General features: G+C 49.0%; 1 protein-coding gene across 1 annotated transcript; it reads left to right on the plus strand.

The window, feature by feature from the left end:
• The first annotated feature begins 3,161 nt into the window (after positions 1–3,161).
• Positions 3,162–26,782, plus strand: LOC134969871 (uncharacterized). Its single transcript, XM_063946066.1, has 3 exons — positions 3,162–3,320; positions 24,261–24,368; positions 25,103–26,782. Exons 2-3 carry the CDS (start codon positions 24,288–24,290, stop codon positions 26,405–26,407), a joined length of 1,386 nt encoding a protein of 461 aa, XP_063802136.1. The 5' UTR covers positions 3,162–3,320; positions 24,261–24,287; the 3' UTR covers positions 26,408–26,782.
• The last annotated feature ends 45,038 nt before the right edge of the window (positions 26,783–71,820 follow it).

Below are 71,820 nucleotides of genomic sequence, written 5' to 3' on the forward strand. Positions count from 1 at the left end.
ACTGTATATATAGGTGTCAGGGAGAGAGAGAGCGAAAGAGAGACTGAGGGTGTCAGGAAGAGAGAGAGAGAGAGAGAGGCTGAGGGTGTTAGGGAGAGAGAAAGAGAGACTGAGGGTGTCAGTGAGAGAGAAAGACTAAGGGTGTCAGGGAGAGAGAAAGAGAGACAGATTGGGGGTGTCAGGGAGAAAGAGAGACTGGGGCTGTCAGGGAGAGAGCGAGAGAGAGAGAGAGGGTGTTAGGTAAAGAGAAAGAGAGACTGAGAGTGTCGGAGAGAGAGCTAAAGAGAGACAGATTGAGCATGTCAGGGAGAAAGAGAGATTGAAGGTGTTGGAGAGAGAAAGAGAGACAAAGTGTCAGGGAGAGCGAGAGAGAGAGAGAGAGAGACAGATTGAGGATGTCAGGGAGAAAGAGAGACTCAGGCTGTCAGGGATAGAGAGAGAGAGAGAGAGAGAGAGAGAGAGAGATTGAGGGTGTCAGGGAGAAAGAGAGACTAAGGCTGTCAGGGAGAGAGAGAGACTGAAGGTGTTGGAGAGAGAGAGACAAATTGTCAGGGAGAGAGAGAGAGAGAGAGAGGGTGTCAGGGAGAAAGAGAGACTCAGGCTGTCAGGGAGAGAGAGAGAGAGAGAGAGAGACTGAAGGTGTCAAGGAGAGAGACTGAGAGTGTCAGGGAGAAAGAGAGACTGAGAGTGTCAGGGAAAGAGAAGGAGAGAGATTGAGGGTGTCAGGGAGAAAGAGAGACTGAGGGTGTCAGGGAGGGGTTGTGGTCGTTAGGTCGACATGACTCGTGTCGACCACTAAAGGTCGACATGCACTAGGTCAACAGGTTTGTTAGGTCAATATGTGCAAGGCCGACAGGTCAAAAGGTCGACATGAATTTTTCAATTTTTTTCTTCTTCATTTTTTTACCTTTTTCATACTTTACGATCCACGTGGACTACTAATGGGAACGGTAATCTGTTCCGAACGCAGAGAGGCACCTTGCCTGAAGCATGGCGAGCGAAGCGAGTCATGCGAGGGGACGAGGTGCACTAATTGGGGTTCCCCGTCACTCTACCAAGAAAACGACACCAAAAACAGTCAAAAAACCCATGCCGACCTTTTGACCGGTCGACCTTGCACATGTCGACCTAATGACCATGTCGACCTAGTGCATGTCGACCTTTAGTGGTCGACCCAATGCATGTCGACCTAATGTGTGTCGGCCCAACGACCCATACCCTCAGGGAAAGAGAAAGAGAGACTGAGGGGGTCAGGGAGAAAGAGAGAGAGAGAGAGAGAGATTGAGAGTGTCAGGGAGAGAGAAAAATATACTCAGGGTGTCAGGGAGAGAGAAAAAGAGAGACTGGAGGTGTCAGGGAAGGAGAAAGAGAGAGATAAATCTGGCAGCATCGCATCTCCCACAGAAACCTATGGGGATGTTGCTGCCAGTAGGAATGGAGGGAGATACCTGCTGCGGTCCCTCCTACAGTGCATACTTACAGCATACCTTCCCAACTGTCCCGACTTTCGCGGGACAGTCCCTTTTTTGGGGGTTTGTCCCGCTGTCCCTACCGCGGGCTGCAGTGTCCTGCTGTGTGTATATATGAGGGGGGGGGGGGGGTGTAGTTGTGAGGCTCCGTATCACTCGCTGCTCTGCTCAGGTCAGAGCAGCGGTGAATAGTCGCTGTGCCTGTGCGCACAGCATCTATTCCAGTGAGCCAGAGGGACTTGGGGCATGCCAGCAGCTCACAGAGCGCTGGCTGTGCCCCTACTGTGATGGAAATGGGAGGCGTGGCTCGCCATCGCGTCATTCACGTGAAGCCACGCCACCTTTCAGCAGGCCATGCCCTTTTTGGCGCCGCGCATAGAGTGTTGGATTCAAGCCTCCAGATGTTGGGAGATTTGTTACAGTAATATTTGCAGCTAACCCCAAAAACAAATAGCTGCAAATATTGTTTGATAAATGGGAGAGAGAGAGAGAGAGAGAGAGAGAGAGAGAGAGAGAGAGACTGAGGGTGAGAGAGAGAGAGACACTGAGGGTGAGACAGAGAGAGAGAGAGAGAGAGAGAGAGAGAGAGAGAGAGGGACTGAGGGTGAAAGAGACTGAGGGTGAGAGAGACTGAGGGTGAAAGAGACTGGGGGTGAGAGAGACTGAGGGTGAGAGAGTGTGTGAAAGAGAGAGAGAGGGACTGAGGGTGAGAGAGAGAGAGAGAGACTGGGGGTGAGAGAGACTGAGGGTGAGAGAGTGTGTGTGAGAGAGAGAGAGTGAGAGAGACTGAGGGTGAGAGAGAGACTGAGGGTGAGAGAGAGAGAGCGACATGGGTTGCAATAGCTTGTTTGTGATTTGTGGCTTGAAATGCCAGTCTTCCAAGTGTCCCCTCAATCAGTGGGCTGGGGTCCTTTTCAAATTCACATTTTACTTTCTCCTGACTCCTTAGTAGCTGCAGTGACACTATAACATCTTGCCTGGGGTCCCTGTGATTGCAGTATATTGCTGGTATATGGGCTGCAGCTATAGTGCCGGCTGCTGGGTAACACTGACACACAATGTAACAAGTGATACAACATGTAACACTGTATAAGCTGTGACCTGGGCCTGACCCCTGCTGCACCATGATTTCTGAGCCAGCTCCTTATACACAGGAACCTTCTACTGCCCTATACTACATCAGACATAGCAAACCAATCTACCGCAGGTAATCACATTGTACTGTATAATATATGTCTGCATTACATGTGACTGTTATATACACACAAGGAAGCACCCCCCCCCTCACACATATACCCCTGCCCCAGCCACCTCCCCTCTCTCACACATATACCCCTGCCCTGCCCCAGCCACCTCCCCCCCTCACACATATACCCCTTCCCTGCCCCAGCCACCTACCCCCTCTCACATATATACCCCTGCCCCAGCCACCTCCCCCCTCACATATACCCCTGCCCTGCCCCAGCCACCTCCCTCCCTCACACATATACCCCTTCCCTGCCCCAGCCATCTCCCCTCTCTCACACATATACCCCTGCCCCAGTAACCTCCCCCCACACACATACCCCAGCCACCTCCCCCCCTCTCACACATACCCCAGCCCTGCCCAAGCCACCTCGCCCCTCTTACACACACATACCCCAGCCCCGCCCAGCCCTCCCTCTGACACCCCAGGGTCTCCGGAAGACACGCCCCGCCCCGGGTGAGTCCCGTTGTGAGGAGCTGGAACGCTGGAGGTGCGGAGACCGATACCCCGCGCTGCCTACCCCCGTGACGTCACCTCAGTTTGTAACAACCGCCCGCGGGGCAATTGCGCGCCAAGGCGCAGATTACACAGCGCGTGTCACAGGGGTCAGTATAATGCAGGGTGACAGTGTGCAGCAGTACAGTGCAGGGTGACAGTGCGTTTGTGTATAATGCAGGGTGACAGTGTGCAGCAGTATAATGCAGGGTGACAGTGTGCAGCAGTACAGTGCAGAGTGACAGTGCGGTTGTGTATAATGCAGGGTGACAGTGTACAGCAGTATAATGCAGGGTGACAGTGTACAGCAGTATAATGCAGGGTGACAGTGTGGGTGTGCATAATGCAGGGTGACAGCGTACAGCAGTATAATGCAGGGTGACAGTGTACAGCAGTATAATGCAGGGTGACAGTGTACAGCAGTATAATGCAGGGTGACAGTGTGGGTGTGCATAATGCAGGGTGACAGCGTACAGCAGTATAATGCAGGGTGACAGTGTACAGCAGTATAATGCAGGGTGACAGTGTGCAGCAGTATAATGCAGGGTGACAGTGTACAGTAGTATAATGCAGGGTGACAGTGTGAATGTGTATAATGCAGGGTGACAGTGTGCAGCAGTATAATGCAGGGTGACAGTGTACAGCAATATAATGCAGGGTGACAGTGTACAGTAGTATAATGCAGGGTGACAGTGTGGGTGTGTATAATGCAGGGTGACAGTGTACAGCAGTATAATGCAGGATGACAGTGTGCAGCAGTATAATGCAGGGTGACAGTGTGGGGTGTGTATAATGCAGGGTGACAGTGTACAGTAGTATAATGCAGGGTGACAGTGTGGGTGTGTGTATAATGCAGGATGACAGTGTGCAGCAGTATAATGCAGGGTGACAGTGTACAGCAGTATAATGCAGGGTAACAGTGTGCAGCAATATAATACAGGGTGACTGTGCAGCAATATAATACAGGGTGACAGTGTGCAGCAATATGATACAGGGTGACAGTGTGCAGCAGTATAATGCAAGGTGACAGTGTGGGCGTGTATAATGCAGGGTGACAGTGTACAGTAGTATAATGCAGGGTGACAGTGTGGGTGTGTATAATGCAGGGTGACAGTGTGCAGCAGTATAATACAGGGTGACAGTGTACAGCAGTATAATGCAGGGTGACAGTGTGCAGCAGTATAATGCAGTGTGACAGTGTGGGTGTGTATAATGCAGGGTGACAGTGTACAGTAGTATAATGCAGGGTGACAGTGTGGTTGTGTATAATGCAGGGTGACAGTGTGCAGCAGTATAATGCAGGGTGACAGTGTAAAGCAGTATAATGCAGGGTGACAGTGTACAGCAGTATAATGCAGGGTGACAGTGTGGATGTGTATAATGCAGGGTGACAATGTGCAGCAGAATAATGCAGGGTGACAACGTGGGGTGTGTATAATGCAGGGTGACAGTGTACAGCAGTATAATACAGGGTGACAGTGTACAGCAGTATAATACAGGGTGACAGTGTACAGCAGTATAATGCAGCGTGACAGTGTGCAGCAGTATAATGCAGGGTGACAGTGTGGGTGTGTATAATGCAGGGTGACAGTGTACAGTAGTATAATGCAGGGTGACAGTGTACAGCAGTATAATGCAGGGTGACATTGTACAGCAGTATAATGCAGGGTGACAGTGTACAGCAGTATAATGCAGGGTGACAGTGTGGGTGTGTATAATGCAGGGTGACAGTGTACAGTAGTATAATGCAGGTGACAGTGTGGGGTGTGTATAATGCAGGGTGACAGTGTGCAGCAGTATAATGCAGGGTGACAGTGTGGGTGTGAATAATGCAGGGTGACAGTGTGCAGCAGTATAATGCAGGGTGACAGTGTGGTTGTGTATAATGCAGGGTGACAGGGTACAGCAGTATAATACAGGGTGACAGTGTACAGCAGTATAATACAGGGTGACAGTGTACAGCAATATAATGCAGGGTGACAGTGTGCAGCCGTATAATGCAGGGTGACAGTGTACAGCAGTATAATGCAGGGTGACAGTGTACAGCAGTATAATGCAGGGTGACAGTGTGGAGTAGTATAATGCAGGGTGACAGTGTACAGCAGTATAATGCAGGGTGACAGTGTACAGCAGTATAATGCAGGGTGACAATGTGCAGCAGTATAATGCAGGGTGACAGTGTGGATGTGTATAATGCAGGGTGACAGTGTGCAGCAGTATAATGCAGGGTGACAGTGTGGATGTGTATAATGCAGGGTGACAGTGTGCAGCAGTATAATGCAGGGTGACAGGGTACAGCAGTATAATACAGGGTGACAGTGTACAGCAGTATAATACAGGGTGACAGTGTACAGCAATATAATGCAGGGTGACAGTGTGCAGCAGGGTGACAGTGTACAGCAGTATAATGCAGGGTGACAGTGTGGGTGTGTATAATTCAGGGTGACAGTGTACAGCAGTATAATGCAGGGTGACAGTGTGGATGTGTATAATGCAGGGTGACAGTGTGCAGCAGTATAATGCAGGGTGACAGTGTGTATGTGTATAATGCAGGGTGAGAACGGCCCTCATTCCGAGTTGTTCGCTCGTTGCCGAGTTTCGCTATATTGCGATTAGTCGCTTACTGCGCATGCGCAAGGTTCGCAGAGCGCATGCGCTTAGTTATTTTACATAAAAGTTTGGTATTTTACTCACGGCATAACGAGGATTTTTCATCGTTCTGGTGATCGTTGTATGATTGACAGGAAGTGGGTGTTTCTGGGCGGAAACTGGCCGTTTTATGGGCGTGTGCGAAAAAACGCTGCCGTTTCTGGGAAAAACGCGAGAGTGGCTGGAGAAACGGGGAGTGTCTTGGCGAACGCTGGGTGTGTTTGTGACGTCAAACCAGGAATGAAACTGACTGAACTGATCGCAGTGTAGGAGTAAGTCCCGAGCTACTCAGAAACTGCAAAGAAATTTCTATTCGCAATTATGCGAATCTTTCGTTCGCAATTCTGCACAGCTAATATTCACTCCCAGTAGGCGGCGGCTTAGCGTGTGCAACTCAGAATGAGGGCCAACATGAGGTGCAGTGGTATGAGGATGGGTGGCAACTAGAGTTATAGTAGTATAACGTAGGGTGACATAGTGGGACGGAGCACTATGTAGAGTGACAATTTTGAGTGCAGCAGTATAATGTAGAGTTACCATTATGGTGGCCAATCCCGGGATCGGGATCGGTGGGATCCTGGGATTTAGGGCCAAAAACGTCCAAGATTCAATTCCGGGATTGGAAGGTCCAATCTCGGGAATTGAGGGATCAGTGTTGAACTTCCACAGGACGCACAGACACTGCCCGGCTTCCTCCTTCCGACTCCCCTGGTGCAGCGTGAGGTCACGTTGCACCGTCAGCCATGCACTGAGGGAGTGCAGCAAGAGATCCCCACCCGCCCGCCCTCGGTATATGGTTAGTAATGTGGGCGGGGTGGGGCGAGGGGGCGGCCACACAGTTAAAAGCCAATCCTGGGAATGCCGGGATTGGCCATTTTTCAATCCCGATGCCCGGGATTGGCTTCCCTAGTTACCATGTGCTGTGCAGAAGTGTAGTATAGGGTGACAATGTGGGCTGCAGCGGTATAATGCAGGTTGACAATGTCGGGTGTAGTATTATATTGCAGGATGACAGCATGGCGTTCAGCTGTATAGTGCAGGGTTATAATGTGGGATGCAGGGTGACAACATGTGCCCTGTAAGTAGGGCGTGGGTCCTGTATTGTGCCCCGTGAGCAGAGTGGGAGTTCTGTATTGTGCAATGTGAGCAGGGTGTGGGCTCTGTATTGTGCAATGTTAGCAGGGTGTGGGCTCTGTATTGTGCAATGTGAGCAGGGTGTGGGCTCTGTATTGTGCAATGTGAGCAGGATGTGGACTCTGTATTGTGCCCCGTGAGCAGGGTGTGGGCTCTGTATTGTGCACTGTTAGCAGGGTGTGGGCTCTGTATTGTGCAATGTGAGCAGGGTGTGGGCTCTGTATTGTGCAGTGTGAGCAGGGTGTGGGCTCTGTATTGTGCAACGTGAGCAGGGTGTGGGCTCTGTATTGTGCAGTGTGAGCAGGGTGTGGGCTCTGTATTGTGCAATGTGAGCAGGGTGTGGGCTCTGTATTGTGCAGTATGAACAGGGTGTGGGCTCTGTATTGTGCAATGTGAGCAGGGTGTGAGCTCTGTATTGTGCAGTGTGAGCAGGGTGTGGGCTCTATATTGTGCAATGTGAGCAGGGAGTGGGCTCTGTATTGTGCAGTGTGAGCAGGGTGTGAGCTCTGTATTGTGCCCCGTGAGCATGGTGTGAGCTCTGTATTGTCCAGTGTGAGCAGGGTGGGGGCTCTGTATTGTGCAATGTGAGCAGGGTGTGGCCTCTGTCTTGTGCAATGTGAGCAGGGTGTGGGCTCTGTATTGTGCAGTATGAGCAGGGTGTGAGCTCTGTATTGTGCGCTGTGAGCAGGGTGTGATCTCTGTATTGTGCATTAGCTGCAGGGTGTGAGCTCTGTATTGTACACTAGCTGCAGGGTGTGAGCTCTGTATTGTGCACTAGCTGCAGGGTGTGAGCTCTGTATTGTGGACTAGCTGCAGGGTGTGAGCTCTGTATTGTGCACTAGCTGCAGGGTGTGAGCTCTTTGTGCACTAGCTGCAGGGTGTGAGCTCTATTTTCTGCACTAGCTGCAGGGTGTGAGCTCTGTATTGTGGACTAGCTGCAGGGTGTGTGCTCTGTATTGTGCACTAGCTGCAGGGTGTGAGCTCTGTATTGTGCACTGTGAGCAGGTTGTGAGCTCTGTATTGTGCACTGTGAGCAGGGTGTGAGCTCTGTATTGTGCACTCTGATCAGGGTGTGAGCTCTGTATTGTGCACTAGCTGCAGGGTGTGGGCTCTGTATTGTGCACTAGCTGCAGGGTGTGATCTCTGTATTGTGCACTGTGAGCAGGTTGTAAACTCTGTATTGTGCACTAGCTGCAGGGTGTGAGCTCTGTTTTGTGCACTGTGAGCAGGGTGTGAGCTCTGTTTTGTGCACTAGCTGCAGGGTGTGAGCTCTGTATTGTGCACTAGCTGCAGGGCGTGAGCTCTGTATTGTGCACTAGCTGCAGGGCGTGAGCTCTGTATTGTGCACTAGCTGCAGGGTATGAGCTCTGTTTTGTGCACTAGCTGCAGGGTATGAGCTCTGTATTGTTCACTAGCTGCAGGGTGTGAGCTCTGTATTGTGCACTAGCTGCAGGGAGTGAGCTCTGTATTTTTGCATTAGCTGCAGTGTGTGAGCTCTGTTTTGTGCACTAGCTGCAGGGTGTGAGCTCTGTTTGTGCACTAGCTGCTGGGTGTGAGCTCTGTTTTGTCCACTAGCTGCAGGGTGTGCGCTCTGTATTGTGCACTAGCTGCAGGGTGTGAGCTCTGTTTGTGCACTAGCTGCAGGGTGTGAGCTCTGTTTTGTGCACTAGCTGCAGGGTGTGAGCACTGTTTTGTGCACTAGCTGCTGGGTGTATGCAATGTATTGTGCACTAGCTGCAGGGTGTGAGCTCTGTTTGTGCTCTAGCTGCAGGGTATGAGCTCTGTTTTGTGCACTAGCTGCAGGGTATGAGCTCTGTATTGTGCACTAGCTGCAGGGTGTGAGCTCTATTGTGCACTAGCTGCAGGGTGTGAGCTCTGTTTGTGCACTAGCTGCAGGGTGTGAGCTCTGCTTTGTGCACTAGCTGCAGGGTGTGCACTCTGTATTGTGCACTAGCTGCAGGGTGTGAGCTCTGTGCACTAGCTGCAGGGTATGAGCTCTGTATTGTGCACTAGCTGCAGGGTATGAGCTCTGTATTGTGCACTAGCTGCAGGGTGTGAGCTCTGTATTGTGCACTAGCTGCAGGGTGTGTGCACTAGCTGCACGGTATGAGCTTTGTACATACTTACCTACTCTCCCGGTTTCTCGGGTTGTCCCACGCAGCCCCGTAAGAGTGGGCACCCCTCCTGCATTCTGCCCACTTCCTAGTAAAGTGGGCAGAATGGGGAGAATAATAGGCGACATCGCGGACCCGGTGGAGGGGGCGAAGACTAATGACGTGAGTATATGCTAATCGCGTCATTTTGGCACCGCCCTTATGCAAATATTGTCCGATCGCAGGCTTTACTCGGTGGGTGGGGCCTAATGATGCAATTAGCTCGACCCTGCCCTCATCACAGCCCACCTGCTTCTTCAGGAGTTGCCCGAAGAGGAGATTACAGATGTCAGCAACTATGGCTCTATTGTGCACTAGCTGCAGGGTGTGATCTCTGTATTGTGCACTGTGAGCAGGGTGTGAGCTCTGTATTGTGCACTGTGAGCAGGGTGTGAGCTCTGTTTTGTGCACTAGCTGCAGGGTGTGGGCTCTGTATTGTGCACTGTGAGCAGGGTGTGAGCTCTGTATTGTGCACTGTGAGCAGGGTGTGAGCTCTGTATTGTGTACTGGCCGCAGGGTGTGAGCTCTGTATTGTGCACTAGCTGCAGGGTGTAAGCTCTGTATTGTGCACTAGCTGCAGGGTGTGATCTCTGTATTGTGCACTGAGCAGGTTGTGAGCTCTGTATTGTGCACTGTGAGCAGGGTGTGAGCTCTGTATTATGCACTAGCTGCACTGTGTAAGCTCTGTATTGTGCACTAGCTGCAGGGTATGAGCTCTGTTTTGTGCACTAGCTGCAGGGTGTGAGCTCTGCATTGTGCACTAGCTGCAGGGTGTGAGCTCTGTATTGTGCACTAGCTGCAGGGTGTGAGCTCTGTATTGTGCACTAGCTGCAGGGTGTGAGCTCTGTATTGTGCACTAGCCGCAGGGTGTGAGCTCTGTGCACTAGCTGCAGGGTGTGAGCTCTGTTTTGTGCACTAGCTGCAGGGTGTGCGCTCTGTATTGTGCACTAGCTGCAGGGTGTGAGCTCTGTGCACTAGCTGCAGGGTATGAGCTCTGTATTGTGCACTAGCTGCAGGGTATTAACTCTGTATTGTGCACTAGCTGCAGGGTGTGAGCTCTGTATTATTCACTAGCTGCAGGGTGTGTGCACTAGCTGCAGGGTATGAGCTCTGTACATACTTACCTACTATACCGGTTTCTCGGGTTGTCCCGCGCAGCCCCGTAAGAGTGGGCACCCCTCCCGCATTCTGCCCACTTCCTAGTAAAGTGGGCAGAATGGGGAGAATAATAGGCGGCATCGCAGACCCGGTGGAGGGGGCGAAGACTAATGACGTGAGTATATGCTAATTGCGTCATTTTGGCTCCGCGCCTATGCAAATATTGTCCGATTGCAGGCTTTTCTCGGTGGGTGGGGCCTAATGATGCAATTAGCTCGACCCTGCCCTCATCACAGCCCACCTGCTTCTTCAGGAGTTGCCCGAAGAGGAGATTACAGATGTCAGCAACTATGGCTCTGTATTGTGCACTAGCTGCAGGGTGTGATCTCTGTATTGTGCACTGTGAGCAGGGTGTGAGCTCTGTATTGTGCACTGTGAGCAGGGTGTGAGCTCTGTATTGTGCACTAGCTGCAGGGTGTGGGCTCTGTATTGTGCACTGTGAGCAGGGTGTGAGCTCTGTATTGTGCATTGTGAGCAGGGTGTAAGCTCTGTATTGTGTACTGGCCGCAGGGTGTGTGCTCTGTATTGTGCACTAGCTGCAGGGTGTGAGCTCTGTATTGTGCACTGTGAGCAGGTTGTGAGCTCTGTATTGTGCACTGTGAGCAGGGTGTGAGCTCTGTATTGTGCACTGTGATCAGAATGTGAGCTCTGTATTGTGCACTAGCTGCAGGGTATGGGCTCTGTATTGTGCACTAGCTGCAGGGTGTGATCTCTGTATTGTGCACTGTGAGCAGGTTGTAATCTCTGTATTGTGCACTAGCTGCAGGGTGTGAGCTCTGTATTGTGCACTGTGAGCAGGGTGTGAGCTCTGTTTTGTGCACTAGCTGCAGGGTGTGAGCTCTGTATTGTGCACTAGCTGCATGGCGTGAGCTCTGTATTGTGCACTAGCTGCAGGGTATGAGCTCTGTTTTGTGCACTAGCTGCAGGGTATGAGCTCTGTATTGTTCACTAGCTGCAGGGTGTGAGCTCTGTATTGTGCACTGTGAGCAGGGTGTGAGCTCTGTTTTGTGCACTAGCTGCAGGGTGTGAGCTCTGTATTGTGCACTAGCTGCAGGGCGTGAGCTCTGTATTGTGCACTAGCTGCAGGGTATGAGCTCTGTTTTGTGCACTAGCTGCAGGGTATGAGCTCTGTATTGTTCACTAGCTGCAGGGTGTGAGCTCTGTATTGTGCACTAGCTGCAGGGTGTGAGCTCTGTATTTTTGCATTAGCTGCAGGGTGTGAGCTCTGTTTTGTGCACTAGCTGCAGGGTGTGAGCTCTGTTTGTGCACTAGCTGCAGGGTGTGAGCTCTGTTTTGTCCACTAGCTGCAGGGTGTGCGCTCTGTATTGTGCACTAGCTGCAGGGTGTGAGCTCTGTTTGTGCACTAGCTGCAGGGTGTGAGCTCTGTTTTGTGCACTAGCTGCAGGGTGTAAGCACTGTTTTGTGCACTAGCTGCTGGGTGTATGCTCTGTATTGTGCACTAGCTGCAGGGTGTGAGCTCTGTTTGTGCACTAGCTGCAGGGTATGAGCTCTGTTTTGTGCACTAGCTGCAGGGTGTGAGCTCTGTATTGTGCACTAGCTGCAGGGTGTGAGCTCTGTATTGTGCACTATGAGCGGGGTGTGAGCTCTATTGTGTACTGGCCGCAGGGTGTGAGCTCTGTATTGTGCACTAGCTGCAGGGTGTGAGCTCTGTATTGTGCACTAGCTGCAGGGTATGAGCTCTGTTTTGTGCAGTAGCTGCAGGGTTTGAGCTCTGTATTGTGCACTAGCTACAGGGTGTGAGCTCTGTATTGTGCACTAGCTGAAGGGTGTGAGCTCTGTATTGTGCACTAGCTGCAGGGTGTGAGCTCTGTATTGTGCACTAGCTGCAGGGTGTGAGCTCTGTCTGTGCACTAGCTGCAGGGTGTGAGCTCTGTTTTGTTCACTAGCTGCAGGGTGTGCGCTCTGTGTTATGCACTAGCTGCAGGCTGTGAGCTCTGTTTGTGCACTAGCTGCAGGGTGTGAGCTCTGTTTTGTGCACTAGTTGCAGGGTGTGAGCTCTGTTTTGTGCACTAGCTGCTGGGTGTATGCTCTGTATCTTGCACTAGCTGCAGGGTGTGAGCTGTTTGTGCACTAGCTGCAGGGTATGAGCTCTGTTTTGTGCACTAGCTGCAGGGTATGAGCTCTGTATTTTGCACTAGCTGCAGGGTGTGAGCTCTGTATTGTACACTAGCTGCAGGGTGTGAGCTCTGTATTGTGCACTAGCTGCAGGGTGTGAGCTCTGTATTGTGCACTAGCTGCAGGGTGTGAGCTCTGTATTGTGCACTAGCTGCAGGGTATGAGATCTGTACATACTTACCTACTCTCCCGGTTTCTCCGGTTGTCCCGTGCAGTCCCGTAAGAGTGGACACCCCTCCTGCATTCTGCCCACTTCCTAGTAAAGTGGGCAGAATGGGGAGAATAATAGGCGACATCGCGGACCCGGTGGAGGGGGCGAAGACTAATGACGCTAGTAAATGCTAATCGCGTCATTTTGGCTCTGCCTCTATGCAAATTTTGTCCAATTGCAAGCTTTTCTCGGTGGGTGGGGCCTAATGATGCAATTAGCTCAACCCTGCCCTCATCACAGCTCACCTGCTTCTTCAGGAGTTGCCCGAAGAGGAGATTACAAATGTCAGCAACTATGGCTCTGTATTGTGCACTAGCTGCAGGATGTGGGCTCTGTATTGTGCACTGTGAGCAGGGTGTCAGCTCTGTATTGTGTACTGGCCGCAGGGTGTGAGCTCTGTATTGTGCACTAGCTGCTGGGTGTGAGCTCTGTTTGTGCACTAGCTGCAGGGTGTGCGCTCTGTATTGTACACTAGCTGCAGGGTGTGAGCTCTGTATTGTGCACTAGCTGTCACGATCCGGGTATCTGGACGCCATTTCTTACCCATCAGATGCCTCCTAAGGCTGGCTCAGCGCTCCAGGACCGGATCCCATCTGTTATCCTGATGTGTACATTCCTGTATCCTCTCCTGTCACTCTGGGACGCTGTCACAGTAAACGCCATATTACACCTGGCATGGCGTCTCCCGCGGCCTCCGCCGCCGTCCCTGAACTTCTGCATGCAGAGTGTCTGAGTGGCGATTACGTCAGCCGCGGCCTCCGCTGTGTCCGCGTGGTTGGATGTGCATCTGTCAGCCTGGCGCCTCCTGTCTCCGGTGGCCGGCGCCGCCATTACTGTTTTCATTACCACATGGATTACAAACCAAACTTCCCTCCAAGTGTCTGCATGGGCGCAGCCATCTTGGATTCTGTCAGCTGATCATTTCCACCAATCTGTTCTCAGTATTGATAATCTGCATAATTGCCTAGCCAATCCCTTCCTTGCTGCAGGTATAAATACACTGTGCCTGAGCAAGGAAGGCGTCAGTGCTTTGGTTGTCAAACCTAGTTCCTGTTTGTCTCTCTCCTGTGGTTGTCTTCCAGGTTCCAGCTCCTGTCTCGAGACTTCCACCATAGAGACCCGCACCAGCATTCCACCTGCGGTGTAGCCTGACTCTCCAACCCATTGTGGATTCATCTGTTTCCAGCTACAGCATTACCTGCTTCCAGCTCAGCTTCCAGCAGAGTACAGCTTCTCTTAAAGGGCCGGTGTCCTTTCTACACTTTACCACTCTCCACCGGTATTATTATTTCTCCGCTCTCAAGTTCTACATTTCAGTTCATATTTCATCGCTCCCAAGTTCATTTATTATTTAACTGGTTCCAGCCAGTATCCACTCCGTACTAACAACAGTCTGGTTCCAGCCAGTATCCACAGCAGCTGTTTTATCTTCAGCAACCCAGCTTTTCCTGGAACACCAGCTGGCACAATCCTGGGTTATCTCCATTGCTACAGTCGGGCCTGGTAAGGACTTTCCATCTAGAAGATCATAAGAACTATCTCACACTACCAGTGCCCTGTGGCTCCTGCCATCCTGTAGTACCCAGGAACTGTATTTATTCTTTGCTGACTTTTACGTTTTCTTTTATTGCTGCTGTGTTGCGGAGTTGTCATAATAAACATCATTGACTTTTATCCAAGTTGTCGTGGTCACGCCTTCGGGCAGTTATTATTCATGTTACTTACATGTCCAGGGGTCTGATACAACCTCCCAGGTTCCGGTACATCTCAGCCCCTACAACTGAGGCTGCCTCCCGTCAGCTCAGGCCCTCAGTTGTGACAGTAAGCACTGACCTAATGAATCCAGCCGGAGACCAGGATCAAGCGGCCAGGCCGATGCAAGAACTGGCAGCCCGACTAGAACATCAGGAGGCTGCACAGGGCCACATCATCCGCTGTCTCCAGGATCTCTCTACTCGGCTGGATGGGATTCAGACAACTCTCCGTGGATCAGGCGCGTCTGGTGCGTCAACCACAGTGACTCCAGCTATAACCCCACCCACCTTACCCATTTCTGCTCCACGTCTTCATCTTCCAACGCCAGCAAAATTTGACGGATCTCCAAGATTCTGCAGGGGATTTCTCAACCAGTGTGAGATTCAGTTTGAGCTACAACCTGGCAATTTTCCCAGTGACCGTACAAAAATTGCCTACATTATTTCTCTTCTCAGTGGCTCAGCCCTTGATTGGGCATCACCGTTATGGGAGAGGTCCGACACCCTGCTATCTTCCTACACTGCCTTCGTGTCAACATTCAGGCGCATCTTCGACGAGCCAGGCCGGGTAACCTCAGCTTCATCCGAGATTCTCCGTTTACGCCAGGGGTCACGTACTGTAGGACAATATCTGATACAGTTCCAGATCCTGGCATCCGAACTGGCATGGAACGACGAGGCCCTGTATGCTGCATTCTGGCATGGCTTATCTGAGCGTATTAAAGATGAGTTAGCTACCAGAGACTTACCTTCTAAGTTAGATGAGCTAATCTCACTCTGCACGAAAGTTGATTTACGTTTCAGAGAGAGAGAGCAACTGAGCGTGGAAGATCATCTGCTCCAAAATCTTCTGCTCCTCCTCCTCCTCGTCAACTGTCACCATCTAAAGATGAGCCCATGCAACTTGGCCGTTCCCGTTTAACTCCTGCTGAGCGCCGAAGACGTCTCTCCGAGTCTCTCTGTCTCTATTGTGCAGCTCCGTCTCACACCATTAATGCCTGTCCCAAACGTCCGGGAAACTCCAAATCCTAGCTCGCCAAGGAGAGGGCCGGCTAGGAGTAATGATCTCCTCTCCATCTCCTCAAGATTGTAATCTCCCAGTCTCGCTTCAAGTTGCTCAATGTTATCGGAACGTCATTGCCCTCCTTGATTCCGGAGCAGCTGGGAACTTTATTACCGAAGCCTATGTTAAACGGTGGTCCCTACCCACCGAGAGACTTCCTTCGTCCATTTCTTTAACTGCCGTGGATGGCAGCAAAATTTTTGATGCAGTTATTTCTTTAAGGACTCTACCAGTTCGTCTGAGAGTGGGAGTTCTTCATTCCGAACTTATTTCTTTTTTAGTGATTCCAAGAGCCACACATCCTGTGGTCCTGGGCCTTCCATGGCTCCGTCTTCACAATCCTACAATTGATTGGACGACTACGCAAATCCTGGCATGGGGTTCCTCCTGTGCTGAGACATGTTTGTTTAAAGTATTGCCTGTCTGTTCTTCCTCCCCCAGGTCGTCTGATGTTCCACCTCCTCCATATCAAGATTTCACGGATGTGTTCAGTAAAGCTTCTGCTGATATCCTTCCTCCTCATAGAGAATGGGACTGCCCGATTGATCTCGTTCCAGGGAAGGTTCCACCTCGAGGCCGAACTTATCCGTTGTCTCTGCCTGAGACGCATTCTATGGAGGAATATATTAAAGAGAACCTAGCAAAGGGGTTCATTCGACCTTCTTCTTCTCCAGCCGGCGCAGGCTTCTTTTTTGTAAAAAAGAAAGATGGTGGTCTGCGGCCGTGCATCGACTACAGAGGTTTGAACGACATTACCATCAAGAACCGTTATCCTTTACCCCTGATTACTGAGCTCTTTGACAGAGTTAGCGGAGCTACCATCTTTACAAAGCTGGACTTGAGAGGTGCATACAATCTCATCCGGATCCGTGAGGGTGACGAGTGGAAGACCGCCTTTAACACCCGTGACGGACATTATGAGTACCTCGTCATGCCCTTCGGATTGAGCAATGCTCCAGCTGTCTTCCAGCATTTTGTCAATGAGATCTTCAGAGACATTCTATACCGTCATGTCGTGGTCTATCTAGACGATATCCTCATTTTTGCCAACGATTTAGAGGAACATCGTTTTTGGGTTAAAGAGGTTCTGTCCCGTCTCCGTGTCAATCATCTCTATTGCAAATTAGAAAAATGCGTCTTTGAAGTCAAGTCCATTCCGTTTCTAGGGTACATTGTGTCCGGTTCCGGACTAGAGATGGATCCTGAGAAACTACAAGCAATCCAAAATTGGCCGGTACCCTTAACCCTCAAAGGGGTCCAGAGGTTCTTAGGGTTCGCCAACTATTACCGAAAGTTTATACGAGACTTTTCCACCATTGTGGCGCCTATTACTGCTTTCACTAAGAAGGGTGCTAACCCGTCCAAGTGGTCTGAAGAAGCCATGCAAGCATTTCATCTTTTAAAACAAAGGTTCATCTCTGCGCCTGTTCTGAAACAGCCTGACATCGACTCTCCTTTCATCTTAGAGGTGGATGCCTCCTCCGTTGGAGTAGGAGCGGTGTTATCTCAGAGGGCTAAAGATGGCCATTTACACCCTTGCAGTTTCTTCTCCCGGAAGTTCTCCCCAGCTGAGAGCAACTATGCCATTGGCGACCAGGAGTTGCTAGCCATCAAGCTCGCTCTAGAAGAGTGGAGGTATCTGTTGGAGGGAGCTTCTCATTCAATCACCATACTTACAGACCACAAGAACCTTTTATATCTGAAAGGCGCACAATGTCTCAACCCTCGTCAGGCCAGATGGGCACTTTTCTTTTCCAGGTTCGACTTTAAACTCCAGTTCTGTCCGGGCTCTCAGAATCGCAAGGCCGATGCCCTTTCCCGCTCATGGGAGCAAGAAAATGAGTCAGTCTTCAGACAAGCATCCTATTATAAATCCGTTGGCATTCTCCACGGTAGGGATGGACTCTACGCCCCCATCAGGGAAAAGTTTTGTGAAACCGATGCTAAGGAAGAAGCTCATGCATTGGGCCCATGCTTCCCGTTTTGCCGGACATACAGGTATCCAAAAAACCCTGGAGTTTATCTCTAGGTCCTATTGGTGGCCAACTCTGAAAAAGGACGTCTTGGAGTTTATTGCATCTTGCCCAAAGTGTGCTCAACATAAGGTATCCCGCCAGTCGCCTGCGGGGCAACTGGTTCCACTATCTGTTCCCCGTCGACCTTGGACCCATTTGTCGATGGATTTTATTACAGATTTACCCATGTGCAACAAGTTCAATACCATCTGGGTGGTAGTTGACCGGTTCACCAAGATGGCACACTTCATTCCTCTCACCGGTCTTCCGTCAGCTTCCAAGTTGGCTCAAGTATTCATACAAGAGATCTTCCGACTCCACGGTCTTCCTGAAGAAATTATCTCAGATCGAGGAGTTCAATTCACAGCCAAATTCTGGCGAAGTTTATGTCAAGTCCTCCAAGTCAAGCTAAAGTTTTCCATGGCTTACCATCCTCAGACCAATGGTCAAACCGAGAGGGTGAATCAGGACTTGGAGGCCTTCCTCCGCATCTATGTGTCCTCCTCTCAAGATGACTGGGTTCAATTACTTCCCTGGGCCGAGTTCTGTCATAACAACCAGTATCATTCTTCATCTGCTTCAACACCATTCTTCACTAACTTTGGATTTCACCCTAAAGTCCCTGAGTTCCAACCGCTTCCAGCAACTTCTGTTCCCGCAGTGGATATCACCTTGCATCAGTTTGCCAATATCTGGAAGAGCGTACGATCAGCTCTGCTCAAGGCATCGTTCAGGTACAAGAAGTTTGCGGATAAGAAGCGTCGAGCAGTTCCTGCTCTCAAGGTGGGTGATCGGGTATGGTTATCCACGAAGAATTTGAGGTTAAGAGTTCCCAGTATGAAGTTTGCACCTCGCTATATCGGTCCTTTCAAGATTGAACAAGTCATCAATCCTGTTGCTTACAGACTCCAGTTGCCTCCCTTCTTAAAAATACCCAGGACATTCCATGTTTCCCTGTTGAAACCGCTGATCTTGAATCGGTTTCATTCCTCACTTCCTCCAACTCCGAAAGTCCAAACTCAACGAGGCGTTGAGTATGAAGTGGCCAAGATCCTGGACTCACGTCACCGTTACGGTCAACTACAATATCTTATTGACTGGAAGGGTTATGGTCCTGAGGAACGTTCATGGACCAATGCTTCTGATGTCCATGCTCCTGCCTTGGTCCGGAGATTCCATTCCAAGTTTCCTCAAAAGCCAAAGAAGTGTCCTGGGGCCACTCCTAAAGGGGGGGGTGCTGTCACGATCCGGGTATCTGGACGCCATTTCTTACCCATCAGATGCCTCCTAAGGCTGGCTCAGCGCTCCAGGACCGGATCCCATCTGTTATCCTGATGTGTACATTCCTGTATCCTCTCCTGTCACTCTGGGACGCTGTCACAGTAAACGCCATATTACACCTGGCATGGCGTCTCCCGCGGCCTCCGCCGCCGTCCCTGAACTTCTGCATGCAGAGTGTCTGAGTGGCGATTACGTCAGCCGCGGCCTCCGCTGTGTCCGCGTGGTTGGATGTGCATCTGTCAGCCTGGCGCCTCCTGTCTCCGGTGGCCGGCGCCGCCATTACTGTTTTCATTACCACATGGATTACAAACCAAACTTCCCTCCAAGTGTCTGCATGGGCGCAGCCATCTTGGATTCTGTCAGCTGATCATTTCCACCAATCTGTTCTCAGTATTGATAATCTGCATAATTGCCTAGCCAATCCCTTCCTTGCTGCAGGTATAAATACACTGTGCCTGAGCAAGGAAGGCGTCAGTGCTTTGGTTGTCAAACCTAGTTCCTGTTTGTCTCTCTCCTGTGGTTGTCTTCCAGGTTCCAGCTCCTGTCTCGAGACTTCCACCATAGAGACCCGCACCAGCATTCCACCTGCGGTGTAGCCTGACTCTCCAACCCATTGTGGATTCATCTGTTTCCAGCTACAGCATTACCTGCTTCCAGCTCAGCTTCCAGCAGAGTACAGCTTCTCTTAAAGGGCCGGTGTCCTTTCTACACTTTACCACTCTCCACCGGTATTATTATTTCTCCGCTCTCAAGTTCTACATTTCAGTTCATATTTCATCGCTCCCAAGTTCATTTATTATTTAACTGGTTCCAGCCAGTATCCACTCCGTACTAACAACAGTCTGGTTCCAGCCAGTATCCACAGCAGCTGTTTTATCTTCAGCAACCCAGCTTTTCCTGGAACACCAGCTGGCACAATCCTGGGTTATCTCCATTGCTACAGTCGGGCCTGGTAAGGACTTTCCATCTAGAAGATCATAAGAACTATCTCACACTACCAGTGCCCTGTGGCTCCTGCCATCCTGTAGTACCCAGGAACTGTATTTATTCTTTGCTGACTTTTACGTTTTCTTTTACTGCTGCTGTGTTGCGGAGTTGTCAAAATAAACATCATTGACTTTTATCCAAGTTGTCGTGGTCACGCCTTCGGGCATTTATTATTTATGTTACTTACATGTCCAGGGGTCTGATACAACCTCCCAGGTTCCGGTACATCTCAGCCCCTACAACTGAGGCTGCCTCCCGTCAGCTCAGGCCCTCAGTTGTGACAATAGCTGCAGGATGTGGGCTCTGTATTGTGCACTAGCTGCAGGATGTGGGCTCTGTATTGTGCACTGTGAGCAGGGTGTGAGCTCTATTGTGTACTGGCCGCAGGGTGTGAGCTCTGTATTGTGCACTAGCTGCAGGGTGTGAGCTCTGTATTGTGCACTAGCTGCAGGATGTGGGCTCTGTATTGTGCACTGTGAGCAGTGTGTGAGCTCTGTATTGTGTACTGGCCGCAGGGTGTGAGCTCTGTATTTTGCACTAGCTGCAGGTTGTGGGCTCTGTGTTGTGCACTGTGAGCAGGTTGTGAGCTCTGTATTGTGCACTAGCTGCAGGGTGTGGGCTCTGTATTGTGCAGTGTGAGCAGGGTGTGAGCTCTGTTTTGTGCTCTAGCTGCAGGGTGTGCGTTCTGTATTCTGCACTAGCTGCAGGGTGTGAGCTATGTATTGTGCACTAACTGCAGGGTGTGAGCTCTGTATTGTGCACTAGTTGCAGGATGTGGGCTCTGTATTGTGCACTAGCTGCAGGGTGTGAGCTCTGTATTGTGCACTAGCTGCAGGGTGTGAGTGCTGTATTGGGCACTAGCTGCAGGGTGTGGGCTCTGTATTGTGCACTGTGAGCAGGGTGTGAGCTCTGTATTGTGCACTGTGAGCAGGGTGTGAGCTCTGTATTGGGCACTAGCTGCAGGGTGTGAGCTCTGTATTGTGCACTAGCTGCAGGGTGTAAGCTCTGTATTGTGCACTAGCTGCAGGGTGTAAGCTCTGTATTGTGCACTAGCTGCAGGGTGTGAGTTCTGTATTGTGCACTGTGAGCAGGGTGTGAGCTCTGTATTGTACACTAGCTGCAGGGTGTGAGCTCTGTATTGTGCACTGTGAGCAGGGTGTGAGTTCTGTATTGTGCACTGTGAGCAGGGTGTAAGCTCTGTATTGTGCACTAGCTGCAGGGTGTGAGTTCTGTATTGTGCACTGTGAGCAGGGTGTGAGCTCTGTATTGTACACTAGCTGCAGGTTGTGAGCTCTATATTGTGCACTAGCTGCAGGGTATGAGCTCTGTATTGTGCACTAGCTGCAGGGTGTGAGCTCTGTATTGTGCACTAGCTGCAGGGTGTGAGTTCTGTATTGTGCACTGTGAGCAGGGTGTGAGCTCTGTATTGTGCACTAGCTGCAGGGTATGAGCTCTGTATTGTGTATTGGCCGCAGGGTGTGAGCTCTGTACTGTGCACTAGCTGCAGGGTGTGAGCTCTGTATTGTGCACTAGCTGCAGGGTGTGAGCTCTGTATTGTGCACTAGCTGTAGGGTGTGAGCTCTGTATTGTACACTAGCTGCAGGGTGTGAGCTCTGTATTGTGCACTAGTTGTAGGGTATGAGCTCTGTATTGTGCACTGTGATCAGGTTGTGAGCTCTGTATTGTGCACTAGTTGCAGGGTATGAGCGCTGTATTGTGCACTAGCTGCAGGGTGTGAGTTCTGTATTGTGCACTGTGAGCAGGGTGTGAGCTCTGTATTGTACACTAGCTGCAGGGTGTGAGCCCTATATTGTGCACTGTGAGCAGGGTGTGAGCTCTGCATTGTGCACTGTGAACAGGGTGTGAGCTCTGTATTGTGCACTGTGAACAGGGTATGAGCTCTGTATTGTGCACTAGCTGCAGGGCGTGAGCTCTGTATTGTGCACTAGCTGCAGGGTGTGAGCTCTGTATTGTGCACTAGCTGCAGGGTGTGAGCTCTGTATTGTGCACTAGCTGCAGGGTGTATGCTCTGTATTGTGCACTAGCTGCAGGGCGTAAGCTCTGTATTGTGCACTAGCTGCAGGGTGTAAGCTCTGTATTGTGCACTAGCTGCAGGGTGTGAGTTCTGTATTGTGCACTGTGAGCAGGGTGTGAGCTCTGTATTGTGCACTAGCTGCAGGGTATGAGCTCTGTATTGTGTATTGGCCGCAGGGTGTGAGCTCTGTATTGTGCACTAGCTGCAGGGTGTGAGCTCTGTATTGTGCACTAGCTGCAGGGTGTGAGCTCTGTATTGTACACTAGCTGCAGGGTGTGAGCTCTGTATTGTGCTTTAGCTGCAGGGTGTGAGCTCTGTATTATGCACTAGTTGTAGGGTATGAGCTCTGTATTGTGCACTGTGAACAGGTTGTGAGCTCTGTATTGTGCACTAGTTGCAGGGTATGAGCTCTGTATTGTGCACTAGCTGCAGCGTGTGAGTTCTGTATTGTGCACTGTGAGCAGGGTGTGAGCTCTGTATTGTACACTAGCTGCAGGGTGTGAGCCCTATATTGTGCACTGTGAGCAGTGTGTGAGCTCTGTATTGTGCACTGTGAACAGGGTGTGAGCTCTGTATTGTGCACTGTGAGCAGGGTGTGAGCTCTGTATTGTGCACTAGCTGCAGGGTGTGAGCTCTGTATTGTGCACTAGCTGCAGGGTGTGAGCTCTGTATTGTGCACTAGCTGCAGGGTGTGAGCTCTGTATTGTTTACTAGTTGCAGGGTATGAGCTCTGTATTGTGCACTGTGACCAGGTTGTGAGCTCTGTATTGTGCACTAGTTGCAGGGTATGAGCTCTGTATTGTGCACTAGCTGCAGGGTGTGAGTTCTGTATTGTGCACTGTGAGCAGGGTGTGAGCTCTGTATTGTACACTAGCTGCAGGGTGTGAGCCCTATATTGTGCACTGTGAGCAGGGTGTGAGCTCTGTATTGTGCACTGGTAGCAGGGTGTGAGCTCTGTATTGTGCACTAGCTGTACGGTGTGAGCTCTGTATTGTGCGCTAGCTGCAGGGTGTGAGCTCTGTATTGTGCACTAGCTGCAGGGTGTGCGCTCTGTATTGTGCACTATCAGCTTTAGTTGTGTACTGTCCCTCTGTAGGTAACCCGTGATCTATCACAGTAATTGTTCTCTGAACGATGCACAGCTGTGCCACCCCACTCAGGCAATCCCACCACTCCCCTCTGTTAATCCCGCCAATCGCTCCCTGTCCCTTGCAGGATCCAGTTTAATCTCCTTACCCTCACTTACAGTACAAAGCTCTTCCACTACATCGCCAGCCTCATTTTCCTCTACAGCCTCCTCGGTCAGCCAGTGACCGCCGCCTTACCTCCCCACTGCTTACCACCTTCTCACTTCCGCCTCCAAGACTTCTCCTGCGCTGCCCCAATCTAGGGTACGCTTTCCCTCGTTCTATCATACTCTCCCCCAACATCCTCTGCTTTCCCTGAAAACCCACTTCTTCTCCCTAGCCTGATATATCCCTAACTCCTTGTATCTCCCCAATATCACTGCATACAAACATTTCCAATTTATTAATAATAATCATTGCAATAAAATGTTGCATTTTGATCGAGGTTCTTGCCATAGTTATGGCCATAAGTAACGGCTTGCCCACTGCGTCCAGGTGACCTCATTAGCCGGGCAAGTCTCTAAAAATTTTTTGGGGGGAGAAATCTAGGGCGCGGGACACCCTAAAACGAAGCAGCTGAGGGACCCCAGGGCAACACTAAAGTGAAAAATATATAGTGAAAAAACTGAAGATAGGTTAGTGAGAGAGACTGCTGAAAACAGCCGGGGTTAAGTAGTGAGAGGTAACGAGGTGAGAAATAAAGTAGTGAGAGGTAAAGTAGTGAGAAGTGAAGGTGGGAAATGAGTTACATTGAAACAAAACACACGATAGGGATGAAAGTAAATATGTATGCAGTACTACTGAAAGGTCTCCGCAGGGTCGCACCTCTCATTACCGGGCTGCACCCCAGGACCCCTCCCCTGTATGTATTGCAAGCTGGGCCCTCTCTCCTCCTGTTTCCTCCTCTTCCAAGTTCCTCTACGCCCAGTTACTCAGCCTATACACTACAGCTACAGTATGCCTGCACTTATATGTACAGAAATATGTTACTTTGCTTATGTAACTTTTGTTACTTTGTTTACCACGTTTTGTACCTTTACTACGTACGAAGCTGCGGACAGTTGTGTCGCCTTATACATAAACACTAATACAGGTTGAGTATCCCTTATCCAAAATTCAAAATCACACATTTTTGTTTCCCCTACTGAGATAGTGACACATATACATATATATTATATTATATATAATATATCTATATATACACATAATAGATAATATATATGTCATTATCTCAGTAGGGGACCCAAAAATGTGGGATTTTGAATTTTGGATAAGGGATGCTCAACCTGTAATAATAATGGAACTTGAATTTACATGAGTTTCCCTATGTAATTCATTTATTTCCAGAGTGCGCAGGCAAAGGGGACACGTTCTATGGATTCGCTAAAAGCACACCAGGACATAAGGACGCACCAGCTTGGATCTGCGGAGCCTCCAGCCTCACATGAGGAAATGGTATTTGTCTTATGTCTGCTGTCATGTCCTCACCATGTATACCTAAACATAGCGACTCAGTGTGATTTAGTATTACTGCTAATGCGTGGACCCGCTTACACCCTCCCAGTCTTATATATGGAAGGTGACACCTGGCAGAGATTGTAATCACTTGTAGCTGCTTACACACATTACAGAGAGTGTATTAATCACATCAGACCCTGCCCCAGCAGTACTTACACTCTATGGGGGACATGCGCTAAGCAGTGATAAAAGTGAAGAAGTGAGCCAGTGGAGAAGTTGCCCATGGCAACCAATCAGCTGCTCTGTATACTTTTAAAGTATGCAAATTAGAAATGTTACGTCAATGCTGATTGGTTGCCATGGGCAACTTCTCCCCTGGCTCACTTCTCCACTTTTATCACTGCTTAGTGCATGTCCCCCTATATTCCTTATCATATGTATAGACACTCACACACACTCACTCGGGTTAATTTTTGTCAGAACCCAGTATGTTTTTGGAGTGTGGGAGGAAACCAGAGTAACTGGAAGGAACTCACACAAGCATGGAGAGAACATATAATCTCCACACAGGGCCATGCTGGGAATCAAACCCAAGACCTCAGTGCTGTTACTATTTATACTGACCTAGCGTTGGCCAGGCAGTCAGACTGTATGATGGTCATGGTTTGGAGGCTTTGTCAGTGTCTATGCTGCAATGTGATGTTTTCCATGTGTTTTTCTTTTTCTTAAAGCTGGATGAAGAACATCTTAAAGAGGATGACTTGGACTTTTTGTGTCAATTGGAAAATTCCTCCTTGAAACGGAAAAATCATAAGAAGAAGGGATTAAAAAAGCTCCAAAAATGTGAAGCAATTGAACCGGAAACTGAAACCTTTTCCAACCTTAGCGTGAAGATAGAGAGCGCTAGCCCGTTACATGACTCCGCCAACATAGGTGGCTCATTAAAGAAGAAGAAGAAACGAGATCGGAAGAGAACTACATTGGAATTCACAGAGAACTGTCTGCCGCAGGAATCAGGGAACGCAAACCTTGCGCAGGAAGCACGTGACCCCTCTCATTCCTCCTCCGATGGAAGGAAGAGGAAAAAGAAAAAGCATCAAGTGCATTTTGAAGTGTCGTCCTCTGGCGATCATTACTTGAGAGATGAAAATAACAGGCCGGCTCCAGATACATTTTCTGTTAGCAGCAGCTCTGATGTAACTACCAAGCCCAAACTGAAGGGGGCGGCCACGCGCGACACTGTGACCTCCCACAGAAAGAAGGAGCCTTTGAAGGTCCAGCAAAGCAACATAGCTGGTGTGGTAAGGTGCAGTACTCCATTTTCTTCTCCAACGGCTTCATCCAGAATGACGTTGGAAGACAATCTTGGTGTTCCGTGGAGAACAGAAGACATGAATAGTGTTTCCGACCACAGCCAAGACCTGTTTATCACTCAGAAGCTGTTTCTGCCAGCTCGGGTTTCCAGTAGCAGCAGTGGATGCTCTCCGCCACTCGCTCAGGAACAGGGCCGCTCCGATTCAATGCGGCTGTCTTCTCAATCCTCCGGTTTCGCACATAGGTGCGGCGATCATTCTACTGTTGTCCACGGCCGCTCCGTGGCTTCAGCAGAAAAGTCCACTCAAACGGATGGTGTCTTCAGTTACCTAGAGCTGATGAGCTTCCTAAACAAGGTCAAAGTGTTGGAGGCTTGTTCCCAGGAGCCTCTCGACCTCTCCCTGCCATCTCGGGTCAGAGCCGTCGGTGATTGCTTGAATGTCAGCGACAATGACGTTATTCTAATAGAATCTACGTCACCTGCGGCAGCCCGACAAGCTACAAAAAAAAGCAAGGGGAAAAGATGGATTCCACCTAAGAGGTCCCAGGAGTCAAGGATGGTCCAGTCCGTGTTGAACTCCTCCTACTTCTTCAAAGGCAAAGGAGATGACAACGAGAATACTCCAATTACACCACTGATAAAGATGAAGCAACCATCCAAAAAACGTGCCAGAAAGTCTGTCCTGAATCAGTCCAAGAAAGAGAACTATCACACATGGTAGATCGCTATTTCCATTCTGCAAGAGTATTTTATTGTTATGCAGTTGTACATTATAATTATCATTATTATTATTCATCATCAGTTTTAATCTTAAAATGTATTCACCAGATCACAGCGTTTTACTATTAACTTACTCTGACCGCTGTTCTGGCTTTAGTTATGTTTAGTTATGTTGTTTAATTGCATTTATACAGTTTATATAAAACACTTTTTTATGACGCAAAAATGTATTCTGCAAATAACTTTTCATTAACTTGTGTGCATTTTTTTATATGTTTGCAGATCCATTAAACACCAAAATGAATAAGTAAACCATGAAAGTAAAATCCATTGTTCGATGTAACGCTGACATTCCAATGCACTAATAAAGTATGAATTCCCCATCGCATTACGGGTAGAGATGACTGTGCTAAAATATGTAAAAGCAGCAGGAGGCGCCTTCAGTAGAAAGGGTATCCGGTCTTTAGGTCGACAACACTTAGATCGACACTCATTAGGTTGACCACTATTTGTCGACATGGTCACTAGGTCGACGCGGCAAAGGTCGACACATGAAAAGGTCGACGTGAGTTTATCACTTTTTCCTTCATTTTTTAAACTTTTTCATACTTTACGATCCACGTAGAGTACGATTGGGAATAGTAACCTCTGCCGAGCGCAACGGTAGTGGAGCGAGGCACCTTGTCTGAAGCATGGCGGGCGAACACGGTGTACTAATTGGTGTTCCTGGTCAAGAAAATGACACAGTTGTTTTTAAACTCATGTCGACCTTTTTCCACATCGACCTAATGACCGTGTCGACATAGTCACTGTCGACCAATAGTGGTCGACCTAGTTATTGTTGACCCAACGATCCACTCTCAGTAGAAAGACATCAGGGTAAATTTACTAAGATGGGATGTTGCCCATAGCAACCAATCTGATTCCAGGTATTATCTTCTATAGGGTGCTAGATAAATGAGAAGCAAAATCTGATTGGTTGCTATGGGCAACATCCCATCTTAAATAGAACTCTCATCTTAGTAAATTTACCCCATCCTGTGCAGGATATTGTTATCTGCTGAGCGTGAGTGAGCACCGGTCATCTAAGTAACCCTCAGGATGGCCGGTATATTCACGCGTTTGCAGCCAGTGAAACTGTTGGAAGACGCTGACACTGCCGTCTGCGCTTCTCAAGAACGTGACCAGATAAGCTACTGTTTTTGCTACCCTGCCTAGGTATGCTCCCAAATGGCCAGAGCATGTCTGCAGCTTAGGGGGCACTGGGAGCGATCCCGCAGCACAAGATCTGAACCTAGCAGGAAAAGAGAAGTGATAATGCCACTGTATAGGTCATTGGTACGGCCCCATCTGGAATACTGTGTCCAGTTCTGGAGACCATATCTCCAGAAGGATATAAATACATTAGAGAGTGTACAAAGAAGGGCAACTAAAATGGTGCATGGCCTACATCACAAAACTTACCCGGAAAGGCTGAAAGATCTTAACATGTATAGTATGGAGGAGAGAAGGGAAAGGGGGGACATGATAGAAACTTTCAAATATATCAAGGGTCTTAACAAAGTTCAGGAGGGAAACATTCTTCAAAGGAAGAGAAGTATTAGAACTCGAGGACATACACTGAGACTGGAAGGGGGCAGGTTCAGGGGAAATTTAAGGAAAAATGACTTCACAGAAAGGGTAGTGGATAAGTGGAATAGCCTCCCATCAGAGGTGGTAGAGGCTAAGACTGTAGAGCAATTTAAACATGCTTGGGATAGGCATATGAATATCCTTACAAAGAATAAAGGTTCAAAAAGGGTTGAGATTGCCTGAAGGATTAAAAAAAGAGGCAGACTAGATGGGCCAAGTGGTTCTTATCTGCCGTCAAATTCTATGTTTCTATGTTACCCATTGTGGCTTCTGCCAACAGATCTCACATCTTAGGACATGTACAGAAACCATCTCAGAATTAGGCCCTACATGCAGCTGCAGTCTACACACACACTAATGGCTTCTGTTGCAAGTAGAAAAGCACCATTCCTGCCTCTGGGTATGTATGAATGAGCCATGTAGCGCAGGGACAATTGTGTCCCTCCTGGAGAGGGCCATGTTGGGAGGTATGGATTACTAAACTGAGCCTAATCACTCTCCAGAGGGAAGTCAGTTCCTCGAGGTTTGGTATGCAGATTTCAGACGGTTGCTGACATCAACTCTCTTAACCACTTAACTGGCGTGGTCGCATCATATGTCACCACACCAGGCTGGGCTTTCCCTGACATGGTCGCATCTAATGCGACCAGTCAGAAATGCCCACTGGGCTGCTGAGGTAAGAGATTCTTCCCACAGCTGCCAATGTAATAGGGACCACCCAGCCCCTGTGGAGCTATGGCTCCTCCTCTAGTGGGTCCCGATTACTGTGGAAACAGTGATCAGGAAGCCCGGCATCACCCGCTCCCACTCGGTGGCTGCAGAGAGCAGCAGCCGCCGGGATGTCAGCGCTGCTCCTCTGAATGTACCCAGTAACTGTAGAGAGCAGCAGCCGCTGGGCAGGCCAGAAATGTCTGCCCAGTCAGTCTCCCCAGACATGCTCCACTGCGCTCTGCATATGGGGGGGGGGGGGGGGGGGGGGGGGTTTAAAATAGTAACATGACCTGGAAGGGGGGGGGGGTTTAATATATTACAAAAAAAATTAAACTGGCAAGAGAACGGGTGGTGAGGGGGGGAGGGCAAAAAATGGAGAGTGGAGGTCATTTTATATTTTATAATGGGGGCTAATGGACACGGGGCGGTGCGAGACACCCCTTAAGCATATTTAAAAAAAATTAAATATAGTTTTAAAAATGCTTTTTAAAGTATGGGGAAGATGTATTAACCTGGAGAAGGCATAAGGAAGTGATAAACCAGTGATAAGTGCAAGGTGATAAACGCATCATCCAAACATCTCCTAACTGTTAATTTACATATTGGAGCTGATTGGCTGGTGCGTTTATCACCTTGCACTTATCACTGGTTTATCACTTCCTTATGCCTTCTCCAGGTTAATACATCTGCTCCTATATTACATTAAAAAAAACCACAACAATTTCTGACCGGTTTTGCAGACAAAAAAAGTTAGTTAACCCCTTAAGTGGCATTCCTGGAAATCTTCCAGGCTTGCCAGCGATGACAGCGCTGGCAACCCCGGAAGCTTTCCGGGCATATTACTTACTGATGTCCCAGGGACAGCCGTGCACGGTGCCCGGGAATCAGTATACTCCATTATGGAGTTTAGCCCGTCCCCCGGACTCCTATTGGCCGGGTGGCGGGCTTAGTAGTAAAATGCATTATGCTGATTCCCGGGCACCGCCCAAGGGCGATCGCCAGGTAATTACCTCGACCTGCCCCATCGTTTACCCCTTCCTGCACCTTCCCCCCACTCCCACTTCGATTAAAAAACACACCCCACAAGGGTGTGTTTTTAAATTGAAAAACTTGCCACTGAAGGGGTTAAGACCGTTAAGTAGTTAAGGAACAAATTGAAAACTTTGAGAACAGATCCTGGTGCAACAATATCAGGATACTCCAGTCTGTTGACTTGGATGACCCCCCCCAAGTTTCTGGAGGGTCACTGTATTCAATGTCTTTTTCCAAATGGACAGCTCACAGAGACCTAAGGACGAAGCCTTCTCCAGATGGCAGCAATGATGTATGAGGACACATCTGTAGCTTTCATGCTGCAGTATATTGCATTCGGTGCTAGTCAGCTACTCAGCTTTGGACCTTTGGGACTGGCTCTGTTTGTTTTTCCCACCCCATCGACCCAACCTAATGTTCTTAGTCTACTGAAACGGTACCTGTACCTTTTATTTCTTATTTCTCTGACGTCCTAGTGGATGCTGAGACTCCGTCAGGACCATGGGGAATAGCGGCTCCGCAGGAGACAGGGCACAAAATTTAAAAGTTTGACCACTAGGTGGTGTGTACTGGCTCCTCCCCCTATGACCCTCCTCCAAGCCTCAGTTAGGTTTTTGTGCCCGTCCGAGCAGGGTGCAATCTAGGTGGCTCTCCTAAAGAGCTGCTTAGAAAAAGTTTGTTAGGTTTTTTATTTTCAGTGAGTCCTGCTGGCAACAGGCTCACTGCAACGAGGGACTTAGGGGAGAAGAAGTGAACTCACCTGCGTGCAGGATGGATTTGCTTCTTAGGCTACTGGACACTAGCTCCAGAGGGACGATCACAGGTACAGCCTGGATGGGTCACCGGAGCCGCGCCGCCGACCCCCTTGCAGATGCCGAATAGAGAAGAGGTCCAGAAACCGGCGGCAGAAGACGTCTCAGTCTTCATGAGGTAGCGCACAGCACTGCAGCTGTGCGCCATTGCTCTCCGCACACTTCACACCAGCGGTCACTGAGGGTGCAGGGCGCTGGGGGGGGCGCCCTGGGCAGCAATGTAATATACCTATTCTGGCTAAAATATATCACATATAGCCCCTGGGGCTATATGGATGTATTTAACCCCTGCCAGGTTCCAAAAAAACCGGGAGAAGAAGCCCACCGAAAAGGGGGCGGGGCCTATTCTCCTCAGCACACAGCGCCATTTTCCTGCCCAGCTCCGCTGCGAGGAAGGCTCCCAGGACTCTCCCCTGCACTGCACTACAGAAACAGGGTAAAAACAGAGAGGGGGGCACTTATTGGCGATATTTATAATATTTGAGCTGCTATAAAGGGAACACACTTATTAAGGTTGTCCCTATATATATTTATAGCGCTTGGGTGTGTGCTGGCAAACTCTCCCTCTGTCTCCCCAAAGGGCTAGTGGGGTCCTGTCTTCTATCAGAGCATTCCCTGTGTGTCTGCTGTGTGTCGGTACGTGTGTGTCGACATGTATGAGGACGATGTTGGCGTGGAGGCGGAGCAATTGCCTGTAATGGTGATGTCACCCCCTAGGGAGTCGACACCAGAATGGATGGCTTTGTTTGTGGAATTACGGGATAGTGTCAGCACGCTACAAAAGTCGGTTGACGACATGAGACAGCCGGCAAACCAGTTAGTACCTGTCCAGGCGTCTCAGACACCGTCAGGGGCTGTAAAACGCCCTTTACCTCAGTCAGTCGACACAGACCCAGACACTGACACTGAATCCAGTGTCGACGGTGAAGAAACAAACGTATTTTCCAGTAGGGCCACACGTTATATGATCACGGCAATGAAGGAGGCTTTGCATATCTCTGATACTGCAAGTACCACAAAAAGGGGTATTATGTGGGGTGTGAAAAAACTACCGATAGTTTTTCCTGAATCAGAGGAACTGAATGAAGTGTGTGATGAAGCGTGGGTTACCCCAGATAGAAAACTGCTAATTTCAAAGAAGTTATTGGCATTATACCCTTTCCCGCCAGAGGTTAGGGCGCGCTGGGAAACACCTCCTAGGGTGGATAAGGCGCTCACACGCTTATCAAAGCAAGTGGCGTTACCGTCTCCTGATACGGCCGCCCTCAAGGATCCAGCTGATAGGAGGCTGGAGAATACATTAAAAAGTATATACACACATACGGGTGTTATACTGAGACCAGCAATCGCCTCAGCCTGGATGTGCAGTGCTGGCGTGGCTTGGTCGGAGTCACTGTCTGAAAATATTGATACCCTGGATAGGGACAGTATTTTACTGACTATAGAGCAGTTAAAGGATGCATTTCTTTATATGCGAGATGCACAGAGAGATATTTGCACTCTGGCATCAAGAGTAAGTGCGATGTCCATATCTGCCAGAAGAAGTTTATGGACGCGCCAGTGGTCAGGTGATGCGGATTCCAAACGACATATGGAAGTATTGCCGTATAAGGGGGAGGAATTATTTGGGGTCGGTCTATCGGATCTGGTGGCCACGGCAACGGCCGGAAAATCCACCTTTTTACCCCAGGTCACCTCCCAGCAGAAAAAGCCGCAGGCTTTTCAGCCGCAGTCCTTTCGTTCCTATAAGAACAGGTGGACCCCTGGATCCTGCAGGTAGTATCTCAGGGTTACAGGTTGGAATTCGAGAAGTCCCCTCCTCGCCGTTTCCTAAAGTCTGCTTTGCCAACGTCTCCCTCCGACAGGGCGACGGTATTGGAGGCCATTCACAAGCTGTAATCTCAGCAGGTGATAGTCAAGGTACCCCTCCTACAACAGGGACAGGGGTATTACTCCACGCTATTTGTGGTACCGAAGCCGGACGGCTCGGTAAGACCGATTCTAAATCTAAAATCTCTGAACCTGTACATACAAAAATTCAAGTTCAAGATGGAGTCACTCAGAGCAGTGATAGCGAATCTGGAAGAAGGGGATTTTATGGTGTCCTTGGACATCAAGGATGCTTACCTTCATGTTCCAATTTGCCCTTCACACCAAGGGTACCTCAGGTTCGTGGTACAAAACTGTCATTATCAGTTTCAGACGCTGCCGTTTGGATTATCCACGGCACCCCGGGTCTTTACCAAGGTAATGGCCGAAATGATGATCCTTCTTCGAAGAGAAGGCGTCTTAATTATCCCTTACTTGGACGATCTCCTGATAAGGGCAAGATCCAGAGAACAGCTGGAGGTCGGAGTAGCACTAACCCAAGTAGTGCTCCAACAACACGGGTGGATTCTGAATTTTCCAAAATCCCAACTGATCCCGACGACACGTCTGTTGTTCCTAGGGATGATTCTGGACACTGTTCAGAAAAAGGTATTTCTTCCGGAGGAGAAAGCCAGGGAGTTATCCGATCTAGTCAGGAACCTCCTAAAACCAGGAAAAGTATCTGTGCATCAATGCACAAGAGTCCTGGGAAAAATGGTAGCTTCTTACGAAGCGATTCCATTCGGCAGATTCCATGCACGAACTTTTCAGTGGGATCTGCTGGACAAATGGTCCGGATCGCATCTGCAGATGCATCAGCGGATAAAATTGTCCACAAGGACAAGAGTGTCTCTGCTATGGTGGTTGCAGAGTACTCATCTGTTAGAGGGCCGCAGATTCGGCATACAGAACTGGGTCCTAGTGACCACGGATGCCAGCCTGAGAGGCTGGGGAGCGGTCACACAGGGAAGAAACTTCCAGGGCGTGTGGTCAAGCCTGGAGACGTCTCTTCACATAAATATACTGGAGCTAAGAGCAATCTACAATGCTCTAAGCCTGGCAAAACCTCTGCTTCGGGGTCAGCCGGTGTTGATTCAGTCGGACAACATCACGGCAGTCGCCCACGTAAACAGACAGGGCGGCACAAGAAGCAGGAGGGCAATAGCAGAAGCTGCAAGGATTCTCCGCTGGGCAGAAAATCATGTGTTAGCACTGTCAGCTGTGTTCATCCCGGGAGTGGACAACTGGGAAGCAGACTTCCTCAGCAGACACGATCTGCACCCGGGAGAGTGGGGACTTCATCCAGAAATCTTCCACATGATTGTGGTCCATTGGGAAAGACCAATGGTGGACATGATGGCGTCCCGCCTCAACAAAAAACTGGACAGGTATTGCGCCAGGTCAAGAGACCCTCAGGCAATAGCTGTAGACGCTCTGGTAACACCATGGGTGTACCAGTCAGTGTATGTGTTTCCTCCTCTGCCTCTCATACCAAAAGTACTGAGAATTATACGGCAAAGGGGAGTAAGAACGATACTCGTGGCTCCGGATTGGCCAAGAAGAACTTGGTACCCGGAACTTCAGGAGATGCTCACGGAAGATCCGTGGCCTCTACCTCTAAGACGGGACCTGCTTCAGCAGGGACCGTGTCTATTCCAAGACTTACCGCGGCTGCGTTTGACGGCATGGCGGTTGAACGCCGAATCCTAAGGGAAAAAGGCATTCCGGAAGAGGTCATCCCTACCCTGGTAAAAGCCAGGAAGGAGGTGACTGCACAACATTATCACCGCATTTGGAGAAAATATGTTGCGTGGTGTGAGGCCAGGAAGGCCCCGACGGAGGAATTTCAACTGGGTCGATTCCTACATTTCCTGCAAACAGGATTGTCTATGGGCCTCAAATTAGGGTCCATTAAGGTTCAAATTTCGGCCCTGTCGATTTTCTTCCAGAAAGAATTGGCTTCAGTTCCTGAAGTCCAGACTTTTGTAAAAGGAGTACTACATATACAGCCCCCGGTTGTGCCCCCAGTGGCACCGTGGGATCTTAATGTAGTTTTGGATTTTCTCAAATCCCATTGGTTTGAGCCACTCAAATCGGTGGATTTGAAATATCTTACATGGAAAGTAACCATGCTACTGGCCCTGGCTTCAGCCAGGAGAGTGTCATAATTGGCGGCTTTATCGTATAAAAGCCCATATCTGATTTTCCATTCGGACAGGGCAGAACTGCGGACGCGTCCTCACTTTCTGCCTAAGGTGGTTTCAGCGTTTCACCTGAACCAGCCTATTGTGGTGCCTGCGGCTACTAGCGATTTGGAGGATTCCAAGTTGCTGGACGTTGTCAGAGCATTGAAAATATATATTTCAAGGACGGCTGGAGTCAGAAAATCTGACTCGCTGTTTATACTGTATGCACCCAACAAGCTGGGTGCTCCTGCTTCTAAGCAGACGATTGCTCGTTGGATTTGTAGCACAATTCAACTTGCACATTCTGTGGCAGGCCTGCCACAGCCTAAATCTGTCAAGGCCCATTCCACAAGGAAGGTGGGCTCATCTTGGGCGGCTGCCCGAGGGGTCTCGGCATTACAACTCTGGCGAGCAGCTACGTGGTCAGGGGAGAACACGTTTGTAAAATTCTACAAATTTGATACCCTGGCTAAGGAGGACCTGGAGTTCTCTCATTCGGTGCTGCAGAGTCATCCGCACTCTCCCGCCCGTTTGGGAGCTTTGGTATAATCCCCATGGTCCTGACGGAGTCCCAGCATCCACTAGGACGTCAGAGAAAATAAGATTTTACTTACCGATAAATCTATTTCTCGTAGTCCGTAGTGGATGCTGGGCGCCCATCCCAAGTGCGGATTGTCTGCAATACTTGTACATAGTTATTGTTACAAAAAAATCGGGTTGTTATTGTTGTGAGCCGTCTGTTCAGAGGCTCCTACGTTTGTCATACTGTTAACTGGGTTCAGATCACAAGTTGTACGGTGTGATTGGTGTGGCTGGTATGAGTCTTACCCGGGATTCAAAATCCTTCCTTATTGTGTACGCTCGTCCGGGCACAGTATCCTAACTGAGGCTTGGAGGAGGGTCATAGGGGGAGGAGCCAGTACACACCACCTAGTGGTCAAACTTTTAAATTTTGTGCCCTGTCTCCTGCGGAGCCGCTATTCCCCATGGTCCTGACGGAGTCCCAGCATCCACTACGGACTACGAGAAATAGATTTATCGGTAAGTAAAATCTTATTATTTCCTTTGTTTACCTCATATTTCTCACTTCTATTCTATGAGGACTGGCTTATGTCATGTTAATGTTTATTACTGTTGTTGTTTTTTTACTGGCGATATTAGGGGTAATTCAGAGTTGATTGCAGCATCAAATTTGTTAGCAAATAGGAGAGAATTCAATGACACATGCGCTTGTAAAGTAAAAAAACACAAAATCAATTTATTAAAATATTAATATCATAAACCCCACAGTTGACTGGACAGAAAACATATTAAAAACCCACAGCATATAAAATGCTATATAGTATGAGCTTTTGTTTACAACACCACTCCCCAGGAGGCTAATTCAAGGATTTGTCCATATAGCAGCACTTATTAATCACTTTAATGCTGATTATGATGGTTCACTTGCAACTACAGCGCTGCAATTTTATAACTCTGTGCACAGAGAGAATGTTCTTTCTTACAGCATAGTGATAATAAAGGCTCTTCATCTTGCAGTGTCCATAGGTACTACACATATACCTCTCCTTATTAGGATGCTCCCGGCTGCTGGTTGAATCTTTTAAGCACAGCTCTGGCTTGGGGCTCCAGATAGAAATGGGCAGAGACGGTTTCCTGGACATGCAGGTCGGCTCTCTGTCAGTAGTCCAGACACTGTAGGCCGTAATGTAACGCGTTTCCCCGCCATCAATTGCTCAATCAGCGACTTCCTCAGACATAAGACATAATTTGTTAGCAGTTGGGCAAAACCATGTTCACTGCTGGTGTGGTAGATGTAACATGTGCAGAGATAGAGTTAGATTTGGGTGGGTTATATTGTTTCTGTGCATGGTAAATTCTGGCTGCTTTATTTTTACACTGCAATTTAGATTTCAGTTTGAACACACCCCATCCAAATCTAACTCTGCACATGTTACATCTGCCCCACCTGCAGTGCAGCATGGTTTTGCCCAACTGCTAACACATTTGCTGCTGCGATCAACTCTAAATTAGGCCTATGGTGCCCATACGTAACACTTCTTTTTACTTATTACGTTTGTAGTTAATTTTGTCTGGAGCTCTCATGTCAGTTCCATACTTATATTGCACTGGGTTGCCTTCTGTATTTCTCTAACAATCCTGACCCTGATAGCCCTGTCTCACCATTCTATCCTGATTACTGACCTGGTTGGTTATTTAATGTTATGTGTTATTCTCTGAGTTTCTCTCCTCTTATTGTGCTCTTCCATGGTCTCACAAAGCTGTCCCATTTTCCTTCCTGTTGTCCCTCCTTTTTCTTCCTATTCTCCCGATTCCATCCTACTCCTCTTCTCCTATGGCTCCTACCTCCCCCCATCCCAGCATTCCCCTCACAGGTTTGGTAGCTGTCATTCACCTTTTTGTCCCTTAAGCTCCTCTCACTTTTTATTCTTTCACTGTCTTAGCTGCATTCCCCATGCCCAGGATACACTGTGTTGATATCCCAGGAGACACTACCCATGCTACAAATCATCTGTCTTCCACCTCTCGTCCCTTCCTCTCCTTCCATCTGTCCCTTTTTTCCTGCTGGCTTGAATCGGGCATTGCCAGCCTACTGTATCTACTAAATGTCACCGATATCCAAGACAGAAGGACCTCCACTAACTTCAGCTCCTTAAGAGCCAGCTTGTACCCCTTTTCCACTAGCTCAAAAAACACGGGTAAATGCACGGGGCGCACATTTACCCATTTTTTGCTAGTGGAAAAGGGTCCCTCTGCAAAAACCCGGATCAAGTTATCCGGGAATCCTACCCGGGTAGCTTACCGGGTTGAACACGAGTTCAACCCGGTAAGCTGTGCAGTGTAAACAGTGCATGGAAGGGCGGCGCTGGGAGATCATGTGATCTTCCAGCGCCGACCCTGCCGCGTCGCCAGCAGCGTCACCAACCTGGCAATATGCCGGGTTGGTGAGTGCAGTGGGAAAGGGGACTGAGCACGGGCCGCAGCCGGGTAGCACACACGTGGAAAAGGGGTGCTAATCAACTTCTTTTCTCTTAAGGCCCGTACACACTGGGTGATATATCGGTCATTCTCCTGAACGGCCGATATATTGCGGGTCTGTCGGCCAGTGTATACGGCCGATACGTCAGTGAACTCCGTCGTACGCAGACGTATCGCGCCGGCCCCGCAGCACAGCCGACGGCCAATATATCTACCGATATATTGGCGCGTTGCTGTGTGTGTACGGCGGTCGGCCGACCGCCCGTACACATGCTACGGTGGCCGGCGGTGATTGACAGCTGAACTGGGCGGGCGTGTGTACACGCCCGGCCAGTTCATGACGTCAGTCCCCGACGGATCGGGCAGTGTGTATGCACAACACACTGCCCAATCTGTCCATAGATATATCTGCAGATCAATTGATCTGCAGATATATCTACTAGTGTGTACCCACCTTAAGACTACTCGCTGTCTTCAGTACTGCTACTATGAACAGGGAAACACAGCCAACTCCATTCTAAACGCACCAGAAACCGGATTCTTCATGGATTCGACAGGCTTCTGTCATTTTTCAAACACAGCTTGTAACATGACAGTTGGGAGCTGATTGGCTGGTGCTTTGTAACATGACAGTTGGGAGCTGATTGGCTGGTGCTTTGTAACATGACAGTTGGTAGCTGATTGGCTGGTACTTTATCTCCGTCCACACTATCTCTCTCCAAGGCTTAGTAAACAGACCCCAATGTTTCTACCAATATGTTCAGCTCCACCACTTTTATTCCTCTCCATTTGATTCTCACTGTCGGCCTCACTATTCTTTATAGACCTTTTGTCTCCAGCACATGACTTCCTATGGTCTCATTTGGGGCGGAATGTACTAAAGCCTAAAATGCGATAAAAACCCTGAATATCCAGTTTTCAGGGTTTTTAGCACATTTTCTGTGTGTACCATGCGATGCGTTCCAGAGCTTGGACCTGGCAGGTAATGCCATCTTTGGGTGGGGTTATCCAATCAAAGGGCTTACGGTCATTAGGCCGACATGACTTAGGCCGACAGTCATTAGGTCGACCACTATTGGTCGACATGCACTAGGTCAACATGGCCATTAGGTCGAAATGGAAAAAGGTCGACATGAGCTTTTTACTTTTTTAAATTTTTGACCTTTTTCATACTTTACGATCCACATGAACTACAATTGGGAACGGTAACCTGTGCCGAGCGCAGCGATAGTGGATCGAGGCACCTTGCCCGAAGCATGGCGAGCCATGCGAGGGGACACGGTGCACTAATTGGGGTTACCCGTCACTTTAATAAGAAAACGACACAAAAAACAACTCATGTCGACCTTTTTCAAAGTCGACCTTGTTCATGTCGACCAATAGTGGTCGACCTAATGATTGTCCACCTAAATCTTGTCGACCTAATGACCCATTCCCAATAAAAGCCTATGGGCAGAAGGGTTCCTGGGTCCTTCTATCGCAAGGGGCAGAGCTCATCTGGAGCGCTGTCCTTTGCAAATTTCTTGGTACATACCAGCATTAATTATGCCGGTATGTACCCGGTAAGTGTAGGGATGAACCGCATTGCGAATGCGATGCTTAGTACATCCCAGCTATAACATGGCAGTTAGGAGCTGATTGGCTGGTGATACTAGGGAATAAGGGGTACAATTAGTCATAGCTGGTGTTTCTATCTGATAATTAAGAGATTTTGGGTAACGGTTTGCTGCGTTATCTCCGCTCTTACTGGTATTACCATGCCTGAGTGACCCTCTCGTTTAGGTCTTTTCCCAACATACACAAACAGCTAATTAACCACGTCCTTAATGCTGATTAACCATGTCCTTAATGTTGCTAATTGCACCATTACTGCCCACTGGAAACACCCGGGTTTTCTCCTCTTTCCATCCTGCGCAACTCCATTGGGAACACCTATCACCTTCAGTACATATCCAGCATTCTGCATGAGCGTCCTGCCAACTTTGCGTCCACTTGGGTGGTCATTCCGAGTTGATCGCTCGCTAGCAGTTTTTAGCAGCCGTGCAAACGCTATGCCGCCTCCCACTGGGAGTGTATTTTAGCTTAGCAGAAGTGCGACTGATAGGATCGCAGAGCGACTAAAAAAAAAATTGTGCAGTTTCTGAGTAGCTCCAAACCTACTCCTAGCTTGCGATCACTTCAGACCATTCAGTTCCGGATTTGACGTCACAAACACGCCCTGCATTCTCCCAGACACGCCTGCGTTTTTCCTGGCACGCCTGCGTTTTTTCGAATACTCCCTGAAAACGGTCAGTTGACACCCAGAAACACCCTCTTCATGTCAATCACTCTGCGGCTGCCATTGCGACTGAAAAGCGTCGCTACACCTTGTGTAAAATTACTTAGCCCGTTGTGAAAGTACGTTGCACGTGCGCATTGCGCCGCATGTGCAGAAGTGTCACTTTTTCATTTAATCGCTGCGCAGCGAACATTTTTAGCTAGTGATCAACTCGGAATGACCCCCTTGGTCTCCATGTCTTTCTCACCTCTTCCTCCTCACCCTCACTGATTTTGAAGATCACTGTCACTCTCCTCAGTTACTGACTTGCCAGCAATTCACACCCACCTCCTTTTCTCCCTTCCAAACATATTTTCTCCCTCCTTTCCTCTTTTTCTTTATTCCTGTGCTCTCAGAAAATTCAACGTGGCAGGCGCCCAGCCCTATATGCTGGGCTGGAGTGGTTGCATTGCACCGTATTTACTTTCCAGCTCTCTCCTCCGTGGAGAAGCCCAGAGGAGAGGTGCTACCGACTAACTATGGGGGCAGGGCCTGGCATAGGGGGCCAGTCATTAGGGCCTGTCATTAGCCCCTCCCCCCACCCCTTCACGGGTCGCTCATGAGGGGTTGGGGCCAATATGACATGTTTTGCATAGAAATGTGTTGTATTGTCCCTGCCTCCTCACGTGCAAAATGCACATTATCCTGGCCACTTTGTTAGTAAGTGAACAGGATGCGGGAGGACAGCCTACTCTTCTGGGGGTGCGGGGGACTGTCTGCAAACTCGGGAGTCTCCCACAGCTTCTGGGATAGTAGGCTAGTGTGCATTGTGCCCTGGGTGATGGCATTGGCTGCACAGCTCTCACTACAGCACAGGGAATGAGACAAAGTGATGAGTACCAAATAGCTGTAAGTAAGTCGCACTTATTATGGGAGATACATATTGTGCAGATAATGCAGTTCTTGCTTTACAGCATATAAAGGAGAAGCAGGGAGCATTAGCGCTAATAGGTTTGGATTTGTAACTATCCAGGTGTAAGCGGAATATGCAACAGCATATATGCTGAAGGTACATGACTAAGGGGCTCATTTACTATGAGTGAGAAAACTCGTGAATTGGAAAACTTGTGTATGATAAATGGTGCTCCAGCCAATCAGCTCCCAAGTTTCATGTGTTCAGCTCCCAACTGTCATGTGTTGTCGCGTGTTCCGCTCCCAACTGTCGTGTTTTCCGCACCCAACTGTCGTGTGTTCCGCTTCCAACTGTCATGTGTTCAGCTCCTAACTGTCATGTGTTCCGCTCCCAAATGCCATGTGTTCCGCTCCCAAATGTCATGTGTTCAGCTCCCAACTGTCATGTGTTCCACTCCCAACTGTCATGTGTTCAGCTCCTAACTGTCATGTGTTCAGATCCTAACTGTCATGTGTTCAGCTCCCAACTGTCATGTGTTCAGCTCCCAACTGTCATGTGTTCAGCTCCTAACTGTCGTGTTCCTCTCCTGTCATGTATTACGCTCCCAATTGTCATGTGTTCAGCTCCTAACTGTTGTGTTCCGCTCCCAACTGTCATGTGTTCAGCTCCTGTCATGTGTTCCGCTCCCAACTGTCATGTGTTCCGCACCCAACTGTCATGTGTTCCGCTCCCAACTGTCATGTGTTCAGCTCCCAACTGTCATGTGTTCCGCTCCCAACTGTCATGTGTTCAGCTCCTGTCATGTGTTCCGCTCCCAACTATCATGTGTTCCGCTCCCAACTGTCATGTGTTCCGCTCCTAACTGTCATGTGTTCAGCTCCCAATTATCATTTGTTCCGCTCCCAACCGTCATGTGTTCAGCTCCCAACTGCCATGTGTTCCTCTCCCAACTGTCATGTGTTCAGCTCCTGTCATGTTTTCCGCTCCTAACTGTCATGTTTTCTGCTCCTAACTGTCATGTGTTCCGCTCCCAACTGTCATGTGTTCCGCTCCGAACTGTCATGTGTTCCGCTCCTAACTGTCATGTGTTCCGCTCTCAACGGTCTTGTTCCGCTCCAAACTCATGTGTTCCGCTCCCAACTGTCATGTGTTCCGCTCCAAACTGTCATGTGTTCTGCTCCCAACTGCCATGTGTTCCGCTCCCAACTGTCATGTGTTCCGCTCCCAAATTTCATGTGTTCAGCTCCCAACTGCCATGTGTTCCGCTCCAAAATGTCATGTGTTCAGCTCCCAACTGTCATGTGTTCCGCTCCCAACTGTCATGTGTTCAGCTCCCAACTGTCATGTGTTCCGCTCCCAAATGTCATGTGTTCAGCTCCCAACTGTCATGTGTTCCGCTCCCAACTGTCATGTGTTCCGCTCCCAACTGTCGTGTTCCGCTCCCAACTGTCATGTGTTCCGCTCCCAAATGCCATGTGTTCAGCTCCCAAATGTCATGTGTTCAGCTCCCAACTGTCATGTGTTCCGCTCCCAACTGTCATATGTTCAGCTCCCAACTGTCATGTGTTCCGCTCCCAACTGTCATGTGTTCCGCACCCAACTCATGTGTTCCACTCCCAACTGTCATGTGTTCCACTCCCAACTGTCGTGTTCCGCTCCCAACTGTTATGTGTTCCGCTCCCAAATGCCATGTGTTCCGCTCTCAAATGTCATGTGTTCAGCTCCCAACTGTCATGTGTTCCGCTGCCAACTGTCATATGTTCAGCTCCCAACTGTCATGTGTTCCGCTCCCAACTGTCATGTGTTCCGCACCCAACTCATGTGTTCCACTCCCAACTGTCATGTGTTCCACTCCCAACTGTCATGTGTTCCGCTCCCAAATGCCATGTGTTCCGCTCCCAACTGTCATGTGTTCAGCTCCCAACTGTCATGTGTTCCGCTCCCAACTGTCATGTGTTCCGCTCACAACAGTCATGTGTTCAGCTCCTGTCATGTGTTCCGTTCCCAACTGTCATGTGTTTCGCTCCCAACTGTCATGTGTTCAGCTCCCAACTGTCATTTGTTCCACTCCCAACTGTCATGTGTTCTGCTCCCAACTGCCATGTGTTCCTCTCCCAATTGTCATGTGTTCAGCTCCTGTCATGTGTTCCGCTCCTAATTGTCATGTGTTCCGCTCCCAACTGTCATGTGTTCCGCTCCCAACTGTCGTGTTCCGCTCCCAACTGTCATGTGTTCCGCTCCCAAATGCCATGTGTTCCGCTCCCAAATGTCATGTGTTCAGCTCCCAACTGTCATGTGTTCCACTCCCAACTGTCATGTGTTCAGCTCCCAACTTTCATGTGTTCCTCTCCCAACTGTCATGTGTTCCGCTCCCAACTGTCATGTGTTCCGCTCCTGTCATGTGTTCCGCTCCCAAATGTCATGTGTTCAGCTCCCAGCTGTCATATGTTCAGCTCCTGTTATGTGTTCAGCTCCTGTCATGTGTTCCGCTCCCAACTGTCATGTGTTCCGCTCTTAACTGTCATGTGTTCCGCTCCCAACTGTCATGTGTTCAGCTCCCAACTGTCATGTGTTCTGCTCTTAACTGTCATGTGTTCCGCACCCAACTGTCATGCATTCCTCTCCTAACTGTCATGTGTTCCGCTCAGAACTGTCATCTGTTCCACTCCCAACTATCATGTGTTCCGCTCCCAACTGTCATGTGTTCCGCTCCTGCCATGTGTTCCGCTCCCAACTGTCATGTGTTTGAAAAATGACATTTGGGAGCCAATTGTCTGGAACACCATTTATAATATTTGATCACATTTAGAACAAGTTTATTATGTTTATCTATTTGTATATCTTGCAGGCGTTCTGCAGTGCTCAGAAAGGAACACACTGTGCTGGAGTTATCCACCTAAGCAGCCGGTTATTGGGCTTGCTGCTGCACAATTTCCTGTACTCCGCTCTGGAACGTCAGATAAAACATCTTCTCGCCACGTTAAACTGTTGCCATTATTGATATACTGTAAATTTTTCCCGCTGCCTCCTGGCAAAAGAAATCTGAGTATCTATTAGAGGTATTTCTAACAACTGGAGAGTTGTTCATCTGAACAGTAACCTGGATTCTCACATCCCATTCTTCCCCGTCACTGCAATAGCGCTTGGCAGGCAGACAAGTAAACCTTTTAGTTTTTATTTCGCCACAGTATTGCAGCACTTTGCAGAACAGTTTCCCCTCAGGGCGGTGTCACATGAGCTGTTTTACAACTTCAGAAGCGTTCAGGCCCAATTTTGATAATAGATTTTACTGCAACTTGAAAAGTGTAATTGTAATCTCATTTATAATACTCTCTGACAGCGTCTGTTATGATCTAAGTGATGTATTGAAGACATTGCTTTTATTGAGCCCTTTGGACACGAGATGAAGTTGGACGCAGCAATATTAACGCTCATGTAACATCATTTACTTTTTTCATCTAAATGAATTCTTTCTATTTGAAGAAAAGAATTCGATGGCCAAATAGGACTGAGAATAAATAAGCGTCCTGGTTTTTTAAAAGAAGGAAGCCTGGGGCAGGGAATAGGAGAAAGGGGGAGGGGAGGGGGAAGGGGAGGATGGAGCAGACTGTAGGAAAAAGGGGAGGAGAGTTACCTGGGAGGTACAAAAGACCAGGAAGGCCAGGCAGGCTCCCTCTTTCATGCTGAACAAGGATCCAAGAAGGCACCCACCCTCCCGCCCATGTGGTAGGGCAATGAGCACTGGTATTTAGGAATTAATTTGTTTTTATTTTCGGTGGTGGCACTGGCAGGCCAGTCCAGAATTTTAATATCACCAGGGCAAAGGTGAGGTAACTGGAATTTTGAAATGAAGTTTTACGTCCGGTGGAGGCACCGTCAGGCCATTTCGGGCTTTAATTATGGTCTGGCAAAAGAGGTCCAGCAGGCGCGGCAAGCAGTGCTCCTCGGCAGTCTGTAGTAGCGCAACGTCGGTTGGCCGGCACTTCCCCCAGATACTCGGCGAGTTTGTCGTGGCCTCAAGGGCCGACATGGTCGTCATCTTAAGGGTGGACCGGTGCTATGCCAATGGTGGGAAGTGGTACCGCTCAGCTAACTTGCGCAAGGGCGGGACTTAGGTTCCGCCCCGTTGTTTAATTTAGGAGAAATTTAATATGGAGGCTGTAGCCGGGGGTACGCACTGCTTTCTCGCCACCCACTTATAGAGTACCAATTCTAATTTGATCAATAAATTTGGCTGTGACCTTTTAAATCGCAATTCAGTTGTCCGAGTGATTATTGGGGTGAAAAGGTGGTAGGGGGTGAGGGGCGAGAGCATTAATAAAATCAATGGACGGCTTAATGATATGCTGCACTTGTGAAAACAGCCCTTACATCACCCGTAATGCTGTACAGAAGTTGATAAGTATAAATGTTGCAGAAGATGAGGCTGGGAATTCAGCAATTGGCTAGTTTAGCTTGTACTGGTCTACGGGGGTCACGTGCTCTGGACTTGAGCCTTTGGAATGTTAGGGACCCGCCAGGTCATGGTTGGTGGACCCATATGTTTGGCCAAAATTATGCTAAGCACCTCAATTTTACTCTTATGTTATATTGCAGAGTTTATTATAATTATTCTGAATAGCAGTGGTTTGTTCTTGTGTATCTGCATTTTCTTTTTTCTCTCTGTGGAACTACAAGTCTCAGCACGGTAGCACCTCTCATTGGGGGTCATTCCGAGTTGTTCGCTCGGTAAATTTCTTCGCATCGCAGTGATTTTCCGCTTAGTGCGCATGCGCAATGTTCGCACTGCGACTGCGCCAAGTAAATTTGCTATGCAGTTAGGAATTTTACTCACGGTTTTATCCTCGTTCTGGTGATCGTAATGTGATTGACAGGAAGTGAGTGTTTCTGGGCGGAAACTGGCCGTTTTATGGGAGTGTGTGAAAAAACGCTACCGTTTCTGGGAAAAACGCGGGAGTGGCTGGAGAAACGGAGGAGTGTCTGGGCGAACGCTGGGTGTTTGTGACGTCAAACCAGGAACGACAAGCACTGAACTGATCGCAGATGCCGAGTAAGTCTCGAGTTACTCAGAAACTGCACAGAGATGTCTTATCGCAATATTGCGAATCTTTCGTTCGCAATTTTAAGAAGCTAAGATTCACTCCCAGTAGGCGGCGGCTTAGCGTGTGCAAAGCTGCTAAAAGCAGCTTGCGAGCGAACAACTCGGAATGACCCCCATTGTGTTTAGAATTAGGGTGTGCAATCCGAGCTCCCCAACCAAAAGACGGGAAGGCAGCCAGGATGATACAGGAGTGCTGGTTCACAGAGACTCATTCAATAAGCTGGTAGTGTGTTGTTCACAGTAAGCTGCTTATAATCGCATCAGTGCAGTAACAAGTCTCGGGTGCTGGCAGATCATTAATAGCGGCAGGTTGTGAGACCATTCTCTGATGCAGGTGTCAGGAAAAGGGTAACGTAGAATGTCACGTGAGCCCTCTGGGCAGAGGCTGCTCTGCTGCAACCCAGAGTTCACAGTTTGGGTCCCACTAGCAGAGTATTCCTCCAGCGGTGAACCTCTGCAAATGGACATTGAGGCTTCCAGTGCTTAGCAGACTCATAGGGGGTCATTCCGAGGTGATCGTAGCTGTGCGCCCCGCATGTCAGTGCGGCCCCCCCTTCCCCCACCCAAATACAAAAGCATCGCACAGCGGCGATGCTTTTGTACTTCTGGAGTAACTCCCGGCCAGCGCAGCTTCTGCGGCTGGACGGGAGTTGTTCTTCGCTGCCGCTGGCCATAGCGGCTCCGTGAGACTTCACGCAGCCGCCGCGGCGCCCCCCCTCCAACGATCCGGCCACGCCTGCGTTGGCCGGACCGCGCCCCCTAAACGGCGGCTTAACGCCGCCGGTTCAGCCCCCTCCCGCCCAGCGACCTCCTCTGTCTCAGGCGATCGCTAGGCAACGACGACTGCCATGCACCGGCGCACTGCGGCGCATGCGCAGTTCCGACCCGATCACTGCACTGCAACAAACTGCAGCGAGCAATCGTGTCGGAATGACCCCCATAGATCAAATACATAATACTGACACTCTTACAAAGTAGGATAAGTCATGGACAGGACAAGAACGGGATCTGTACTATTCTTAAAAAAAATTATTTTAAACACACGCATGGATTTATAGCAAGTCTGGAAAATGAGACTAAAATTGACCTAATTCTCCTTATTTGTTCTGTACTCCGCCTGGGCCCCCTCCTCTCTAGCCGGCGGCAGCGCTTAACTGTGGGCAGTACGGTCCCTAGGGGATGCTAGCACTGTCCCAGGGTCTACGGGCGCATGTGCCGATCTCCTGGAAAATGTCACGGAAGCCATTTTCAGAGTGATTCTTCTACTGCACATGCGCAAAACACCAGAAAAATGGCGCCGCAACACTTTCCCAGTGATTTTGGCAGCGCTGCTGCAGTGCCGCGGGACTGAGAAGAGTAAGTATGAAAAATAATGGGCGCAGGGTGCATGGTGTGGGCTTCCCCTGGACCCCACTACTGGGCTGTTCACTGACTACGGGAATCCACTGATGTGTACAACTACGCTGTCATACCACTGCAACCTGTACACACATATTCCAACAAATGTAAGAAACCTCCTACTATTTCCATCAGCACTTTAAAAGAGAAAAGTTTTCCCCCAGCACACCAAGAAGTATCAGCAATAAGACTTGAACACTGAATTATAAAAGAAAATGCAGGATCTTAGTTGCATATATTTGCAAAGATATGGTGAAGCTGGGTTCAGTATGATATCCCAGCGGACAGGATGTCGACAGTCAGAATACCAATGCCGGCATCCCGAAATATGAAATTCTGATGGGGGAAGTAAGTATGTCCCCCCTCTCCCCCCCCCCAAACCCCCTTTCCTCCTGCAGCCTAACCCTAACACCCTCTCCCTGCAGCCGAACCCTAAACCCCTGGAAGGCACCTAAACCTAACCTCTCCCCCGTGGCCGCTATACTTATGTTCAGGATGCCGGCTGTCCGGATATTGACCTCGGTCTCCTGACCCTGTCAGGATTCCGGCTTCACCTTTCTGACGGCTGTTGGGATTCCAGCGTAGGTATTCCGAGTGCCAGGATCCAGAAAAACGGCATCTTAACCGCATCCCGTTAAGCCACCAGGTTGCATCAATTCTTCTCTGATACTGGTTGTACCTAAAGCTACACGATAATAGCATCCCCTCTGGGCCATACAACTGTCTATTGTGAGGCTACATGATAATAGCACATACAAAAATATATCCAAATGGAGAGCCAACTCACATGGAGTCACACCTAGATCCTGCAAATAGCACTAGAAGAACCAGCATGCCTTCCAAATCCTGGTTCATCTATATGACCCAGAGTGGGTGCTATTATCATGTAGTGGCCCCACATTATCATTGGGGGCCACCAGTATCAGAGATACCTTGACGTGACCTGGTGGCTCAACCAAATCTTTGTAAAAATATGCAACTAAGATCTCTGAAATTTCTATTATCATGTATACTTCAAGTCTTATTACTGTTACTTCTTGGTGTGCTGGGGAAAATTTTCTCTTGTTTTTGTTTATAGTAGCCTCTCCCTTTCATGCACCGGAGAGGAATTATTACATTGATTTAGCAGCTACCATGTTATATTGCCATCAGCACTTTAGCATTTCCCCTTCCTGCCACCATTCCTTCTTACAGCGAGGCTGTGCTGATATAGAGTCAGCCCAACCATTTTCTGTTCAATAGTGATGCAAGTCACTGTAGTATAAGAGCCCGCAGACAGAGAGAGCAACGAGAGGTACAGTAAATTTACTAAGCGTTGAGATTCTGGTTTATGTGAATTTCCATCGGTTTTGCAAATTGGGTATTTACTAAAGCAGGGATGGGGACCTTTGGCTCTCCAGCTGTTGCTGTACTACACATACCAGCATGCCCTGCAACAGTTTTGCAATTTGGCCATGCTAAAACTGTTGCAGGGCATGCTGGGACGTAGAGTTCAACAAAAGCGGGAGCGCCAAAGGTTCCCCATCTTTGTACTAAAGGCAAATCCAATGGAACATTGCAGAAAAAGACGGCAATAGATCATTGAATCAACAATCAATTATTAAACATAGGCAGGAGAGTGTGAACTATGGGGGTGATTCAGACCAGATCGCTTGCTAGCATTTTTTGCAGCGCTGCGATTAGGTCAGAACTGCGTATGCGTATGCACCGCAATGTGCAGGCGCGTCGCACGGTACAAAGCGGATTGTTGCTGTGCGATGGGTTTTACGAAGAATCTATTCGCACAGCCGATCGCAAGGAGATTGACAGGAAGAAGGTATTTGTGGGTGGAAACTGACCGTTTCCAGGGAGTGCTTGGAAAGACACAGGCGTGTCCAAGCTTTTGCAGCGCGGGTGTCTGACGTCCATTCCGGCCCTGGACAGGCTGAAGTGATCGCAGCGGCTGAGTAAGTCCTGGGCAACTCAGAAACTGCACAATTTTTTTTTTTTTAGTACTGCTCAGCTGCACATACGATCGCACACTTGCACAGCTAAAACACACTCCCCGGTAGGCGGCGACTATGTGAACGCAGGACTGCAAAAAACAGCTAGCGAGCGATCAGGTCTGAATTAGCCCCTATGATCTGTGCATGCTTTGTTTTATTAATAAGCTTGAAAAGGGTTAAAATGTAAAAATAAACGCACAGGGTCCCCCCTAAATCGTTAACCAGACCCGGCTGAACCTAGGCTGCTATTTGAAAATTGGGAGGGCGGGGTTGGGTGTGTGTGTGTGTGGGGGGGGGGGGGGGGGGGAGGGGGGGCACGGCTGCATAGGTGTCATCCCCCCACTCTGCTTTTCCAATACCTAGTATTAGACTGAACCAGCAGGAACAGCAAACACTGTAGCAGGGGGACTCATACTGCCATGACAGCAACCAGTTGCAAAAATAGGACCATGGGCTCGTCTCCGTACCCTCCTGGCCTTGGGTATAGGGGTAATAGTGTCATTAAATGGTTAAATAATATTGTTCTTTACAGGTGGACTACAGGTTTCAGCAAGGCTGCCTGCACATTGTTCAACCACAGGTGTCAGCATTCCCAGACATCAAGGTCCCACTGGCACCTGTACTCCACCTGCTGAAAATACAGATGAAACAAAAGACAGGACACACCGAGTATTGTAGTATTTTAATAAATATATACTCACATGCCTCACTGACCCATAAATCACAAAATGTCGGGGTTCATGTCGCTAGCTGTTTTTAGCAGCCGTGCACACGCTATGCCGCCTCCCACTGGGAGTGTATTTTAGCTTAGCAGAAGTGCAAACGAAAAGATCGCAGAGTGGCGGCAGAATTTTTTTGTGCAGTTTCAGAGTAGCTCAAAACCTACTCAGCGCTTGCGATCACTTCAGACTATTCAGTTCCGGATTTGACATCACAAACACGCCCTGCGTTCGCCCAGCCACGCCTGCATTTTTCCTGGCACGCCTGCGTTTTTACGAACACTCCCTGAAAACGGTCAGTTGACACCCAGAAACGCCCACTTCACGTCAATCATTCTGCGGCAACCACTGAAAAGCTTCGCTAGACCTTGTGTGAACTACATTGGTTGTTATATTACTTCGCGTGTGCGCATTGTGCCGCATGCACAGAAGTGCCGTTCTTTTGCCTCAACGCTGCACAGTGAACGAAAGCAGCTAGCAATCAACTCGGAATGACCCCCACAAAACGTTACAAAATAAATAAACAGCGCTACTGCTAATCCCGGAATCCAGTCACAAATGAGAGGTCACTTGAGGACACTCTCCATGGAAATGAATAAGAACACACTGATTGGTCAGAGCGTGGAAACTGCCGCAAACTGACCAATCAGTGTGTCCTTATTCATTTCTATGGAGAGTGTCCTAAGTATTATTTTATTATTTTAGTACCATTTGCTTTTAGAGCCAGAAACTATTCTTCTGTGTAACCACAAGATGGCGCCAATGTCACATACAATGAGACCAGATATCACCTCTTTTCCAAAATCAGTAATGTGAGCGGAGAAACACAGTGAATGTGGCGTGGCAACGGCAGTGTTGCATGTTATAATCAGTGCACATGAGGACTAGAATTACTAGTCTTTAAGAGTTAAGCTAGGTACATATTATAAGATTCCGACCGACTCCAATGATCCTAAAATTGGCCGATGAGCAGCGTGCATGTGACACTACCCAATAATTTGTTAGTTCTAAACTATCCTTTCAATTCCAAATCGTCTCACCAGTCAGTGGGGGTAATTCCAAGTTGATCGCAGCAGGATTTTTTGATAGCAACTGGGCAAAACCATGTGCACTGCAGGGGAGGCAGATATAACATGTGCAGAAAGAGTTAGATTTAGATGGGTTATATTGTTTCTGTGCAGGGTAAATACTGGCTGCTTTATTTTTACACTGCAAATTATATTGCAGATTGAACACACCACACCCAAATCTAACTCTTTCTGCACATGTTATATCTGCCTCCCCTGCAGTGCACATGGGCCCTCATTCCGAGTTGTTCGCTCGCAAGGCGAATGTAGCAGAGTTACACACGCTAAGCCGCCGCCTACTGGGAGTGAATCTTAGCTTCTTAAAATTGCGACCGACGTACGCGCAATATTGCGATTACAAACGAGTTAGCAGTTTCTGAGTAGCTTCAGACTTACTCTGCCTGTGCGATCAGTTCAGTGCTTTTCGTTCCTGGCTGACGTCATAAACACACCCTGCGTTCGCCCAGGCACTCCCACCATTTCTCCGGCCACTCCTGCGTTTTTTCCGGAAACGGTAGCGTTTCCATCCACACGCCCCTAAAACGCCGTGCATCCGCCCAGTAACACCCATTTCCTGTCAATCACAATGCGAACGTCGGAGCGATGAAAATGCCGTGAGTAAACTTACTTTCTTCATAGTAAAGTTACTTTGCGCAGTCGCAGTGCGAACATTGCGCATGCGCACTAAGAGAATTCTCACTGCGATGCGATGAAAAACTCCGAGCGAACAACTCGGAATGAGGGCCATGGTTTTGCTCAGTTGCTATCAAAAATCCTGCTGCGAACAACTTGGAATTACCCCCAGTGTCTCCATACAATAACCAGCAGAAATCCGCCGAGGTCCCTACCCTACATACCATTTGTATCAAACATTTCTTAGAAGTAAATAGTCTCCCATATCCTCGTATCTCTAATTTTTGCGCTCTACAGCCACAGTTTTCCTCTTGTCTTCAGCCCTCTGGTAGCCCCAAGCAGTGATAAGGAGGAATGGAAAGGGGACAGTACACCAGTCGGCAGAGGCTTGGCTCTAATCGGCTGGCGTGGGGCAGGGCAGAAACAAGATATAATTTCATGGAGCGAGAAAACTGTTGTGACATATGAGGGTAAATAGTAACCAGATCTAGGGATGAGCACGGCTTTGCATGGCCGTTGTGCCCAGTAGCGTAACCAGAAGGCTGCGGGCCCCATAGCAACATACTGAAGGGGCCCCTGCCTCATTGCTTCTTGAGGGACACCTCTCCACAGCAGTGGTTACCATTATGCCCCATTGTAGTGCCCTAGTTTATTTTATTAACCAACATAGTTCCCTAGTTTACATGATGTCACACTGTACGGCTGTCAGTACACATTATGCCACACGGTGCCCCCAATTCATATTGTGACAGTGTCCCCAGTTCATATTATGCCACATTACAATGCCCCAGTTCTTATTATGTAACATTTACAATACCCTCCACATTACAATGAGCAGGTCAGATTATGACACATTACAGTGCCCTCCAGTTCATATTGTGCCACATTACAGCACCCTCCAGTTCATACTGTGCCACATTACAGTGCCCTCCAGTTCATATTGTGCCACATTACTGTTAGGCGCGGCGGTGTTCAGCCGTGCCCTGACAGAGAAGCGGTCACGGCCGCCGCGCCTCTCTCTCCCTGCTTCCGCACGGTGCCTAGCAACGCCGGGACGCCGTGCACGCGATAGCCGCCGGGTCCCTGGCAACGCTAGGATGCCGTGCGTGCAGGGCCGCCGGGTCCATGGCAACGGGGACGCCACAGGTGGACCGCGTTCCCCGTTGCCATAAGATTACTCACCTGTTCTCCCCTGGTCGTGCAGCAAGGCAGCTGCACGACATTTATCAATTAGGCTCTGTACTGCCATTGGAGGGTTCCCTGTTATATGCCTCCTCAGTGTCTCACACAAACGCCGGTGATAGCTTCCTGTATGCTGTTCCTGCCTTGTAGAAGTTTGTTCCTGGTCAGCTGCATCTGGTCGATCCTGCTTCTTGCCCTCTTGTATTCTGAAGTTCTGAAGCCGGTCCTGGGAATCCTTCTGGTCCTTGTGAACCTGTTACTGTCATCTGGGGTTCTCGCCCGGTTTCGTGAGTAGCGGCTTCTGCCGCGTGTTGCGGCCTAGACCGCTTAGTATTTGCGTTTCTTTGAGTTGGTGCTTTTGCGGAGGTTTCTGCTTTCACTGTCCTCCCCGGAACTCGGCGGTGCCATGTGGGGGAGTGGACAGTGGTATCCTCTGTAGTTCTTTTCCTTTGGCGGCGTGCCGCACATACGTTTAGTTTTCAGGTAGTTAGTAGCCCCTAGCTTGGTTGTTTCAGTTAGAGGTCCCCTTGTTATTACCCTGTCTCAGTTCACGCTTTGTCTCTCTTTAAGACCTGGGGGCATCGGAGTTGGGCAGACCTAATCCGCCCTTCATACGCGGCTGCCGTGGGCCCAAGAAACCATAGTCGTTCAGGCGTGAATTGACAACACGGGTAAGACAACGGAGGTAGGGTGCTAGGGGCTATTTCCATTCCATTTCCCTATCCCAGCATCACGTCCTGGTGCTCTGGACTCACTGCATAAGATCTCCCCTGTCCTGAGCATCAGGATCGTAACATTATCACCGGCCCACAAAAAGGGGTATAATTCTTTTTCCTTTGTATTGGTGGGCCTAGAAATTCGGCCTAATGAATCCGGCAGTTTTAGGGCCAAATCCCAGTCAGCTTTTGGTCAACCAGATTCAGGAATTAACTCAGATGGTTCAGGACCTTACTCTTCGGGTGAGATCGCAGGAAGATCTTTTGCGAGCCTCCCCGAGTATGGTTCCAGAACCAAAAATGCATTTACCTGACCGTTTTTCGGGTAACCGAAAAGATTTCTTTAATTTTAAGGAAGCTTGTAAGCTTTATTTTCGTTTAAGGCCCCATTCCTCTGGTACTGAGTCTCAACGGGTCGGGATTGTGATGTCTTTACTCCAAGGTGATCCACAGACCTGGGCTTTTGGGCTAAGAGCGGATGATGCTGCCTTGTTATCAGTAGACGCCTTTTTTAAATCCTTAGGCCTTTTATATGACGACCCAGATAGAGAAGCATCTGCTGAGAGTCACCTGCGTGCCCTTAAGCAAGGTAAAAATCCAGCAGAGGTGTATTGTACCGAGTTTCGCCGTTGGTCGAACGACTGTGGCTGGAATGACCCGGCCCTGCGCAGTCAGTTTCGCCTCGGTTTGTCTGAAGTTATTAAAGACAGTCTCCTTCAGTACCCCGCTCCTGAGACTCTAGACAAACTCATGGAGCTCGCTATTAAAATTGATCGTCGTCTCCGAGAGCGGAGGGCTGAAAGAGGAACAACTTTTAGGCCTAGTCCATGTGTGTATACTTTCCCTGAGGACGTCAAGGAGCCCATGCAAATGGGTCTCTCCTGGCTGTCCCCAGAGGAAAGAACCAGAAGGTTAAATTCTGGTCTTTGTTTGTATTGTGGTGGTAAGGGACATATCGCACGTAACTGCCCGAATAAGCCGGGAAACACTCTGACCAAGTGAATTGTGAGGGGGTTCACTTGGGTCTGCAGTTAATCTCCTCTAATGATTCTTTATTAGTTCCTGTAAAGATTTCCTTTGGTAGCCTCAGTTCGTTGGTGTCGGCCTTCGTCGACAGTGGAGCTGCAGGAAATTTTATGAATTTAAGTTGGGCTAAGGCTTTAGGCGTTCCGCAGATACCTTTGGATAAACGTATCACCATGCACGGCTTGGATGGTGGTCCGCTTTCCAATGGGGTAATTACTTACCGCACACCTCCAGTACAACTGACAGTGGGGGCCCTACATTCAGAAAAAATAGAATTTTACCTTACACATTGTCCAGCAGTTCCAGTAGTTTTGGGTCACCCCTGGCTTGCCTTTCATAATCCCACCATAGATTGGCGGTCTGGGGAGATTTCCCAATGGGGTCCCTTTTGTGTAAAGGAATGTATTTCCCATCCAGTCCGGGTTGCGGCAGTTACCCCAGAATTTATTCCATTGGAATATCAGGATTTTGCCGATGTTTTCTCCAAGGGTAATGCGGACATTCTGCCTCCCCATCGGTCCTATGATTGCGCTATTGATTTAATCCCAGGTGCCACTTTACCTAAGGGGAGATTATATGCCCTGTCTGGGCCGGAAACCACGGCTATGGATAATTATATTCAGGAGAGTCTGAAAAAAGGCTTCATTAGGCCCTCGAAATCTCCTTTGAGTGCAGGGTTCTTTTTTGTTGAGAAAAAAGATGGGTCGCTCAGACCGTGTATTGATTTTCGGGCTCTGAATAAAATTTCTGTTAAAAACACCTACCCCTTGCCCTTGATTTCAGTACTGTTTGATCAGTTACGCTCTGCCGTTATCTTCTCTAAGATCGATCTTAGAGGAGCTTACAATCTCATCCGAATAAGATCTGGGGATGAGTGGAAGACGGCTTTCAGCACACAGTCGGGTCATTATGAATACTTGGTGATGCCGTTTGGGCTGTCAAATGCTCCTGCGGTATTTCAAGACCTCATTAATGATGTTCTTCGTGACTTTCTAGGGAAGTTCGTAGTCGTTTACTTAGACGACATTTTGATTTACTCTGAGTCTATGGAACAACATATTTCCCATGTGCGACTGGTCCTTCAAAAACTACGGGAGAATCATTTATACGCTAAACTGGAGAAATGTGATTTCCACATCACAGAAGTGTCCTTCTTGGGGTATATTATTTCTCCCCAGGCGTTTTTCATGGAACCGAAAAAACTCCAGGCCATCCTTAAATGGGCGCAACCCACGAATTTAAAAGCAATTCAGTGCTTTTTAGGGTTTGCAAATTATTATAGGCGTTTCATTCATACCTTTTCTGATTTGGTCGCTCCTATAGTAGCATTGACTAAAAAAGGAGCGGACCCTTCCAATTGGTCGCCTGAAGCTGAGTCTGCCTTTCTGGCCTTGAAGCAGGCCTTTGTCTCGGCTCCTGTTCTCAGGCACCCTAACCCAGAGCTCCCCTTTATAGTCGAGGTAGATGCCTCAGAGGTTGGAGTGGGGGCTATCCTTTCTCAGGAAGATCCGGAGTCTCAGGAATTACACCCTTGTGCCTTCATGTCCAGGAAATTCTCCTCCGCAGAATCCAACTATGATGTTGGTAATCGAGAATTGCTGGCAGTTAAATGGGCTTTCGAGGAGTGGAGGCATTGGCTGGAAGGTGCTAGGCATACCATTACAGTGTTTACTGACCATAAGAACCTGCAGTATATTGAGTCAGCTAAACGGCTTAATGCTCGGCAGGCACGTTGGGCATTGTTTTTCACTCGTTTCAGGTTTATTATCACCTTCAGGCCCGGTTCCAAGAATACGAAAGCTGATGCCCTGTCACGTTGTTTTCTTCCGGTTCACAATAATCATCCTGCTACTACCCCCATAGTTCCATCATCTGTCATCCGGGCAGGCCTCACACAGGATTTATTTACTCAGTTAGTCCAGCTTCAACGGCAGGCTCCCAAACTTACTCCTGCTGATCGGCTCTTCGTCCCTGAATTTCTGAGAGGCACTGTTTTAGCTGAGTTTCATGACAACAAAGTCTCTGGTCATCCAGGTATCACTAAGACCTTGGAGTTTGTCTCTCGCTCGATGTGGTGGCCTAATCTTTCTAAAGATGTAAGGGAATTTGTCCATTCCTGTCAGGTTTGTGCACAGCATAAGGTTTCTCGTTCGTTGCTGATCGGGCAACTCATACCTTTAGCCGTTCCTCTCAGGCCATGGTCACATATATCCATGGATTTCGTGGTGGACCTTCCTCTTTCAGCCGGATTTCGAGTCATTTGGGTGGTAGTAGATCGTTTTAGTAAGATGGCTCACTTCATTGCTCTTCCCAGATTACCCTCTGCTCAAGGGTTGGCAGTCTTGTTTCTCCGCCATGTGTTCAGGCTCCATGGGTTGCCCAGGGATATTGTCTCTGATCGGGGTCCGCAATTCATCGCCCGTTTCTGGAAACGTTTTTGTGCCTCATTAAATATGAAACTCTCTTTAACATCTGGGTACCATCCACAATCCAACGGACAAACCGAACGAGTTAATCAGTCGTTAAAACAGTATTTACGGTTATATTCGGCCAAACTTCAGAATGATTGGTCTGAATTTCTTCCTTTAGCTGAATTTGCCTATAATAACTCTTGTCATTCTTCCACCAAGGAGTCCCCATTCTTTTCGGTCTTTGGCTTTCATCCTACAGCCAACTCTTTTTTCCCTCATTCTCCAGTCTCCTCGTTGACCTTAACCTCCCATCTCAGAACGATTTGGAGAAAGGTGCACCTTGCCCTGAAGAAAGCTGCCTTCCGAGAAAATACATTTTCTGATAGGCTCCGACGTCCTTGCACTTTTAAGGTGGGAGATAAGGTGTGGTTGTCAACTCGCAACATCAAGCTCCGACAACCCTCGGCTAGATTGGGACCCAAATTTATTGGACCATTCCTTATCATTAAGAAAGTTAACCCAGTTGCTTTTCGGCTAAGTTTGCCGAGATCACTCAAAATTGGCAATACTTTTCATTGTTCCCTTTTGAAACAGTATTTTTCTTCCAGGAGATTTCCTCGGAGGACTTCCCAGGGTAGATCTCCAGTGGATGTTCAGGGACAACAAGAGTTCTTGGTGGAGAAGGTTTTAGATTCTAAGCTTTCTCGTGGCCGGCTTTATTTTTTAATCCACTGGAAAGGTTATGGCCCTGAAGAAAGGTCTTGGGTGTTGGATAAGGATTTACATGCTCCTAAACTTAAGTAGATATTCTTTCAGGAGTTTCCTCAGAAACCCGGCTCTAGGGGTTCTTTAACCCCTCCTCAAGGGGGGGGGTACTGTTAGGCGCGGCGGTGTTCGGCCGTGCCCTGACAGAGAAGCAGTCACGGCCGCCGCGCCTCTCTCTCTCCCTGCTTCCGCGCGGTGCCTAGCAACGCCGGGACGCCGTGCGCGCGATAGCCGCCGGGTCCCTGGCAACGCTAGGACGCCGTGCGTGCAGGGCCACCGGGTCCATGGCAACGGGGACGCCACAGGTGGACCGCGTTCCCCGTTGCCATAAGATTACTCACCTGTTCTCCCCTGGTCGTGCAGCAAGGCAGCTGCACGACATTTATCAATTAGGCTCTGTACTGCCATTGGAGGGTTCCCTGTTATATGCCTCCTCAGTGTCTCACACAAACGCCAGTGATAGCTTCCTGTATGCTGTTCCTGCCTTGTAGAAGTTTGTTCCTGGTCAGCTGAATCTGGTCGATCCTGCTCCTTGCCCTCTTGTATTCTGAAGTTCTGAAGCCGGTCCTGGGAATCCTTCTGGTCCTTGTGAACCTGTTACTGTCATCTGGGGTTCTCGCCCGGTTTCGTGAGTAGCGGCTTCTGCCGCGTGTTGCGGCCTAGGCCGCTTAGTATTTGCGTTTCTTTGAGTTGGTGCTTTTGCAGAGGTTTCCGCTTTCACTGTCCTCCCTGGAACTCGGCGGTGCCGTGTGGGGGAGTGGACAGTGGTATCCTTTGTAGTTCTTTTCCTTTGGCGGCGTGCCGCACATACGTTTAGTTTTCAGGTAGTTAGTAGCCCCTAGCTTGGTTGTTTCAGTTAGAGGTCCCCTTGTTATTACCCTGTCTCAGTTCACGCTTTGTCTCTCTTTAAGACCTGGGGGCATCGGAGTTGGGCAGACCTAATCCGCCCTTCAAATGTGGCTGCCGTGGGCCCAAGAAACCATAGTCGTTCAGGCGTGAATTGACAACACGGGTAAGACAACGGAGGTAGGGTGCTAGGGGCTATTTCCATTCCATTTCCCTATCCCAGCATCACGTCCTGGTGCTCTGGACTCACTGCATAAGATCTCCAATGTCCTGAGCATCAGGATCGTAACATTATCACCGGCCCACAAAAAGGGGTATAATTCTTTTTCCTTTGTATTGGTGGGCCTAGAAATTCGGCCTCATGAATCCGGCAGTTTTAGGGCCAAATCCCAGTCAGCTTTTGGTCAACCAGATTCAGGAATTAACTCAGATGGTTCAGGACCTTACTCTTCTGGTGAGATCGCAGGAAGATCTTTTGCGAGCCTCCCCGAGTATGCTTCCAGAACCAAAAATGCATTTACCTGACCGTTTTTCGGGTAACCGAAAAGATTTCTTTAATTTTAAGGAAGCTTGTAAGCTTTATTTTCGTTTAAGGCCCCATTCCCCTGGTACTGAGTCTCAACGGGTCGGGATTGTGATGTCTTTACTCCAAGGTGATCCACAGACCTGGGCTTTTGGGCTAAGAGCGGATGATGCTGCCTTGTTATCAGTAGACGCCTTTTTTAAATCCTTAGGCCTTTTATATGACGACCCAGATAGAGAAGCATCTGCTGAGAGTCACCTGCGTGCCCTTAAGCAATGTAAAAATCCAGCAGAGGTGTATTGTACCGAGTTTCGCCGTTGGTCAAACGACTGTGGCTGGAATGACCCGGCCCTGCGCAGTCAGTTTCGCCTCGGTTTGTCTGAAGTTATTAAAGACAGTCTCCTTCAGTACCCCGCTCCTGAGACTCTAGACAAACTCATGGATCTCGCTATTAAAATTGATCGTCGTCTCCGAGAGCGGAGGGCTGAAACAGGAACAACTTTTAGGCCTAGTCCATGTGTGTATACTTTCCCTGAGGACGTCGAGGAGCCCATGCAAATGGGTCTCTCCTGGCTGTCCCCAGAGGAAAGAACCAGAAGGTTAAATTCTGGTCTTTGTTTGTATTGTGGTGGCAAGGGACATATCGCACGTGGTTGCCCGAATAAGCCGGGAAACGCTCTGACCAAGTGAATTGTGAGGGGGTTCACTTGGGTCTGCAGTTAATCTCCTCTAATGATTCTTTATTAGTTCCTGTAAAGATTTCCTTTGGTAGCCTCAGTTCGTTGGTGTCGGCCTTCGTCGACAGTGGAGCTGCAGGAAATTTTATGGATTTAGGTTGGGCTAAGGCTTTAGGCGTTCCGCAGATACCTTTGGATAAACGTATCACCATGCACGGCTTGGATGGTGGTCCGCTTTCCAATGGGGTAATTACTCACCGCACACCTCCAGTACAACTGACAGTGGGGGCCCTACATTCAGAAAAAATAGAATTTTACCTTACACATTGTCCGGCAGTTCCAGTAGTTTTGGGTCATCCCTGGCTTGCCTTTCATAATCCCACCATAGATTGGCGGTCTGGGGAGATTTCCCAATGGGGTCCTTTTTGTGTAAAGGAATGTATTTCCCATCCAGTCCGGGTTGCGGCAGTTACCCCAGAACTTATTCCATTGGAATATCAGGATTTTGCCGATGTTTTCTCCAAGGGTAATGCGGACATTCTGCCTCCCCATCGGTCCTATGATTGCGCTATTGATTTAATCCCAGGTGCCACTTTACCTAAGGGAAGACTATATGCCCTGTCTGGGCCGGAAACCACGGCTATGGATAATTATATTCATGAGAGTCTGAAAAAAGGCTTCATTAGGCCCTCGAAATCTCCTTTGAGTGCAGGGTTCTTTTTTGTTGAGAAAAAAGATGGGTCGCTCAGACCGTGTATTGATTTTCGGGCTCTGAATAAAATTTCTGTTAAAAACACCTACCCCTTGCCCTTGATTTCAGTACTGTTTGATCAGTTACGCTCTGCCGTTATCTTCTCTAAGATCGATCTTAGAGGAGCTCATAACCTCATCCGAATAAGATCTGGGGATGAGTGGAAGACGGCTTTCAGCACACAGTCGGGTCATTATGAATACTTGGTGATGCCGTTTGGGCTGTCAAATGCTCCTGCGGTATTTCAAGACCTCATTAATGATGTTCTTCGTGACTTTCTAGGGAAGTTCGTAGTCGTTTACTTAGACGACATTTTGATTTACTCTGAGTCTATGGAACAACATATTTCCCATGTGCGACTGGTCCTTCAAAAACTACGGGAGAGGGGGGCGTGGCTTAGCTGGCAACCTGAGCAGAAGTGCAACACCACAGCTCTCCCTAAACGGCACTTAAAAAAACCTTTTTACCCCTACTACAACACCCCTATCAAGCCTTAAATCACCCCATAGGCTTTCCTGAACCTGCAGCCGTCATCTGGGGAGCCCGCGGAGTCGGGGAGCGCTTTTAAGCGCTCTTGCGGACTGCGGCCTACCTCCCGAAACGGAAGCCGGGGCCTGGAGTGAAACAGAAGCCGGCGGATCCCGCCCGTCGCACACGGGCTCCACGCTGAGACCGGGCCTCCCTCCCCTCCTGTATCCATCGGGACCAGCACACAAGACCCAGAGACGGACCCTACCAGCAGCGGTGAGTCAGCTCCACGACCGGAGCCAGTCCCGCGATCGTCACACCGGCTGCCCACACAGAGCCGCTGCTTCCCGCCCGCAGCGCCGAGACGCGGAGACCTTGCCCGCCCTGACCGCCCGGCCGCCGGATCATCCCCAGGGGGGGACACGTCACCATCACCTGCCGCACGCCACACGGACCCCAGGTCCCGCCGCAACCCCAGATACCAGCCCTGACTGGGGATAGCTGCCTAGCAGGACGCGTGTCAGCACACTCTCCCTGCGCCATCTCACCCCCGCCTGGCTGCTGAAGTGGTTTCCCCCACTCCTCTACCTCCACGGTCGGAATCCTGAGCTGGAGGAGATCCCTACCTTCCTCCTACAGGCTACGGCTTAGCCCCCATCCAGAATCCAGGGACTCCCCTTGGTCACATTGCAGGAACCAGGGCCCATTAAACCACTGGCTTCATATCAAAACCCATACCAAGGGCTCCCCCCAGTGGTCAACCTGAAGTAACTTACTCATGGAAAGGAAAATATCTCAGCTTATATAAAAGATATTAAATGCTCCCTCCTCGATATCTCAGAGCCTGCGACGTTATATGGTGGGATATCACCGGTTGCCAGGCCTATGTTGAGGCCGTTCTCCTGATGTAGCTCTGAATGATTAATCACCACCACCTTTGAACCCTCTGCTTACCTAACCTCCTCCACACAGTCTCCGGGATACACCGCTTCAGAATGGCGCCGAAAAAGCTTAAAGCGGTACTCCCTCCCAGAGTATCTCTGCCGTCCCAGAAAGCAGCCTCTGATCCCTCTACCGCACGTAAGTCCCCAAAAGCCACCTCTGCGACAGACCCTCCCTGCAGAGCTGCTTCTGTTCCGGGGTTCGACCCGGACTCTGAGGCCCCGCTCACGGTCAAAACTCTGTATCAGGCTCTATCAGCGTTTAAAACAGAGCTGACTCAAGATCTCACAGCGGCAGTCCGAGAAGTCAAGACAGAACTGCATGCTATAGGGGAACGCACAGACCATCTGGAACGGAAAGTCGAAGAATTGGTCTCGTCCCACAATGACCTCATAGCGGCTCATGATCAACAGCAGAATGACCTGGAGGCATTCAAACTCAAGATGGCGGATATCGAGGACAGATCTCGGCGCAATAACATCAAGATCCGAGGCATTCCTGACTCCGTGCAAAACTCCGAGCTGGAAGATTACGTCACCGCGTTATTTAGGAAGCTCTTGCCCAGGGCTGATCCCAGGGAGCTGCTTATAGACAGACTACCTAAACCACGCTCTGTTCTCCCCTCGCTCCCGCGGGACACGCTCATGAGAATGCACTTCTTCACGACGAAAGAACGCATCCTAAAGGCGGCAAGGGATTCGAATGCTGATGCGCTTGGTGGATTACAGCTCTTTCCGGATTTCTCGGCTTTGACTTTGGCTAAAAGGCGTTCGTTTCTTCCTGTTACTCTGGCGCTCCGTGATCAAGAGATCAATTATAGATGGGGTTTTCCGGTGAAGCTCATCATCTTCTATGACAATAAATCCTACACGGTTACCTCATTGGAAGCTGGAGTTAAGCTGCTAGCGGAGTGGGATATTGTCGTCACGCAGCCGCCTGGATCCAAGAAACAGTCAACCCTTCAAACGGAGTGGATCGTCGCCTGAAGTCGTAACTGTAAACTTGGACTTTGAATGTGGACGTTATGTTGTTCTGTCCAAACAGACAGGGCTAGCCTTTCGCCTAGACGCGGACACGTGAGTCACCCTGTTAATAGATGTAATACAGGAGCCCCGGCTCCATACCCATGGTCTAGTTCATTAGAACATGCGTATATGTTCCCTGTTGTCTTTACATGGTTGGTAGGCATATGAGTACCTGTACATGTCTCTTGTTCTTTTTTTTTCCCTCATCTAGGTTCATAGGTGGTGGTGGCGCTAGGCCACATGTTCCCCCGCGTTAATGTACTACTGCATTTTTTTGCTTTCCTTGCAGTAGTTACGCCGACCCGATATACTGGGTCGTTTTGGTTTGTTCTTACCCTTTTTTCCCCTGTTACTCCCCCCCCCCCCTCCCTCCCCCTCTCACGACACTCTAACTAATAGCATGAGACAAAATAATTTCTTATATGTATACCGAAATATCTCACCACCCATGGCGTGCCTTAGACCGCCCTGATGATCCAGGTTTTATCCATGAACGTTAAGGGGTTAAACTCCCCTAATAAGCGAAGGTTAGCATTGGACTATTTTGCTAGGCACAAGACAGATGTTATTGCGCTGCAGGAGACGCACTTTTCGTCCTTAGCGCCCCCTACGTTTAAAGACCACAGGTTTCCTATTGGTTATTTTGCAAACGGCCCCTTTAAGAGGAACGGTGTAGCTATATTGTTTAAAAACTCTGTTTCCTTCACTTTACACTCCCAAGTGGCCGATAAAAATGGCCGCTACCTCATCTTGAGTGGCCTTTTAAATGACAAACCTGTAACCTTGGTTTCAGTTTATGCCCCTAACTCAAACCAAGTGGCCTTTATACGCAAATTATGTTTGGTCATACAGAAGAACCGTACAGGCTCGCTCCTTCTCATGGGGGACTTCAACCTGGTCCTTGATCCTAGATTGGACAGGTCTCCCAGGCCTGCCCCGTCTCCTTCAGCCTCCTCTAACGCCCCATGTTTAGCCTTCCGTAATCTCATGGCTGAATTCGACCTCTACGATATTTGGCGAGTGCAAAACCCAACGGGACGTGAGTACACATACTATTCTCCCGTTCACAATTCCTATTCCCGCATTGACTTCCTACTCTCCGATAAATGGACCCTCCAATTCACCAAATTTGCTGATATCCTCCCAATAACCTGGTCAGACCATGCCCCGCTGGTTCTTACATGGGATCTTAATAGTCAGCATGCCCCGCCCCGACCTTGGAGACTTCCACCTCATTTACTGACCAACCCCGTATCTAAAAAAATTATAGTAGATAGTATCATGTCCTACTTGGAATTTAATTCCCCTTCGGACACGTCCACTCTCAATTTCTGGTGCGCATTGAAGGCTGTAGCTAGAGGCGCAGCGATACAGGCAGGAGCCCACATTAAGAAACTTCATCAACAACGCTTGAATGATTTGGAGCGTAAATTGAGGGAACTAGAGGAGAAAAATCAAGCTCGTCCTTCGAGATCTCTCCAGAAAGAGTTAGCCGGTATTAGGTCCCAGCTTCAGACATTGCTTATGGTACGTACCCAGGCCTCATTGAACAGGATGCGGCAGAAATTTTACATGGCAGGGAACAGACCGGGAAAACTACTTGCTCGTAAGCTTAGAGCGCAACAAGCGAGGAATAGAATTAAGCTCATTATGTCCCCAACAGGCACCAAAATATCTAACCCTTTGGAGATATCCAATCAGTTTGCTGACTTCTATTCCCAACTCTATAACCTTGCGTCTGACCCTTCTACCCCGCAGCCCACTCTCCCCTCTATCAATACCTTCCTCGCTGACTTGAAACTCCCTTGCATTACCGACGACCAATTAGAAGTGCTGAATGCCCCCTGGTCCACAGCAGACACGTTAAGGGCAATTAAATCCCTACCAAAAGGTAAAGCCCCGGGCCCTGATGGCTTTCTAAATGATTTTTATGTTTCACTCCAGGACCTCCTGGCCCCATCCCTGGTAACAGTTTATAATGAAATCACTTCTCAGGGCACGCTCCCAACGGAGATGCTGGAGGCACGCATTGTCACGATTCCTAAACCAGGTAAGGACTTGACTTCTTGCCAGAACTACCGCCCCATTGCGCTGTTAAATGGAGACATTAAAATCTATGCTAAATTAATAGCTTACCGACTGAACACCCTCCTCCCCTCCTTGATACACCCTGACCAGGTCGGATTTATCCCGGGTCGACAAGCGTCTGATAATACCCGTAGAGTATTCAACCTCGTAGACTCCATAACTCGTGAACAGGGCCTCCTCCTGTTGTCCTTAGACGCGGAGAAAGCTTTCGACCGCATAAACTGGACCTACATAAGGGAAGTATTATTGAAATTTGGCTTCCGCGACAATATCCTGTCTTCCATACTAGCCCTGTATAGCTCGCCCTCGGCCCGGGTCTTTAGTAATGGTTTCCTCTCTTCCCCTTTCCCAATTTACAATGGCACGCGTCAGGGATGCCCACTCTCACCTCTTATTTTTGTCCTGGCGATTGAGCCTCTGGCTGCTAAGATTCGGGCAGACCCACAATTTCCAGGACTCCACCTCGGCACGGTCCCCCATAAACTATGTTTATTTGCAGATGATGTCCTTTTATTTGTAACTGACCCTTATTCCTCACTCCCGCACTTACATAATATCTTAGATAAGTACTCTGCAGCGTCCTATTATAAATTAAATACAACTAAAACTGACGCCCTACCTATAAATCTCGCCCACTCCATGGCCTCTTTGCGCACCAAATACCCTTACAATTGGCAAACAACCTCGATAAAGTATTTGGGTATTCACATCCCACCATCCTCCTCTTCTGTATTTGACGTTAATCTCCCCCCTTTACTGACTGCGCTACAACTGTCCACCAAATCGTGGCTCAATTATGAGATATCATGGCTGGGCCGCCTGGCCGCCTTTAAAATGTCGCTGCTTCCCAAACTAATGTTTCTGTTCCGTACAATCCCCTTTGTCTTCCCCAAGAAATACCTAGACAAGGCTACCACTATCCTCACCAAGTATGTCTGGGCTTTGCGACCGCCTAAATTGTCCCGCGCCAGGATGTCATTACCTAGAAGAGTTGGCGGCCTCGACATGCCTAACCTTTCTCTATACCAAGAAGCTTGCCTCTTGGCTCAGATTAAAGCAATTACTAGCGATACACATTCGGAGTGGACGTGTCTGGAGGGACTGGCTTGCCCCAGGTTCCCCTTGAGAGACCTCTTTTGGCTACCCAAACCCATGCGACCCACAGATCTTCATCTCCTCCCCTCAACTCGAGCCACCCTACAGGTCTGGGACAAACTGACCACCGGCTTATCATCTCCCCTCCATACAGTCCCACGAATTTCCCTACGCACAGTAACCGCCCTAATTCCTAATCTTAATTTGTCAGGTTGGAGCTCTAGGGGGATCGGCCTACTGGGGGACCTGTTCAATGGACCCGTGCTCAGCTCCTTCTCCACCATACAAGAACGCTTTGCTTTGCCTGAATCTGAGAGGCTCAGATTCTATCAAATACAACATTGGTGGAATAGTATACACCTTACTCATTCCCCAATGCACCCAACTATGTCTCAGGCCCTGGGTCGTCTTTCTGGGGATACCTCGGCAGGTGAGATATCCTTTTGGTATAAGACACTACTAGCATTAGCTCCCGTTCTCAAAACTAGAGCCCAAATCAGGTGGGAGGCAGATATTGGTTGTACACTCACCGAACCTCAATGGCAACACATTTTTTTGTCATCCTTTAATATGTCCAAATGCCTAAATCATTCCGAGATGCACGTCAAGTTATTGCACAGGTTATACCTCACACCTGATAGGCTGCACACGATTTGGCCTACCTGCTCGAAGTTTTGCTGGCGTCTCTGCGGTGAGGTGGGCCATCTTTTTCACATTTTTTGGACCTGCCCCTCTATCAAGTCGTATTGGGTCGAGGTGTTTGGACTAATTAACAAAGTACTCGGACTCACTCTATCCCCCACTCCCCTTATCGCTTTACTAAATGTCTACCCGCGCTCCGTGGGTGTTAATCTACACTACGTTTTAGGTCACATTTGTCTTGCAGCCCGTGCAGCCTTGGCTCAGAATTGGAAACAATCTATACCCCCCCCCTTAATGAAAGTCGTACATAAAATCCAGAAGCAATTCTTGATGGAGACTGAGTATATGCCTTGCTCCCTTTCTGCCAAGTCCCCGCTAGTGCGCTGGAAGCCTTGGCTGCTCTTTACCACGGAGGGTGAGGGAGCCAACCTGGTAAGGCGATCCTCCTCCCCGGACACTCACCCCCACACCCCTCCCCTAGAGGGAGACACCCCATCTCCCTGAGCCTAGGATTGCTCAAGGCTCTTGGTTGCAAACTGCATTATTGTGGATCTAATGTTTCTTTTCCTTTACCTTCACTCTGTATGCCCCATTGCATTACGCCCACTGTACTCCTTCTGATACACGTCTGATCAATTTTGAAAAGTATGTATAAGTATAAGTATACAAATTGTCTCTCCTATGTTTTTTTTTTTTTACTGCTCCCCCCCTCCCCTCCTCCCCCTTTTTCTTCTTTCTGTACCCCTGTTTTGCATAACAAAAAATCTGAATAAAAATCATTGATGAAAAAAAAAAAACTACGGGAGAATCATTTATACGCTAAACTGGAGAAATGTGATTTCCACATCACAAAAGTGTCCTTCTTGGGGTATATTATTTCTCCCCAGGGGTTTTTCATGGAACCGAAAAAACTCCAGGCCATCCTTAAATGGGCGCAACCCACGAATTTAAAAGCAATTCAGCGCTTTTTAGGGTTTGCAAATTATTATAGGCGTTTCATTCATACCTTTTCTGATTTGGTCGCTCCTATAGTAGCATTGACTAAAAAAGGAGCGGACCCTTTCAATTGGTCGCCTGAAGCTGAGTCTGCCTTTCTGGCCTTGAAGCAGGCCTTTGTCTCGGCTCCTGTTCTCAGGCATCCTAACCCGGAGCTCCCCTTTATAGTCGAGGTAGATGCCTCAGAGGTTGGAGTGGGGGCTATCCTTTTTAAGGAAGATCCGGAGTCTCAGGAATTACACCCTTGTGCCTTCATGTCCAGGAAATTCTCCTCCGCAGAATCCAACTATGATGTTGGTAATCGAGAATTGCTGGCAGTTAAATGGGCTTTCGAGGAGTGGAGGCATTGGCTGGAAGGAGCTAGGCATACCATTACAGTGTTTACTGACCATAAGAACCTGCAGTATATTGAGTCAGCTAAACGACTTAATGCTCGGCAGGCACGTTGGGCATTGTTTTTCACTCGTTTCAGGTTTATTATCACCTTCAGGCCCGGTTCCAAGAATACGAAAGCTGATGCCCTGTCACGTTGTTTTCTTCCGGTTCACAATAACCATCCTGCTACTACCCCCATAGTTCCATCATCTGTCATCCGGGCAGGCCTCACACAGGATTTATTTACTCAGTTAGTCCAGCTTCAACGGCAGGCTCCCAAACTTACTCCTGCTGATCGGCTCTTCGTCCCTGAATTTCTGAGAGGCACTGTTTTAGCTGAGTTTCATGACAACAAAGTCTCTGGTCATCCAGGTATCACTAAGACCTTGGAGTATGTCTCTCGCTCGGTGTGGTGGCCTAATCTTTCTAAAGATGTAAGGGAATTTGTCCATTCCTGTCAGGTTTGTGCACAGCATAAGGTTTCTCGTTCGTTGCTGATCGGGCAACTCATACCTTTAGCCGTTCCTCTCAGGCCATGGTCACATATATCCATGGATTTCGTGGTGGACCTTCCTCTTTCAGCCGGATTTCGAGTCATTTGGGTGGTAGTAGATCGTTTTAGTAAGATGGCTCACTTCATTGCTCTTCCCCGATTACCCTCTGCTCAAGGGTTGGCAGTCTTGTTTCTCCGCCATGTGTTCAGGCTCCATGGGTTGCCCAGGGATATTGTCTCTGATCGGGGTCCGCAATTCATCGCCCGTTTCTGGAAACGTTTTTGTGCCTCATTAAATATGAAACTCTCTTTAACATCTGGGTACCATCCACAATCCAACGGACAAACCGAACGAGTTAATCAGTCGTTAAAACAGTATTTACGGTTATATTCGGCCAAACTTCAGAATGATTGGTCTGAATTTCTTCCTTTAGCTGAATTTGCCTATAATAACTCTTGTCATTCTTCCACCAAGGAGTCCCCATTCTTTTCGGTCTTTGGCTTTCATCCTACAGCCAACTCTTTTTTCCCTCATTCTCCAGTCTCCTCGTTGACCTTAACCTCCCATCTCAGAACGATTTGGAGAAAGGTGCACCTTGCCCTGAAGAAAGCTGCCTTCCGAGAAAATACATTTTCTGATAGGCTCCGACGTCCTTGCACTTTTAAGGTGGGAGATAAGGTGTGGTTGTCAACTCGCAACATCAAGCTCCGACAACCCTCGGCTAGATTGGGACCCAAATTTATTGGACCATTCCTTATCATTAAGAAAGTTAACCCAGTTGCTTTTCGGCTAAGTTTGCCGAGATCACTCAAAATTGGCAATACTTTTCATTGTTCCCTTTTGAAACAGTATTTTTCTTCCAGGAGATTTCCTCGGAGGACTTCCCAGGGTAGATCTCCAGTGGATGTTCAGGGACAACAAGAGTTCTTGGTGGAGAAGGTTTTAGATTCTAAGCTTTCTCGTGGCCGGCTTTATTTTTTAATCCACTGGAAAGGTTATGGCCCTGAAGAAAGGTCTTGGGTGTTGGATAAGGATTTACATGCTCCTAAACTTAAGTAGATATTCTTTCAGGAGTTTCCTCAGAAACCCGGCTCTAGGGGTTCTTTAACCCCTCCTCAAGGGGGGGGTACTGTTAGGCGCGGCGGTGTTCGGCCGTGCCCTGACAGAGAAGCAGTCACGGCCGCCGCGCCTCTCTCTCTCCCTGCTTCCGCACGGTGCCTAGCAACGCCGGGACGCCGTGCGCGCGATAGCCGCCGGGTCCCTGGCAACGCTAGGACGCCGTGCGTGCAGGGCCACCGGGTCCATGGCAACGGGGACGCCACAGGTGGACCGCGTTCCCCGTTGCCATAAGATTACTCACCTGTTCTCCCCTGGTCGTGCAGCAAGGCAGCTGCACGACATTTATCAATTAGGCTCTGTACTGCCATTGGAGGGTTCCCTGTTATATGCCTCCTCAGTGTCTCACACAAACGCCGGTGATAGCTTCCTGTATGCTGTTCCTGCCTTGTAGAAGTTTGTTCCTGGTCAGCTGAATCTGGTCGATCCTGCTCCTTGCCCTCTTGTATTCTGAAGTTCTGAAGCCGGTCCTGGGAATCCTTCTGGTCCTTGTGAACCTGTTACTGTCATCTGGGGTTCTCGCCCGGTTTCATGAGTAGCGGCTTCTGCCGCGTGTTGCGGCCTAGGCCGCTTAGTATTTGCGTTTCTTTGAGTTGGTGCTTTTGCAGAGGTTTCCGCTTTCACTGTCCTCCCTGGAACTCGGCGGTGCCGTGTGGGGGAGTGGACAGTGGTATCCTTTGTAGTTCTTTTCCTTTGGCGGCGTGCCGCACATACGTTTAGTTTTCAGGTAGTTAGTAGCCCCTAGCTTGGTTGTTTCAGTTAGAGGTCCCCTTGTTATTACCCTGTCTCAGTTCACGCTTTGTCTCTCTTTAAGACCTGGGGGCATCGGAGTTGGGCAGACCTAATCCGCCCTTCAAACGCGGCTGCCGTGGGCCCAAGAAACCATAGTCGTTCAGGCGTGAATTGACAATACGGGTAAGACAACGGAGGTAGGGTGCTAGGGGCTATTTCCATTCCATTTCCCTATCCCAACATCACGTCCTGGTGCTCTGGACTCACTGCATAAGATCTCCAATGTCCTGAGCATCAGGATCGTAACATTATCACCGGCCCACAAAAAGGGGTATAATTCTTTTTCCTTTGTATTGGTGGGCCTAGAAATTCGGCCTCATGAATCCGGCAGTTTTAGGGCCAAATCCCAGTCAGCTTTTGGTCAACCAGATTCAGGAATTAACTCAGATGGTTCAGGACCTTACTCTTCGGGTGAGATCGCAGGAAGATCTTTTGCGAGCCTCCCCGAGTATGCTTCCAGAACCAAAAATGCATTTACCTGACCGTTTTTCGGGTAACCGAAAAGATTTCTTTAATTTTAAGGAAGCTTGTAAGCTTTATTTTCGTTTAAGGCCCCGTTCCCCTGGTACTGAGTCTCAACGGGTCGGGATTGTGATGTCTTTACTCCAAGGTGATCCACAGACCTGGGCTTTTGGGCTAAGAGCGGATGATGCTGCCTTGTTATCAGTAGACGCCTTTTTTAAATCCTTAGGCCTTTTATATGACGACCCAGATAGAGAAGCATCTGCTGAGAGTCACCTGCGTGCCCTTAAGCAATGTAAAAATCCAGCAGAGGTGTATTGTACCGAGTTTCGCCGTTGGTCAAACGACTGTGGCTGGAATGACCCGGCCCTGCGCAGTCAGTTTCGCCTCGGTTTGTCTGAAGTTATTAAAGACAGTCTCCTTCAGTACCCCGCTCCTGAGACTCTAGACAAACTCATGGAGCTCGCTATTAAAATTGATCGTCGTCTCCGAGAGCGGAGGGCTGAAAGAGGAACAACTTTTAGGCCTAGTCCATGTGTGTATACTTTCCCTGAGGACGTCGAGGAGCCCATGCAAATGGGTCTCTCCTGGCTGTCCCCAGAGGAAAGAACCAGAAGGTTAAATTCTGGTCTTTGTTTGTATTGTGGTGGCAAGGGACATATCGCACGTGGTTGCCCGAATAAGCCGGGAAACGCTCTGACCAAGTG

This window comes from Pseudophryne corroboree, chromosome 11 (genome assembly GCF_028390025.1).
Source record: "Pseudophryne corroboree isolate aPseCor3 chromosome 11, aPseCor3.hap2, whole genome shotgun sequence".
NCBI lineage: Eukaryota > Metazoa > Chordata > Amphibia > Anura > Myobatrachidae > Pseudophryne > Pseudophryne corroboree.

Coding starts and splice junctions, on each gene's coding strand:
- LOC134969871 (XM_063946066.1), top strand. CDS start 24,288: ATGGATTCGCTAAAAGCACACCAGGACATAAGGACGCACCAGCTTGGA. Junction 24,369..25,102: donor CAGCCTCACATGAGGAAATG/GTATTTGTCTTA, acceptor TTTTTCTTAAAG/CTGGATGAAGAACATCTTAA.